The 70,894-nt window shown below is 35.0% G+C and overlaps 7 protein-coding genes, 2 non-coding genes and 1 pseudogene across 12 annotated transcripts in view; 4 read left to right on the plus strand and 6 right to left on the minus strand.

The window, feature by feature from the left end:
• LOC131020507 (ACT domain-containing protein ACR10-like) overlaps nt 1-2,353 on the minus strand; it is a 3,332-nt gene extending 979 nt beyond the window's left edge. Inside the window, exons 1-4 of the mRNA XM_057949356.1 lie at nt 1,761-2,353; nt 751-969; nt 467-572; nt 1-218 (exon numbers count right to left, since the gene is read on the minus strand). The exon at nt 1-218 is cut by the window's left edge and continues 119 nt beyond it. Coding sequence (XP_057805339.1) covers nt 1-218; nt 467-572; nt 751-969; nt 1,761-1,914 — 697 coding nt within the window. The 5' untranslated portion in view covers nt 1,915-2,353. The remainder of the gene's footprint in view (nt 219-466; nt 573-750; nt 970-1,760) is intronic.
• A 14,095-nt stretch (nt 2,354-16,448) lies between these two features.
• Nucleotides 16,449-18,958, plus strand: LOC131023609 (uncharacterized). Its single transcript, XM_057953151.1, has 3 exons — nt 16,449-16,683; nt 16,780-18,556; nt 18,619-18,958. The coding sequence occupies exons 1-3, from the start codon at nt 16,449-16,451 to the stop codon at nt 18,956-18,958; spliced, it is 2,352 nt and encodes a 783-aa protein (XP_057809134.1).
• A 10,777-nt stretch (nt 18,959-29,735) lies between these two features.
• LOC131020509 (uncharacterized) lies at nt 29,736-31,791 on the minus strand. The gene is made up of 4 exons (XM_057949359.1): nt 31,603-31,791; nt 31,442-31,519; nt 31,259-31,363; nt 29,736-30,137 (listed from the first exon to the last, which is right to left on the minus strand). The coding sequence occupies exons 1-4, from the start codon at nt 31,603-31,605 to the stop codon at nt 30,051-30,053; spliced, it is 273 nt and encodes a 90-aa protein (XP_057805342.1). The 5' UTR covers nt 31,606-31,791; the 3' UTR covers nt 29,736-30,050.
• Nucleotides 31,792-32,271: 480 nt separating this feature from the next.
• LOC131020508 (dual specificity phosphatase Cdc25) lies at nt 32,272-34,506 on the minus strand. Its single transcript, XM_057949358.1, has 3 exons — nt 34,126-34,506; nt 33,856-33,994; nt 32,272-32,702 (listed from the first exon to the last, which is right to left on the minus strand). Exons 1-3 carry the CDS (start codon nt 34,206-34,208, stop codon nt 32,532-32,534), a joined length of 393 nt encoding a protein of 130 aa, XP_057805341.1. The 5' UTR covers nt 34,209-34,506; the 3' UTR covers nt 32,272-32,531.
• TRNAY-GUA (transfer RNA tyrosine (anticodon GUA)) lies at nt 34,410-34,495 on the minus strand. The gene is given in 2 exon segments: nt 34,410-34,445; nt 34,459-34,495. It is a non-coding gene; the product is annotated as a tRNA-Tyr (tRNA).
• A 1,546-nt stretch (nt 34,507-36,052) lies between the features above and the next one.
• On the minus strand, nt 36,053-36,138 carry TRNAY-GUA (transfer RNA tyrosine (anticodon GUA)). Its single transcript is given in 2 exon segments — nt 36,053-36,088; nt 36,102-36,138. It is a non-coding gene; the product is annotated as a tRNA-Tyr (tRNA).
• Nucleotides 36,139-37,727: 1,589 nt separating this feature from the next.
• Nucleotides 37,728-39,896, plus strand: LOC131020511 (uncharacterized). 3 transcript variants are annotated; one of them, XM_057949362.1, is made up of 6 exons: nt 37,728-37,882; nt 37,971-38,067; nt 38,980-39,135; nt 39,263-39,353; nt 39,486-39,534; nt 39,618-39,896. In XM_057949362.1, exons 3-6 carry the CDS (start codon nt 39,012-39,014, stop codon nt 39,657-39,659), a joined length of 306 nt encoding a protein of 101 aa, XP_057805345.1. In that variant the 5' UTR covers nt 37,728-37,882; nt 37,971-38,067; nt 38,980-39,011; the 3' UTR covers nt 39,660-39,896. The 3 variants fall into 3 exon arrangements, with proteins under 3 accessions (XP_057805345.1, XP_057805346.1, XP_057805344.1); XM_057949363.1 differs by having other exon boundaries at nt 39,621-39,896; XM_057949361.1 differs by lacking the exon at nt 39,486-39,534 and having other exon boundaries at nt 39,571-39,896.
• A 675-nt stretch (nt 39,897-40,571) lies between these two features.
• Nucleotides 40,572-42,772, minus strand: LOC131020510 (S-adenosylmethionine synthase 3). The gene is made up of 2 exons (XM_057949360.1): nt 42,616-42,772; nt 40,572-41,910 (listed from the first exon to the last, which is right to left on the minus strand). The coding sequence occupies exon 2, from the start codon at nt 41,901-41,903 to the stop codon at nt 40,731-40,733; it is 1,173 nt and encodes a 390-aa protein (XP_057805343.1). The 5' UTR covers nt 41,904-41,910; nt 42,616-42,772; the 3' UTR covers nt 40,572-40,730.
• Nucleotides 42,773-43,936: 1,164 nt separating this feature from the next.
• On the plus strand, nt 43,937-47,537 carry LOC131023610 (gibberellin 2-beta-dioxygenase-like; annotated as a pseudogene).
• A 5,491-nt stretch (nt 47,538-53,028) lies between these two features.
• LOC131020512 (transcription factor RAX2-like) lies at nt 53,029-56,190 on the plus strand. 2 transcript variants are annotated; one of them, XM_057949364.1, is made up of 4 exons: nt 53,029-53,330; nt 53,975-54,104; nt 54,187-54,655; nt 54,829-55,086. In XM_057949364.1, exons 1-4 carry the CDS (start codon nt 53,195-53,197, stop codon nt 54,892-54,894), a joined length of 801 nt encoding a protein of 266 aa, XP_057805347.1. In that variant the 5' UTR covers nt 53,029-53,194; the 3' UTR covers nt 54,895-55,086. The 2 variants fall into 2 exon arrangements, with proteins under 2 accessions (XP_057805347.1, XP_057805348.1); XM_057949365.1 differs by lacking the exon at nt 54,829-55,086 and adding an exon at nt 56,164-56,190 and having other exon boundaries at nt 53,085-53,330.
• Nucleotides 56,191-70,894: the final 14,704 nt, after the last annotated feature.

Genomic DNA, 70,894 nt, shown 5'->3' on the forward strand with positions numbered 1-70,894 from the left:
GACATTTAAAGGCGATGGGGTCATCTTCGTTTTGATTCAGCATCTCTACGTTAAACATGTCCTCAGTAATTCCATCTGAAAAAAACGAGGGTCCTTGAGAAGACGACGTGATTTCGGGCCCCACCCTTTCTATTTCGCAGCTGATGGCTCCTTCCCCGAAAACAGCTTTTAAATGGTCACATGTGTCCTCCTTTCTCTTCTCTGTATGCAAAAGCTCCCTGGTACAAGTACAATATGTCAATAATCCGAGTCACTCCCAAAATAAAATTCAATGTAGCTGAGAAGTTGCTTACTTCTCTAGCAAATAACTAAATATATGTTTGGATAAACATTAGCATTAGCATCATAAAAGAGGATGCATCAGCATCAGCATCAGCAAACAGCATCAAGTAAAATTGGGAAATTATTGCAAGCTTCACAAATACGAGAGCAAGTAAATCCTACAAGACTGTGTAAATTTTGAAACCTCGAGTCAGTTATGAAGAAGAGGTCCATGACTTTTCCATCTGGAGTTGTCGACACCTTCACTCTCTTTATCGTAAGCTCGAGCTCACAAAGAACCCCCGTTACATCTGCAAAAGAAACTTGATGGATCAAGATACTTCAAATCCAACAATGCAGCAGAAACTACGTATAAAATCGCATATTAACCCCGTCAAGTAGACGAATCGCCTTCCAAAAATTACACCAGAACTGCAATGGAGTCAGATTTTCACATTAACCCCATTTCTTAATTGCAAATGGCCTTACCATGCAGAAGGCCCCTTCTGTCATAGCAACAGAACTTCAAGAGGTACACGTTGGGGGGCTTCGGGGGGCGCATCTCGGGCCCATCATATGAAATCCCATTAGCCAACAGAAAAGAAGGGCAAACCCCCATCAATCTGTTCTTCAGCAATCCCCATCGCGTGCTCGATTTCCCCTCCACCCAAAACACTATGTAGCACCATTTCCCATCGGTTGATACATCTACAAAGCCATAGCCACCAAAAAATTTGAACGGAAAGGACAGTAAAACACAGTATCAGAATCAAACTTAACCATCTCACATCCATAAAATAATCAAGAATTTGGGGAAAATCATCCCCACAGAGCAACTCCTAACACAATGTATCATCTCAAATTTCAACATAATTTATTTATTTATTTGAGACACAAGATATGTATCATATCATGAATTCCAAACTAATATACATTACAAAGAAATCCAAATAATTCGCCAAATAACTAAACTAGTATTCCCTCCGTCCCGCTCCAATTGTCTCCTTTCTTTTGGACACGGAGATTAGGAAATATGTATAAAGTAGATAAAGTGGGTATAAAGTAGATAAAGTGGGTTGGTGGAAATTATTTAAATATTAAGTATAGAGAGAGTGTATTGCCAAAAAAGGAAATAAGACATTTGGAGTGGGACAACCCAAAATAGAAAACGAGACATTTGGAGTTGGACGGAGGGAGTACGAACTAGACCGATATCCAAATAAAATGGAACTACAACCCACACTTAGGTGGGAATCGAACCAAAGATCTCTTCATTTGGGCTAGACCTCATTGACAATGTCAATATCATCATTGAAACAGTATGGTCAAAAAATACAGACGACAATAACAAACTCGAAGACACAAAGTACTCAACAAAGATTCAAAAATTCCCATCAGATGTCACCAAATAACACAAGAAACCTCAACTTAGTTAGTATCAATCAAAATCTGTTGCATGCAATTAACAATGAATCAAATCATGGGCTTCAAATACATACCGATTCTAACAACAGTGAGTCCAAAAAAGAGAATTATGCGGCAAAGATCACAGCCTAGACCAGTCTTGTCCGGACAATTCACGGTTATAACACTAGGCTCCTCTTCTCTCTCCGACTGCCTAATCATCACAGCGATCTCGTACACTATCCCCATCCCCTCAAATTGATTTCCCACTAAAAAAAATCAAAATCTTTAATCTCTATCTAAACAAGAAAAAACTTGCTATTTTCGAAAATGGGAACAAAGTGGTTTTCACTACCAATCCCCAACCACAAATATCGCACCTTTTCTCTCCAATATAAGCAAGAAATCTACACCCTTTTATCAGAGATATGAATGCGATTGATCTGTCTATGTCATGCTGTGGTCTTTGCGCCCTTTTTGCCATATATGTGAAGCAGAGAGGGCGAGTGGAAAAGTAGTAGTTTTCGGGCGGCCAAACATGTGGGTGAAAGTAACAATGGTTGAAAAGGAATGCGAGGGGAAAAAAAAGATTTGTGGGGATATCTGGATTTTGCTTTGAATCGAAGAAAATGGTGGAATTGGCATGTTCGTGTTGTGAATCAGCTAACACTTTTTTTTTAATGAATTTGGTGGTTTGGTGGAAGGGGTAGGAAACGGGGGTGTATGTATGTATTGGAGTTTCATTTGTCTTCTTTTCTTCCTCATTATTTCGTGCCATCTCGTGGTAACAACTTTTTGTTCTACCACATTTTAGTTAAAAATTAATAAATTCTTAGATTTCATTTTAGTTATAAATATAAATTATAATTTAAAAATGAAATAAATTATAATTAGTTTATAGTAATAGTTAAAATAATTAATTAATCATTATTGGACCGTACAGTTGGTGAGGACGGCCGTACCGTATTTTTGCCTATCTATTTTAAGAGAATTTCGGAGATTGAATCAAATGCAACCTATTTACATTTAATCTCTTTTCAATTAAGATTGTGGTTGCTTGTTATCCAATGGAGGATAATAATAATAATATAATAATAATAATAATAATAATAATATAATAATAATAATAATAATAATAATAAAGTATAAATTTATCATTTAAAATAAAGATCATATTTTCTATATTTATTTAATTTAAATGATAATATATTTATTCAAGTATAAAGTTATTAGTTATACCACTCTCCCTTTGGTATAAAATAGAGATCGATTGTTTTTTCATATTGACTCTTATTTATGTTCTCCACAAATCCAACAAAAGTACTGATTTTCTTAATGATGATTTCTGAAAAGTTTTTCAACATATAAAAGAACATGTGTTCATTGGTTTTTGTCATGCACACAGGGAGGCGAATTCAACCCGTTCATAAATTAACAAATTTTGCTATTGTTAATTAAGATGTAACAGTGTGTGTTGGCCAAGCGGTAAGGAATTAATGTCTAAAATTAAAAATTTTGAATGTCGAGTCCTCTGTGACGCGGTCTTTAAATTTTTTTATTTAATACAGTTTGAAGGTCGGATCGCTTGCTATTTAACATTTAATGTGTATCTGGGGATGTAAATCTATATATGTATTACTTTGAAGAACACTATTTGTATTCAATATGTGTTTGGGGGAATGTAAATCTATATACTTACTTTTAAGTGTTAATTCATACTATCAGTATAATAAGACAAAATTTGCATTCAACTTTCACTAATATATTCTACAATAGTGTCATAACCAGTACAAAATTACCATGGTAAGATAGTTTCAAGTGTCCAAAATTGTGTCGGCTCAAAACGAATGACAGAAAACATAATCTATATTTAAATACGGCCCAGCTTTAACTATGTGTTGAAGAGGCAGATAGAATTAGGTTCAGGTTAAGTGTATGAGGTGTGTATATAAAATAATGGGAAATTGCTACAATTTTTAATTAAGACTTTAGTTTTATATTTTATTTTAGGATTAAAATGCATGTAATATCATAAATAGGGATGTCAATGCAGCCCGAAAACCCGTGGGGCCCAACCCGAATAACCCGACAAAATTAGAGGGTTAGGGTTGAAAATCGCAACACCGAAAAAACCTCCAGCCCGATTAGCCCGCACCCGACTAACCCGGGACCCGATAGGGCTAGCCCGAAAACCCGATGGGCTGGCCCGGTGGGCTGACGGAATTGTGACTGATGCATCCAGTTTATAACTTCTGCTATGTTTATATATATGGTATTTGCTTAAATATATATATGTAGCCTCATTAAAAAAAGTGAAATTAATAAGTTAGAATATATATGTGTGTGTGTGTGTGCAATCTCATTAAAAAAAGGTGAAATTAATTACCGATTTTTTTGTAGAAATTGATTATTAGTATCTCATTAGTTAGTTATTAATTATTAGTATCTCATTTAAAGTGATACCAATTTTTTTCTTTTTTTTTTCTGTCAATGAGAAGTGCATGGCAAATCCACTAATTATTCAGTAATAATCCAGATTGATTCTAGTGCATTGATATATGTTAATTTTACTATCTCATTTTAATATAATTGTGTTTATGTAATCTTGAATATCTTATATTTTGCCATTTCATGCTTTGCTATATAATTTATATCTTTAATATCTATGTATATTTTATACATTATACATTAGATCATTAGGAATAATAAAATACAAATGATAATTTTATTTTTACGCCTTTAACCTGATTAGCCCGATGGGCTAGCCCGAAACCCGAAAGTTTAGGGTTAGGGTTGAAGATTACAACCCGAAAAAAATCTCCAACCCGATTAGCCCGCACCCGACTAACCCGGAACCCGATAGGGCTAGCCCGAAACCCGGTGGGGCTGGCCCGATTGACATCCCTAATCATAAACTTGATCGAAATCCAAATCCAACACAAACTTTAAAAAGTCCAATTTAAATGTGTGATTTTACTTTGTGTTTAATTTTAATACTGATTTTTGTTTTCCCCAAATCTGATGCTACATGTCATGGACGTGGCTTGTTCGACACAAGCTTTAGTATTTTCTGGCCGACGAGCAAAACATTGCATTTTATTACCAGTTTTCTCTCTCACATATCTGATTTTTTTATCCCGATTCCCAAAAGGCACACGATTGGAGCGGCGTCGAAGGCGAGGCCGTGGCCTCACCATAAATCGAAGGCCATGGTTGCGACAACTTTAATGGAGGAGCGAGGGCTCGGTTTTAGGAGAATGACCCACCTGAATTTCCAGCAATGGAAGGAAAGAAAGGAACGACACGAACTAAACGCCGGATCTAGGGGCAAGATTGAGAGTCGTGGCTGCGGCGGCGGATATGGGCATAAATGGGCGAACCTTTTTCGAAAGATACAGAGAGAGAGATGGGTTAATTTGGGGGGTTCGATTTTTCACCAAAGATGGTGGAGATTGGGCTTTCTCTTTTGGAGGATGAAGATTTTCTACTATCTTTGAGGGATTGCCCAGATTACCGGAGATTCACGGATTTTCACCGAAAATGGTGATCACTAGTAATGGCAGGCTGCCAGATTTTCTAAATCGAGAAGGTACATATTGAAGGGAGCTTGGAGATTTTAGATTGGTGGGTGGGATGCACGTTTTCCGGTGAGCAGCATCTTCGTCGGGCTCATAGCAGAGGCAAAGGCGGTCGAGATGAAGGGAAGTCGGCAACCGCCGGAGAACAAATCGGTGTAAAAAATGAACTTTTAAATTTAGGAAAGACAAAAATTGGTGTTAAAATTGAAAGTGGAGTAAAGTTGCACATTTAAATTGGATTTTTTTAATTTACAAATTGCCAACGCGTCATTTGGAAGACACGTCATTGCCACGTGGTTTTTTTTAGCATCACCGGAGAATAAATCGGTGCAAAAAATGAACACAGAGTAAAATTACAAATTTTAAATTGAACTTTTTAAAGTTCGTGCTAGATTTGAATTCGATCAAAGTTGGTGATATTACATGTATTTGACCATTTGTTTTAACAATGTAAATATTAAATAAATGGCTTAAATTACTTCTATCCCATCTTTTTATGCTATCTTCTACTTTAACTCTTAAATTTATTGACTTTTTGCCAATTTTTTAATATGCACCAATTTTATGTCTTATGATTAAAATAACATAGGACTTTTAAAATTCAAAATTGAATTAGGACACCTGAAATCATGCATGAGTTGTTTGCTCATATTTTTAATTTCATCATGAAACGCTCAATGGTAGGGTAATTGAATTGGGAAGTTGATGCAATGGAAAAGCGAAGAACATATGATGATAGAAGAATGAAAATATCGGCGAACAATCCAAATAATGAACCTCAAAATGTGTCAATCAGTTTTAAATTTATTTTTTGTTATTCCAATAGTATAATTAATACTCCTTCTGTCTAATTAAAAGTGGCTTATATTCTACTTTAGGTTGTCCCATTATAAATGACTTGTTTCATAAATGACAAAATTTAACACATAAAAAAGTGTAAATCTTTCCACTTTTAACCACTTTACACATTCTCCTTATTTTACGAGCAATAATTATAGCGTGATTCTGAAGAGAGGCAAGTGTGGAGATTTTTCTAGTCATAGTGACCCGAAAAGCGGGTTCAATAGTTCCAGGAACCCTATTAATAAGTAATAAGGTAAGCTTCCAAAGCTCCTTTCTTCAATTCTATCGCTCCTTGATCACAGGTCTGTGAGGCAGGAAAAAGGATTGACTTATTACCTTATTACATAGGCTCGCTGGACAGCTTTTCTAGGATAGATGAAAAGAACTTTCTCCAAACTGCCATTTTTAATGGATGGAGGAAGTACAATTAAAAGAATCGTGATAAAATTAATACTACTACATTTAAAGGTTGGAATAGATTGAAAAATAAATAAAATTTAAGATAAAAAGTGATATAAACTCTTTAAGTGAACACTGGGTTTTATTTGTTCTCATATGCAAAATTTTGATATCAATCCACACAAAAATATTTATAAAGACTTAGACACATATATTCTTTATTAATTATTGGTAATGTAAAGATTAAGCCAAATATAACAAACACAAAATCTTGGGTACACCTGGATGTAGTGTATAATCGGATTGATCCGTTTATTTATATAATTTGGGTCAAAATATGAATTCAAATTAAGGTACAGGTCAAAATCTAAATGAAAGTGCAACTCAAATTATATGATACACTCGGGTGTAGTAACCTCAATAACAAATGTGAACTGTAGAAGTAGTTTAATAGTTTATGGAAGATAGATATGCATGACTCACTGCTAGGTCATAACGCATAAGTGCACCAATTTATTATTATTATTATTATTATTATTATTATTATTATTATTATTATTATGTTGGTTAAACAGTAAACTGGTTTGGGTGCCCATCAAAATCTTGGCATATATGCATCATTTGTACTAACGAAAACAAACAATTCAGTAATCATGAGTTAATAATTAAGGGCAAAACACATTTTCATGTCTCTATTATTAAAGTTTAATTTTAATAGGTTCATGTTTTATAGTATTTGTTTTGCTTGAGTAAGTTCATGAACTTTTATATTTAATATCAACATGTCCTTATTTAACAAAAATTTACCTTAATGGTTGTCCTATTACCTAAATGGTTCTTGGAGTATTTAAATAGTTGGGGGTGCTGGAGCTCCCTCAATTGCTTGTTGAGCCTACACCAACGCTTGCCCCTCGTCTTGGCTATGCTGGTATCGTTATTATTTAGTCATAGTTGAATTCAAATTCAAAAGACTGACATGTTATATAATCACATTATGATTAACTACAAATTACTAAAAGTAAAATATATTGATTTATTTAATTTTTTTTCAAAAAAAAATATAGAAAAATAACTACATATATGAACAGTATTAAATAATTATTATTTAAAAAATTAATTAAAAAATAATTTTTTATTTGAATTAAAAAGATTGATATTATAACCACATTGTGAATGACCATAAATTAATTAAATATAAAAAAATTGATTTATTTAAATTTAAAAAAATAAAGAAAATAACTACCAATGTGGACATTATAATAAAATAATTAAATGTTTTTATTTTAAAAAATAATTAAATAGTAAACTTTTTTTATTTGACTAGTAAAATTACTGGCATCATAACGACTGCATAGATTTATTGATCTGAAAAACAAGTATGTAGTTTTTTTTTTTTGATCAGAGAAAAGTGAGTTTTTATAAAATCAGAGGGTGGTACCAGTAGTACCAAAGTCTACAACCCAACAAACCAAAAACACCAACAACAAGCTTCAGCAAAGAAAAACCATAACAACAAACCTCAGAACCCAAATCAAACACTCCCGTTCAGGAGCAAACAGGAGTTCACTCAATCACCTTAGGCTTAATCATCCAAGATTTTAAGTCCAAAGGCTGTGGCATCTGTTTATACACCTGCGTCCAGCTCCACGTTCTTGTCTTGATCTCGGTAACCACTTTGGATATGTTCCATGACGCTTGGCTAAAGATACAATCATTCCTTGCTTTCCAAATACACCACACCACACAGATCCAAACACAAAGCCATAAAATGAAAATCTACCTTGTCCCCAAGATTAGAAAAAGCAAGGAAGTTCTCCTTTGCCGTGCGTTGCATTGCCGTCTGAATACCTATCCAGGATAAAATTTCTTTCCAAAGATCACAAGTAATCTGACAGGAGAAGAAAAGATGATTCAGGTCCTCCAGCTGCGACTTACAGAGAATGCAGTCGGAGTTCGAATTAGCGGCCAAAATGTTTCTTCGGATGAGGTTATCACACGTCGCCATTCTTCCTTTAAGAATCCTCCAAGCTGTTGTTTTCATCTTGTGAGGAGCTGGAGCCTTCCACAGTTTCTTGAAATCCATTTGCTCACAATTAGTCCCATTCTCCGATCTTGCTTGTCGGAATGCTTTGTATGCTGAATTTACTGAAAACAAGCCATTGGGAGTATGTTTCCACCTCCAACAGTCTTTCATTCCTGCATGAAGATTGATTTCCTTGATAGAGGACAACAGCTCATCGGCCTGTGCTCTTTCTCTCTCCCTCAATTCTCGATTCCACTCCAGCTTCCATTCCCACACTTCCCCTAACCATTCTCCCATATTGGAGATAAACCCGTCCTGATTTTTACAAAGGCGATACAGCCTAGGAAATCTTTCGCTCAACCTTTTTCCCCCAACCCAACAGTGATCCCAAAATTTGAAGAAATCACCTTCTCCAATCTGCATATCCAAACTCTCTTTGAACCATTTTCCTCCCTCCCCCCTACAAACTTCAACGATTTTCTTCCACCACCCCGTTTTTTTCTTAATAGGACTTGACATTCTGAAGCCCCCATCGTCCCACTCAATCTCCCCATAACACGCTCTAATGACTCTTGCCCACAAAGAGTTTCTGTCGGTTAGAAATCTCCACACCCACTTAACCATGAGAGCCTGATTGAAACTCCCCAAATCTTTGAACCCAAGACCTCCCTTCCTAATATCATTGCACAAAACCTCCCATCTAATCCAGTGGGTCTTTCTAGCCTCTGAATCCCCTCCTCCCCAAAGAAAATTACACATGACACTTCGGAGCTCGGCCAAGACTTTCTTAGGAAGAATTGAAAACGAGAACTGGTAAATTGGGATTGCCAACATAACCGATCTGAGCATTGTAATTCTTCCGGCAAACGAGAACTTTCGATTTTTCCATCTGTAAATTTTCCTCTTCAGTTTGTCGATGAGATACCTCCAATCATTTACTCGGGTGAGGCGAGTACCGATCATAATCCCCAAGTATTTAGTTGGAAGAGCTCCAACTTTACACTTGAGAATGGATGCCAAATGATCTCCCACAGGGCTTTGGATTCCAACACCAAAAATGTTGCTCTTGTCGAAATTAACTTTAAGTCCAGAGAGGGACTCAAAGAGTTTAAGAATGCTCCTCAAAGCCCATGCGTTCTCTGCATTTCCCGGAGCCAAAAAAACGGTGTCGTCAGCATATTGAAGATGAGAAACCTTGGTGCCGTCATGCCCTATCTCAACCGGCTGCAAAAGCCTCTCATGAATTGCTCTCTCCGTTAAAATATTGAGACCTTCAGCTGCAATTAAAAAAAGGAAGGGTGACAGAGGGTCCCCCTGCCGAAATCCTCTTTCCAGTTGGAATTCACCCGATGGGCTGCCGTTCACCAGGACATTTGCTGTAGCAGAACAAAGACAGCCCTTGATCCAACTTCGCCATTTTGGAGAGAAGTTCATCAGAATAAGCATAGTATCCAAGTACTCCCAATCCACTGTATCGTATGCCTTTTCAAAATCCACCTTGAAGATAATGGTACCCTTCTTTCTTTTTTTAACTTCCTCGATGATCTCATTAAGGATAACAACCCCATCCAAGATAGACCTTCCTTCAATAAACGCACTCTGGCAGTTAGAGATAACACAATGAATTACCTGTTTCAACCTTGATGCCAACACTTTGGCGATAACTTTGTACATACAGTTGATAAGAGAGATGGGGCGATAGTCCTTCAGCTCCACAGCTGCCTCCTTCTTCGGAATCAAAGCAATAAACGAAGGATTGCATCCTCTTGGCAGCTTTCCGTTGGAGTGAAACTCATTCATAACTTCCAAAAGCTCATCTTTGATCAACTTCCAACAAGACTTCAAAAATTGGAAATTAAATCCATCGGGCCCTGGGCTTTTGCTTCCATCACAGCTCCAGACTGCCATCTTGACTTCCCCCTCGGTGAAAGGGAGGTCCAAATTATTCCTTGATTCCGTCGACAGCTTATTAGTAACAAAATTGATCGGTAATTCTGGTTTGAGTCCCCGGCTGCGTCGAAACTGCCTTTCGAAGTGATCTCTGATTTTATTCTTGACGATGATAGGATCTTCAGTCCAGCAACTGTCAATAAGAATGCCCGAGAGATAGTTCTTTGCCCTTCTTCCATTTATGACTTTATGAAAATAGCTACTATTAACATCACCGTCCGCCAGCCATCTTTCCTTTGCCTTTTGAGATAAGAGACTATCCCGATTCTTCATTTGAATGAAGAGATTGGCAGCAGCTTCATTCCTTTTGAGGACTTCAATCTCCACCAAGCCTCGAACTTCATCTACTTTGTCCCAATTCTCAACTTCTGTTCTAAGAAGGCCAATGTTCTCCTCAATCCTTCCGAAGCTCTTTTTGTTCCAGATTTTCAGATCTTGCTTGAGACGTTTCAGTTTCTCTTTGAATACAAAGCTCTTCAACCCCTGAATTCCACTGTTGTTCCAAGACTCGAGCGTCACCTTTTCGAATTCGGGATGACTAGTCCACGAATTGATGAACCGGAAGGGTTTTGGACCCCAATCAACAGATTTTGTTTCCAACAAGAGAGGACAATGATCTGACACTGTTCTTTGGAGCCCAACAACCTTGGTTTGTGGCCATGATTGCAACCATTTCTCATTAACAAGGAACCTATCTAATTTAGATTTACAGTTTCCTTGAGGTTGGTACCAAGTGAATTTCCTGCCTTGTAAACGTATTTCAATCAGCTCATTATCTTTAATAAAACCATCGAAAGCCATAATATCCCTTGAGAGGAAATTGAAACTTCTCCCAGCTCTCTCTGAGGGATCCCTGATAGAATTAAAATCCCCTCCAATACAAATGCAAGAATCCGCATTTTGATTAACCACCGTACTAACAATATCCCACAAGACAAGTCTCTCCGATAAACTTTGTTGGGCATAAACATTAATAAAGCAGCAGCTAAAATTACCTGAATCAGATTTCCAAAAACCGTTCACGAACAGAGCCCCCGGAACTTCCCACTGACTGGAAACAGCAAACTTCTCTGGATTCCACATAGTGAGAATACCTCCTGATCTTCCTTCAGCATTCCGCACTGCTATTTCTCCCTTCTCTGATCCCCAAACTGAAATCTTGTCCCTCTCTCCAAAAGTTTCCATTTTTGTTTCTTGTAGGAAACAAAAATCTAAATTCTTACTATGGATCATTTCTCTAATCTCCCTCTTCTTGAGTTTACTCCCCAGCCCCCTGATATTATAAGACATCACTATCATTAATCACAATTCTTTTTGCACCTCCTCTGTCTCAACTCTAACTTGTCGATCTTGCAATTCCTTTGCCATAACATCGTCCCCGAGTTTGCTTTCGAGCCCAAGTGCTTTTCCAAATTCCCAGATCTTTTGTCCTTCCTCGAATGTATGAGGAGAGGACTGAGGGTGAGAGAAGTTCTGTTCTTCTCCTGAACAGCTCCGACCTAGTAGAGGGCCTTCGTTCTCCTCCTCTACCTGCGCTCCTTCGGAATTCCCAACTCCTTCCTTGACTCTTGATTGCAACGATTTTTGGTGAGAGCATCTTGATTTCTTATGGATGAATCTATAAGGCCCAAATTTAAGAGAGATTTCTCCTCCTCCCTTCTTCTTCTTGTGGGACGATTTTTTCGTGGATTTTTTGCTCTGAGGGATTTTGTCGCCAGAAATGGTGATCTGAGTCTCCTCGACTTTTGACCCAGAGGAGTCAGAATAGGCCAAAGAAACCGCACCTGAACTTTCGGAAATTGGGCCAGACCCGGGCGGCCCACATTTCTGATTCTGAGCGACGAGAATACTGGGCCCAACCAAATTACTAAAAGGAGTTGGGCCCAATCCATTCCCACCTAAATCTGAATTCCACCACTCTGTCTCTGGGTGCTTTCCACTATCAGGAGGTATTTCTTGAGAATAGGACCCCACTAATTGTTTGTCTGCTTTTGGTGAGCCTACACAATTGGGGACTGGAAAAGCGGCTACAGTTAAAGGTGGATAGTGGGCCGTCTGTTGTACTGATTGAGAGTTACCTTCCAATTTGTCTGTGTTGGAATCTGTAACGTGGTCCCCATGCACCTGCGCATCTGCCGGAAAAATTAGAGACTCTTCTTCGTCCTCACCATCCTCCGGAGGCAACTCTTCGTCCGTCTCAGACGAAGAGGATTCATTCCCTGCATCTGTTTCTATATGCCATTGTTGTTCTGCCAGCTCCTCAATCCTGATTTTAAAGTGCGCTCCGTTTATTCTGCATTCTACGATTCTATCAATGGAAGCCAAGCCTGTAGACATCTGAACAAAAGCCGCGTCCAGACGCTCCTTATTCTTCGTATTTTCATGCAGCTTGAGGACCATCCCCATTCGAGCTCCTGCTATCTCGAAAAACCTAGGGTTCCAGGCTTGGGGCGGAACCCCGTACCATTTTGTCCAGACCATCCTTTGTGTGCTCACGTCGACGTAAGACCACGGTCTCACCCATTCAAACCAGAAAGATTTCCATTCATCCATCTCTGACAATAGCTCCTGCATCCCTTGCTCCTTTAAGCTTTGAATAATAACCAAGTTCCCTCCCAATGCGCTAACCTTGAAGATTCCAGAGCATTCACTTTGAATCTCATTGCCATACTCAGCCCACTCGAAGTCATTCTTAACGAAACCGGTGAACGACTTATGGAGCCATTCCATCTCTTCTTCGGAAGCTTGGAATGCGAGAACCTCGTTCATTGTCAGCGCGTTGTTTGTATTTTTCCCGGCCAATGCATCTGCGAAGGATTTGCCATTCTCACGTGATCTGATTGGAATGTTGTAGCTTTTCTTATTTGTCTCCACTGGACTTCGTGTTCCTGCTTCTGTATTGGTGTATCTACCTTCATTCTCCAAGATCTCCTTGTCCTTTTCTGCTCTCTCAAATCTGGGAACGTAGCACCTCATTTTGTAGCTGCCTATCCATATGTTGTTAGCCTCCTTCAGAATCTCTTCTTTTTCCAAAACGTTCTGAAAACGCACAAAACCATATGATTTTCCTCTTTTATCTTTCTTCTTGGGACAAAATATGTCAACAACTCTCCCAATCTTGTTGAAGCATCTTTCCAGGCTATCGATCCTTGTTCCTTCAGGGAAGTTATTAAAAAAGAAGGTTACAGCTTCTTCTTGTGATCTTCTCACTCTCCGATTGTGAGAAGGGCGGGGTTGGTATCTCGGCCGGCGTTCTCTCCTCCTAACTTCTCTCCATTCCTCCATCTAAGTTGTTTTTTCTTATTCTCGTTGACTTCTTCCTTTCTTCCTCACAAAGTTGAGATTCTGGCAGATCTGCAGAAACTGAACAGTGGCCGAGCGCGGAGAAAGCGCGGAGAAAGCGCGGAGAAAGATTCCCGGACAGCAGCGGGGACTGGCGTTGGAGAAAAGGACGACCAGTTGAGATTCTGGCAGATCTGCAGATACTGAACAGTGGCCGAGCGCGGTGCGGCAGTGCCGGAGCAGCTACACGGGAGCAGACGTCCAGCGGCGGTGGTGGGAGGGACCTTCTCCAGCGGCGGCGGCGGCGTTCGGCGTTTTGCAGCAGCGGCGGCAGTATATCTCTTCTCTGTCTTCTTACATTTTCTCTCTCTTTTTTCTGGTTTATGTAGTTGAAGAGGTGTTTATTTTGTTGATTGATAAAATATATAATTGAATATATTTTTTTTCTTCAAAAATAGGATTTTCATAATCTCACCATTCTAATGAGATAATAATCAAATAAAATTAATTTAAATAATTAAAATATTTAAGGATTTTTAGAATTGAGATATCCCAAAATTTCAATTCATTAAAATTTAGATGCATCTTGCTTATATTGATGCGTCAATTTTTCAATAATGAAATCCTTAAATGTGGGGGAATTATTTAAATGTGAATAGGCGAAAGTACCCACTTTTATAACTTGTCTTACAAAAGTACCCACCCAAGCCAAAGTCCAAAAAGTCAAAGCCGACATGCTTGGTTTTTTGGAAAAGCAGACCTGACATGCTTCGGTTTTTGTAAAATGTCTAACTCACGTCAATTTCACAAGTTAAAAATGTGATGAAGAGACAATAATTGCCCAACTCACGTCACTTTCACAATCTAATGTATACTGTATGTTTGAAAATTTATAAAAAAATTAGCTTACGTTTGCGTTATAAAAACATTAGTAAGAGGACTAAAAATTTAACTATTATGTATATTATGCAACAAAAAAATATTCAGAAACCAATGAAACAATTAGCCGCCGGAAATTCATAGCCGTGAACAGTAGCCGGCGGTCCAAAATATACACGGCTACTGGTCAGCGGCTATGAACTTCCGGCGGCTAATTACTCCATTTGTTTCATAATATTTTTTTGTTGCATAATATACATAATAGTGAATTTTTGAGCCCTCTTAGTAATATTATATTATAACACGAATACCTTAATTTAGAATTTTTATTTAAATTTTTAATTTTATTTTTTTATATTACAAGAAGTATGCATTGATGTCAAATATGAGAGATACTGAATCTGCAAAAAATTGGATTATAGTGGGGTAAAAATACTCACTTTATGCATGATTTGATTGAACACAAAATAATACAGTAAACACATAAAATAATAGGCTATTTTTGAAGAAAACACTTGAAACTCCTGAAATGTAAACAAAAAAATATTTGAGCTCTAAAAATCAATTAGCCGCCGAAAATTCATAGCCGCTGCCCAGTAGCCGCCGGTCCAAAATATACACGGCTACTTGGCAGCGGCTATGAACTTCCGGCGGCTAGTTACTCCATTTGTTTCGTAATATTTTTTTGTTGCATAATATACATAATAGTGAATTTTTGAGCCCTCTTAGTAATATTATATTATAACACGAATACCTTAATTTAGAGTTTTTATTTAAATTTTTATTTTTATTTTTTTTATATTAAAAGAAGTATACATTGATGTGAAATATGAGAGATACTGAATCCGCATAAAAATTGGATTATAGTGGGGTAATAATACTCACTTTATGTATGATTTGATTGAACACAAAATAATACAGTAAACACATAAAATAATAGGCTATTTTTGAAGAAAACACTTGAAACTCCTGAAATGTAAACAAAAAGATATTTGAGCCCTACAAAACAATTAGCCGCCAGACATTGAAAGCCGGTCGTACTAGCCGTGAGAAATTTTTCACACACGGCTAGTGACGCCGGCTACGATTTTGTGGCGGCTACTATTTTTTGTTGGGACAATAAAATCATTTTGAAGTAATACATATGGTTGTAAAATTTTTTACCTTGTTATGAATGTTTGAAAGTAACATATGTATCCCTTTTTTGTGTATTTCTATTTATTTGTTAATGTTTTAGTCAAAAAAGTACATGTCCACATGAAATACGAGATAAGGTGACTGCACAAATTTGGATTGTAATGAGGCTTTAATGCTCACTTTCTGCATGCATTTGATTGCACATTGAATAATAGATTGAAGTGTACTGAATGAATGAACAATACATTTCACGTGAATTTGTACAAAGGACTCTAATATTAGTCTATAATAGGGCTGCATTTGTGAATGAGAAAACATAAATCCAAATACTCGTAGAAAGAGCATTCAGTTAAAAAATTGAGAAATTGAAACCCTCAAGATTTGAGAAGTGGTTTCTCATTTAAGTTGGTGCAATTGGTGTTCAAAATCTACTTGAAGAGGTGATTTTCTCATATATTGTTTGTGTAATTAATAGTTTGAATGTTTTATGTTATATTTATGAGAATTTTTAAAGTGTTTATGCATATTTTAATACTATATTTTATGTGTTTTTATAGATGGAATTCGTTAGATACATATATGTGAGATACAACGGACTCGTCGATGGTATACACTATGTTGGTGGGGCTACAGAGGTCCTTCCCCTCGTCAACGAAACTATTGAGAGCCTGATGTGCAGCGTCAACAATATTATGAGGACGCATTCGTTGAGCTCGAGCTACCAATTGTATTATTTGGCGACCAATCTATTTGGTAGGGAGACGAAATGTGGCTTGGCCACAGACGATGACGTGGAAGCCTTGTTGGCAACTGCCGACTATCCCATGGTGTACGTTGAGCACTACAACGGTCCGATTGTAGAAGAAGCCTACATCCCTACTTTTAATTTTGTTGATCCTTCGGGACACGTAGATGAAGCACAATGCAGTCAGTATGAGACGCCGTATTATCATCATACGTCATTTCATGGTGTCCAGAGCTCGCCTCCACGATAATATTTTACATGGGATGGACAACCGCTAGACGAATCTGCATGGAATCAAACCGAAAGGCTTAATGAAGTATGTGGGAGATTGAACGATGTGCGGACAGATGATGAACCTGAGCACGAAGCTGAAGGCTCGGTTGCATCAGGAGACGATGATGATTCTGATGACGAAGAATTTGACCCTGCGCTCGAGGTGGGCACTGCTTCTGATGCCTCTGAGGATTTATTAGACGACGATCTAATCGATTTCACGGAGACCGAGCGAGCAGGTTGGATCCGACAAAGTACAACACGTGACGGAGATCCGACAGCCGAGACCGGTGATCTAACTAATTGGTTAGTTCCCTTGATTCCAGTGGACGCCTCGGCTTCGCTGGTTGCTCGCGAGAGTGACCCTTCTAGAGTTGATGATCTGCAAAAGAATTCTTTTTACAACAGCAAAGACGACCTGATCATTGCTGTTGGTTTGTTGAACATGAAGCGAGGCACTGAGACAAAAGTTGTCCGCTCAGATCCGGGACGAGTCTATTTCTCGTGCAAGCACTCTGACAACTGCAATTTCGATCTTCGTGCGTCTAGTCACGACCGAGGGATGTGGAGAGTGCATAAGTTGAAAGAGCATTCATGCGAAGGGGACTTGCGCACAGCTAAAAAAATCAAGGCCCACTCGAAGGTGGTGGCAGCGTTTGTGGCAAACAGAATACGCGATGATGGAGAGGTCATTAAGCCGAAATCCATCATGGCTGAGTTAGTACGCGATTTCGGCATCAAAATCAAATATGATGTCGCGCTGCGTGCAAGAAATCTCGGGATGGATATGATATACGGTCGAGTTGATAATTCGTTCCTCCTGCTCCCAAGATATCTGTATGCCCTGAAGGAAGCGAATCCTGGCACCTTATATGATTTGGAAGCAGATATAGACTGCCGGTTCAAACATTTGTTTGTTGCTCTGGCGGCTTCCATCTCACCTTTCTACTTTCACCTTCGACCAGTGATTGTGGTTGACGGCACACACCTGAAGGGCAAAAATAGTGGCATTTTGTTTGTCGCCGTGACAAAAGACGGAAACGAGGCAGTTTTTCCCTTGGCGATCGGTGTCGGTCCGATCGAGAATGATGAGTCGTGGAAGTGGTTTATGTCACATCTGAGAGGTGCTTGCGGCGAGCCCGATAACTTACTTATTGTATCTGATGCGCATGTCTCCATCGCTAATGCTGTGAAGAGCGAGTTTCCAAATGCTACTCACGGTATTTGCTACTACCACTTGTTGAACAAGATGAAGGGTTACGGGCCCGGTGTTGCTGAGCTTTTCCGCCAAGCTGCATACGCCTACGAGCAATCAGATTACACGCGTGCAATGTCAGCCATGGCTGCTCTGAAGCCAAAGGCGTACGAGAAGTTGTTGCGCGTAGGCCCGGAGAAGTGGGCACGATCACAATGTCCTGTGTCCCGTTACAGTTTCCTTACATCCAATGCCGCCGAGAGTTTTAATGCACGTTTGCTGTGGGCCAGGCGTCTTCCAATCTGCTCGATGTTGGAGGCAGTCAGATTAGTTGTCGAGCAGTGGTTCAACGACAGGCTTGCGGCCGCACAAGAGAGCGATGAAAATCTGACTCCGGAGGCAAAACAGAAGCTCAGTGCAGAACTTGTAAAAAGTCGTCGTTACACAGCCAAGAGGACCACCGAGAGAAAATACAGGGTTCGTGCTAGTGGTCGCCATTATATGGTTGACCTTCAAAAGCAGAGCTGTGAATGCAACGAATTCAACGAGGACCAGATGCCGTGTTCTCATGCGATTGCAGCCATTACGTATGTCATTTCTATTCATGACCATTATTAAATAACAAAAAGTATAATCGTTTGTTTTGCAGTGAGGCGAACGAGTCAGTGGAGGATTACGTGCACTCTTACTACTGGAACAGTTCACTAGTTGACACATACTCTGGTGACGTTAACCACTTGCCTCCCATAGAGAATTGGAATATTCCTTTTCGAATTGCATCTCAGCTTGTTTTACCAAATCTCTCTCGGCGACAAGCTGGTCGTCCAAAGGAAACTCGAGTTCGATCCGCAGGTGAAAGGCCGACTCAAAACACATCAACAGCGGAGGCATCAACTAGTAGCAAGAAACGAGCACCCAAAACGTGTGGTCTCTGTGGCGGGTCTGGTCACACACGTCGATCGTGCAAGGGTACGGCCACCGATGCGTAGTCGTATTTATGACATTAAGTTCATTTAGAGTTCCCTAATTATTATGATATGTTGTCCTATAGTTTATTATATTATTCTAATTATTATGATATTATTTCAATTCTAATAATAATTTATAATTTTTATATATAACTCATAGACTCGCTATATTCTATAATTATTATTATTACATTAGAAATAGAAATGAATTACTATATAATTTTGATAAAAATATCATAAGTTGACCGGATTGATGGATTAAATCATAACGTTGTAATTTGAAGAAATTCGATAAATTAAGTTTGAGTTAAACAATTTATAATGAACTAGGAACTAAAATGATTGAAAAGCCGCCACAAAATGTGCCTACAAAATGCGTAGCCGTGGGTAGTTACATTAGAACGGCTAATCCACACGGCTACACTTTTGTGGCGGCTAATTGTTCTATTTTGGTTTGTTTGACGTTGATAAATATATTCAATTGTAATATTTGACAAATTCAAACGATAAATCAGACTTACTTAACAATGATCACCATTTACATGTCACTACAATTATGAGTTGGAATTATGAATGAGAATTTGGGAAAACGAACAACTTGTACTAATAAATTTAGAATATACCATTACAGAGTTTGAAATTATGTGATTATGCATCAAACATGTCATTTAAGTTTGAAAAACTAATTAGCCGCCACTAATTAGTTTTTAAAGCTGTAGCCGTGGGTAATGAAGCTTGACACGGCTAAATCCTCACGGCTACACTTTTGTGGCGGCTAATTAGTTTTTTCATCTAATCTTACAGTGTTATATGCATCACAAGTCATCATGGCAGTAAATATAGATAAAATGATACTAGAATGTAATGTAAAAATGTTGGTAAACAAAATAGTCATAAGGATGAAAATACACTATCAAAGTGTATTGGGGGTCGTGCAGAACTCATAGATGGCACTGCCTATCTTGTGCCTATACTCCTGAACATGGTCATTGCCCCACGACAGACTCGGCGAGTCTGCGATCAAACGCTCTACAGTCATGCACGCGAAAACACCAGAGCTCCATCGGTCAGACTGTGCGAACTGCTCGGCAGGATCGGCATACTCGATCTGGAGCTGACGCCATTGGAGATTCTGATTCGGGTTCTCCACAATGCGTGTCCGCTCGAACCAAAGGGACACCTCAAGCACCCGGTAGAAAAGGCGGCCCAAAGGTAAAAGAGCGCGCAGCATGTCGTGGCGTTGCTGATTCAGGATCCGATACAAGTTCGGATCAAAGACGCGGCATTTACCCGTGAGCATATCAATGCTACAGATAACGAAACGCTGAAGGACAAACACAGGAACAATAACCTGTACATGAAGAAATAATTGATCAACAATCATTATTGATCAACAGTCAAAGTTATTTATGATGTAGGTGTAATTGTGTACCGCAATGGCATCCATCCAATCTCCCTGACACGATGAGGTACCCCTGCCGTACACTAAATACATACGGTTGGCGTGCGGCTGCCACCCCAACACCGTCGCCTCAGAGTTTATAAAACGCTGCTCTGAAGGAGAGCTAAACATACGGCGCGCATTCTCCATGATCTCATTGTATTCTCTATGCAAATAAGTCTGCAAAGAAGAAAAACATTATTTCAAATAATATTTTATTATAAACGCAAAATATGTTAATGCTTACGAAGAATTCCGCATCCAATATGATATGCGTCCTGTGATCGATGTCCTGAAGCAGGTCTGTACCGGTCACCATCCTATGCCTCAGCGTCATCATGTACGCATCTACATGCTGCACATACTTTAATGTTAATATTAAGTAAACAATAATACTACATGTAACAAGTGCATCAAAAATATTAGATACCTCGGGCTCGAGCTCTTTAGTCCTGTTCATGAGAGTCACCCAAAACTGCCTCTTGATCGGGTGCCCACTCTCTGTCACCACCAACTTCCTGTAGTTCCCACCACGGAGACGCTCCGCCATACGAGTAAATCCCTGAATATACTCCTTGTCGACGGGTTTCGGCTCGTTGCTGTGGACGTATGGGGATCTCAGCGCAGCCGAAGGCTGCCGGTCACGGTAGCTTCGGCGCAGTTGCGCATCCTCTGGCGGTGGTGGACATACACTGAGGGGAATGACAGGTGTTGCCCCAGAAGCATAAGCTCCCTATATTTACATTAAAACAACACAAGTTAAACATATAAACAGTCCATAAATGACACGTAATTTCAATTAGAAATTAAATTTAAAACAAATACTGAGCTTTTACCCCACTAAACTGCTGCCATAAACGCTCCATCTCTTCCTGAGAATATCCAGCCTCGGCCAGAATCGGCAGCGAAGAACGAGGCGGCTCGAATGGGTGTGCTGAGCTCGAGGGCTGCTCAGTGTACGAGTAGCGTGGCCCCAGATATGGGGTCAACTGTAGGCCAGCCCCAAAAGTCGTGGGCACACCAAAACCAGTATGCGGGCCCGGTGGGGTTTGATAATCATCACTGCCGGAGTGACCCGCGTCCCTAGCAGGCGACTCGTGTGCAGGGGACCTCTGCTGCGATGGCGCATCCTCGTGCTCGGGCTCCGTCTCGGGCTCCGTTTCGGGCTCGGGCTCTCGTCGCCTGTCCGATTGAGGTCTTGGAGCAGACATGGGCTGACGTACATCGGTGCTATGCGAGCATCGGCAACGCATACACCCAAAGGTCTCCTCTGCCCAATTCTTCAGCCTCGTGAATAGGCTCTCCTCCACACGCCTCGCCACCCGGCCCTCACTCTCGCGCACCATCTGCTCCATGCGCTGCCACTCCTGCTCGCTCAAACCAGAAGGCCCATGAGCAGCACTACTCTCTCCCCCGTATCTGGGCCTCCTGTGACTCTGTGACCTCCGGCCGGAAGTCACGGGGCGATCGCCGCCGCCAGTCTGATCCCGCTGGCCACTGCTCGACGAGGACGAAACCACCTGTGGTCTCTGCCGCTTTCCCCGATCTGCGCGCCTCGAACTGCGACGTCGGGGTTCCATCTGAATAGATGCCTCAGAGCGGTCCCCACCACTCACATCCGGTCGAGGATTCCTCTGGCCGAAGACGCTCGGACCTGGAAACTGGACATCTCCTTCATTCGCGACCGATAGCCACCAATGCGTCGACGCCTCCCACTGTTCGGGCTGCAACTCATAAAGCCCGTTCTCCTACAATAAAAAATATATGTACATGATGATTAATATTCATAACATCAAATATAATTAACTAATAAACACTTAAATTATTACCGGTGACTCAAATAGGGGCTGCAAATCTTCTTTGATTTTACTCAAGAAGGTCCACCTCTTGAATCTAGGTAATATCCCGACATTATGTATAGCGACGGCTCTGCCCAAGCCGGGAACAACCTCAAGACCCCAAGTATATAGAGCCCAAGAAGGCCCATAGAAGTGGTACTTCCATTCTTTCGACATCTTCTTCATCCTGAAGTTCAAGCGATTATATGCCGCTGCACCCCAAGGAAATGTGGAGAACTCCGACAAGTCCTCCACCAAAGCCCACGTCCAGATCTCCACGGGTCGTGGCAAATCCACGCCCAAAACAAATGCGTGTAGCACCAACAGGTGGGCCACACGCAGTGCTACCGAGCCGTCGGGGTCGACAATCTCCGTCCACTGATCAAAAAAAATGTTTGCCAACTCCTGAACTGACAAGCGCTGCCCGCCACAAACTCGTGTGTAGGCTACATTGTTTTTCAAATTGTGGGAGGCTGATGGATCGAAACGATGTGGCCCAAATGGCAATCCGGTCACAATAGCGAAAGCGGCGTGATCAAGGCAAACCTTCTTGCCGTTGATGTAGAACCACATCACATCGTCACTATCCAGCAGATGACGAGAGACAATATGGTGCAATGCCATGTTGCACCTGTTGCCCGGATCCCAATCCAACAAATGTCCAAAGCAACCCTGCCTGAACGTATTCTCCAGTGCGTCGCCCCCTATTTCCCTCAGTCGCTCGGGTACCAGGGACAAATAACTGGTCTTGTAGTAAGAACTGATCTGCGTCCCGGGGCGATTTATTGTTTTGGGCCTCCGATAACCGATCTATTCAATACCAAAAATATATCAATTAAAAAGCCAAAATATAATTAATTAAGAAAAATAACACAAAATTTAATAATAACATAAGTAATTCAACCAAATAGAATTATTATTATTATTAATAATTCACGAAAATAATTATGTACATGTAGATGATCTTCTCGTTAGTTTCAATTTATGCACTACCCAATTCAATTCTTTGGTTGTGTATTTTATTTAAATTATTGAAATGATTTTAAAATTAAACTAAATCAATTTATATACTAAGTAATTCACAAATAACATAACTAATTCAACCAAAATGACTACAACAAAATAACATAAGTAATTCACGAAAATAATTAATTATTTTCGTCCCAACAAAATAATTAAACATAATGACTACAACCAAAATGAATATACAACCAATAATTAATTATTTTCGTCCCAACATAAGTAAATTCCATCCCAATAATTAAACAAAATGACTACAACAAAATAACTACAACCAAAATGACTACAACAAAATAACTACCCAATTCACGAACCCAATTCACGAACACAAGTAATTCGAATTAAACAATTTCACCAAAATAATTCACGAACCCAATTCACGAATTTAAAATCAACGAAATAGGATACTTACTTGATTTGAAGAAGAAGCCATGGTGTATGCCTTCGGACGTTGAAAAAATCGTGAATGCTCTCCTTGAAGTTCAAAAAAAATGATTCTCATTCAAACATGGACAAACAAGAAAACAAAGCAAAAAAAAAAAAAATCATTCCAATTTACCTTCGGTTTGGAATGCTCTCCTCTTTCTCAAAAATTTACCCGATGCTCTTTCTCCTCTCTCTCTCTTTCTCGGCTACCTCTCTCTCTCACCCTCTCTCAAAAAATAAACTGATGCCGTGAATTCAAAATGGAATGCGGCTAGGTTAAAAGTTCTAATTCTTATACATGTAAATGGGTTTCTTGGTCAAACAAGCCTTAAATTGCCTTGTGAATTTGAGATACAGCCGTGTATATCCCCCCAATAAAGCTTCCGCGATTCTCGCCTATCTGTATAGCCGTATGAATTGTCCAATCACCCTTTAAGCTTATAATAAAAAAAAAAATAGGTTTTCGTGTATAAATAGAAGAAATAGTAGTAAATTAAGGGTAAAAAATACGAATATTATATAAAATGATATGAAAAATTATTTTAAAGACATTTAATAACTTACCCGCCACAAACGTGTAGCCTTCCGCTATAGCCGTGAGTAGTTTCTTACCCACGGCTACGACAGCCGGCTACATATTTCTGGCGGGTACTTGGTGTTATGGTGTATTATGTTTCATTGATTCATAATATATGATTTTGTAATTTTTTTATCCATCATTTGCTATTATTTTATGTGTTATAATATTAATTCATATTCCAATCAAATAAACTAAATAAATTTAGACTTATTGAGTTTATTTTGTCAATCTCCTTCTCGTGAATTTACTGCAAAGAAGAAATAGACCCTATAAAGCTGCATTGTAGCCGTATGAATTGTCCAATCACCCTTTAAGCTTATAATTAAAAAAAAATTTAAGTTTTCGTGTATAAATAGAAGAAATAGTAGTAAATTAAGGGTAAAAAATACGAACATTATATAAAATGATATGAAAAATTATTGTAAAGACATTTAATAACTTACCCGCCAGTACTTAGTAGCCGTCCGATGTAGCCGTGAGTAGTTTCTTACCCACGGCTACCGCATCCGGCTACATATTTCTGGCGGGTACTGGGTTGGAAGGTGTATTATGATTCATTGATTCATAATATATGATTTTGTAATTTTTTTATCGACTATTTGCTATTATTTTATGTGTTACAATATTAATTCATATTCAATCAAATAAACTATATAAATTTAGACTTATTGAGTTTATTTTGTCAATGTCCAGTAGCGTGAATTTACTGCAAAGAGATTGCCCCCTATAAAGCTGCATTATACCCGTGAATTGTCCAATCACCCTTTAAGTTTATAATAATAATAAAAATTAGGTCTGTTTAAAAATTTTAAATCAAGAGTATTATGAAACTAGAATTTTTTTTAAAGCTAATTAAGTATTTACCCGCCTGTTAATCCTAGCCGGTCACAGTAGCCGCTGGGATCCATTTCCAGACGGCTAAGTCTAACGGCTACGATTAACAGGCGGGTAATTGTTGTATTAGCTTCAAAAAAAAACTTGTTTTATAATACGCTTCATTTAATTTTTTTTCAACTTTCTTATACATGTTTAATAACATGAAAACTTGTCCTTATTTTTTCGAACTTAAGGCATTTTAGGGTTACAAATAATGACTTAAGTTAGCAAATAATGTCATTTCCTCAGATTTAGAGTCATATTTAACTACATCTCTTACACATTTTCTTACACAAGTGTACTTGTGTAAGAAAAGTGTAAGAACTTTTACGGAAAACGATGCAAGCCTATCACCATCAATTGCAAAATGGGTAGTTTTATAAGACATTTTATATGGATGGGTAGTTTTGTAAGATAACTAACCAAAGTGGGTACTTTAAATTCCATCCCATTATTTAACCCGTATGATTAAAACGTACTAAATTGATGTGAATAAAAGTCAAAGCACGTGTTTTGATTGGATGGAGTATAATTGTCAGTTTTGGCAAAATGATGACAAGTGGGCGGCTGGAAATGATCTATGTATGTATATATATACTCCCTCCGTCCCGCCCAAGATGCTACATATTCCTTTTCGGGCCGTCCCAACGAAGATGCTACATTTCTATATTTGGCAAAAATAAGGGATTTTAAACACTTAATTAACACTAATTAAATATTTCTTTATTACATTCTCTCTCCTACTTTATCACTTTATTACATTCTCTTTCTTACTTTATCACTTCATTACTTTCTCTCTCTTACTTTATCACTTTATTATTACACACTTAAAACATTAACCTACAACTCCTTAAATCCCGTGCCGAAAAGCAAATGTAGCGTCTTGGCCGGGACGGAGGGAGTATATTGCACGTCTTAATTTAAGGAGTAATAACTTTTAAGAATTTGATTTAAGACCCCACTTTTATTTTGTTTTTGTGATGTCCAAATTTCATTTGGATTCTTAGTTAACGACGCCTTCAAATTTGCACTTCGTATTATTTGTTGGACTCCCTCATCATAAATTGTATACTACCTCCATGATATTAACTTCGTCTCACTTGAGGTGCTTTTTTTTTTTAATTATTTCACTTCAAATATCTTATTTTATTTTATGAAAAACTTAAACTCAATAAGTGAAAATATTTTAGATCTATTTCTTCTTTTTAACTCTACGCAACATCACTTAATAATTTAATTAACATTTTTCTAAATAGCCGTATCAAAAGAAGCAAGTTATTTATAATGGGATGAAGGAAGTATACATTAGTAATCTCATGCAAAGAGACTCGTCATTATCCTGGTTTTGATTTTTTTTTTTAGAATAAAAAAAATGCTCCTTCCGTTCTATTGATTTTGTCTTGTTTTTCTTTTTGGATTGTTCCATTGATATTGTCATATTTCTATTTTTAGTAATAATTTTACATTACAAATAATATGACTCCATATATTTACACATTTTTATTATACTAATTTAATTCTTCTAATAACTGTGTCCAAAAGAAATAGGACAAGCCGACTGGCACAGAAGAAGTAATTGTTAAGAAATAGACCCAAGATTTCATTGAAGAATCTTGGATTCTAATGCAATTCTTGTTTGTTTTTCACTCCCAACATACCCCACTCTCTCTCTCTCTCTTCCTATTAAGAAACCACAATAATTTGTACCAGGCCGCAGTGTTATCAAACGAGTTGATCAAAACTCATATTTTAATGAAATATTAATTTATATAATCACAAGACGTGCAAGATCCGGATTAAATGTCATATTTGTAATGATATTGGAATTTATAATTACAAACATGTTACTATGTTAGATAGGATTCAGATTCATCTTTCGATCCATCTCATATCAAGATTATTATACAAGACTCATTCTTTATAATTTTGTTGGTTCGTAATTATAAATATATAATTTAATTTGAATCTTGAGTCATCTCATAATGAAATGATCTTAAATATAACTTCTTCTTCTAGACATAATTAGGTGTCGCGGCCTTATTTAGAATGATCAAAGTGCCGTCATTCTAAATCAAGAACAAATTGTCATCATTTCACTTAACCTATAATGGGCCATTGAGGTCTAACGGGCTCCATAAATACTGCCCCTAAAGTTAGCTTTCTAACTTCGTTATCCCAACTCCAAAGACTTTATTGTATACTTCCTCCATTCCACTCCAATAGGCTCATTTCTTTTGGGCAAAAAAAAATAAGAAAACTTACTTTTTTAGTAGGAAAGTAGTAAAAAAGTAGTGTGGTCCACACCAATTAAGTACACATTTTTTACTCAAAATGGAAAACGAGCCTATTAGAGTGGGACATCTCCAAAAAAGAAAACGAGCCTATTGGAGTGGGACGGAGGGAGTACCATATTTTGTTACTACAATATTTGACATTGCTGTCTGTAATATTTCGCTTTTTAATTTCTCATTTTCGACAGATTGGTACATAACGTCTTATTCAATAATGTCACATAGTCAAATATTCAATATAGCACACGAGATTTAATGTACCACATGAATTTTCAATACCAAAATTTCAATAAAAGGGTTAATAGCCGGAAAATACACGAACTATTTTCAAATTTGCATATTGCACATCACCTTTAAAATTAGCTCCAGAATACACCACCTTTTAATTTTATTGCAAATTGCACATGCGTTGACCACCACCTTGATCGGTGTTGACGTGGCACCGGAATTTTCAGACGTGGACTCACCGGCATTCAAAACGACGTCGTTTTGAGTGAGTATAATTAAAAATAAAAAATAACAAATAAAAAAGAAAAATTCGTGAAAACCCTAATTCCTCTTCACCCCCCTCACTCCAAAACCAACGCCTCCCTCACCAGCCACCTGCTTTAGTTCACCAGCACCACTTCAATTCGTCGCCGACCGTCGCTCGCCTCCGCCCTCCTCGTCACAAGACGCGCGGACCCGGACCACCATCGAGGCCAGACATCGCCGCTGCGCTGCAATTTCCGCGCCGCCGCCGTCCTTTTCCATCTGTAAAACGCCGCTCGCTTCCGCCCTCCTCGCCACAAGACGCGCGCGCGCCGCCACCGTCCTTTTCCATCTGTAAAATGTCAACCACCTCACCGGGTTCCAGCCACCGATTTAGATTTGGGGGCTCTTGATCGGATTTTTTGAGGAATATTTGATGGAAATTTGGGGAAATTTCACTGGGAACTGAGAAATAAGCTCTGAATTTGGGGAAATTTGGGCTCTTGTCGTCAGGAAATTTCGCTGGGAACTGGGAATAGGCTCTGAACTGGGAGGTGGGCGCCGGTCTGCTGCTGTGTCGGCGTCGGAGTTGTAGGCGGGGGTAGGGTTACCGTCGTGGATCTAGAGAAAGGGGAAGGCTGGGCGACGGGTTTAATTTCTGGCCAGAAGTTTCCGATGGAGAGGCAGATGCTCGTGATTTCTTCTCATATTTTGATTTCTTTGATTTTTGTGGTGGTGGTTATGGTGGAGGTGAGGAAAAACGGTGGTTGCGGTGGTTTGTGGTGGTGGAATGGCTCGCCGGATTCTGGAATGGCTCGCCGGAAAAGCAAGGATTTTTTTTTTATTTTTTTTATTCTTCAATTTATCAAAACGACGTCGTTTTGCTCGCATGGTTTGCCAACGTGTAAAAAAATCACGTGGCTGTCCATGTCATCGTCGGTCAAACTTAAGAGTTGCCGGAATTTTCGCCGTGTGCAATTTGCAACAAAATTAAAAGGTGGTGTATTCTGAAGCTAATTTTAAAGGTGATGTGCAATATGCAAATTTGAAAATAGTTCGTGTATTTTCCGGCTATTAACCCTCAATAAAACGTTGCATACCAAATTGCCAAGAATTAAAAGGCATGACATTATGGCACGCATGTTTTAAAAAGAAATTACAATTACAACATAATCAACATTGATATATTTTTCAGCAAAATGTGTCCAATATGTACCACCAAGAGTATCTAATATCTATATTAATAGAAAAAGAGTCTAAGGCATCTTAACGCACAACTTGTGTATTACATATTTTTTCCTATTATGTATTTTATTTTAAAATTATTTTACATATTATATATTCATAAGAATATATTAATTCATTAGATATTACACTAAATCTATGTGATATATTTCTATAGCTATTGATAAGGCTTATAAATAAAATATCCATACAATAAATTATCTAATAAAAGTAATGAATTAATATATTTTTTCAAATAATAAATTATCAAATAAAATGACATTAATTACACGTACAAGTACAACGTACGTTCTTTCTGCTAGTTACTATAAAAACATCTAGTTACTATAAAAACATCGGAGATGTCGTAATTAAAAAAAAGACAAAAGGTGGAGTGGTAACAAGAACATTTTAAAATAGTCTAGAAATTCCCCCCCATAAAAAAAAAAAAAAGAAGTCTAGAAATTGTAAATTCGAAAAAAATATTGTTATTTTCAGACAATAAGAGAAAAGCACGAGGTGGGACCGTGGGAGCAATAAGTATTCTAATTTCTAAGACAAGTAGAAGAAAACCAATAATACCACCACAAGAAACTCACATCAATTGTGATTCATGCAAACACACTAACAATAACTGAAGCCAACGATCCATGATTTCTTCATGAATTCAGAAACTCTACAATACTAACAAAAAAGTAAGTGGATGGTTGTAACTTAGGGTTTCAGAAGAAGTATCAAGGACGACGACAATGAAATTGCACAAAGCTATGTACAAGTTATAGTAAGAGAACACTACATGTATCTCGTATAATAATTAAGCCAAAAGGAATCATGATGCAGTGCAGTCGGACAATATCAATAAAACATACTTTTCAACATTTAAGTTAAGCGCTTCGCCAATCCAAACAGGAACTCACTTGTGGTCTACATAAGATATTGCTGATCTTTAATCTTGCTTGCCCTCATCAACTGCAACTGGTTTTGGTGGCGGATCAGTAGTAGTAGCAGTAGCAAGGTCCTCCTTACCTGAAACCTTTTACACAGATGCCGAACTTTATTGAGCAATTCAATACTAACTGAAACAGAATCTGAAAGCAATGATGCAGTTTGCCAGTTTGGCAATGGCACCATTTAAAGAATTTAACCTAAAGAGTGGACTTATGAAGTCTTCTTACCCGGTACAGACTCACAGCTCCTAGAGATGAACTAACAATGACAGTTCTACTAAGCTTGCATAAAGAAGTGAAACATGAAACGACCTCAAGCCTCTAAAATTCAGATTTTGACAGATATTATATTTTGCCCCACATACTCCAATTGGATGTTATAATCATATATGGCACAAGTGAAAAAGTCCCCTGTATTGGGATTTTGGCAGCATGATCTCCAAGCAACTCATTTGTACCATAGTCCAAGAGGACCAAGACATAATGTCAAGTAAAAAATGACACTTTTTGTGGCTACATGAATACAATGACTGGCACATGAGGTTTCCTCGTGTTGATATAATTTATCAACCACCTAAATGAATTACTCCCTCCGTCCACGAAATGAGTACTCATATTTCCTTTTTCGTCCGTCCACGAAATGAGTACCCATTTCCCTTTTTGGCAAGTGTACCCCACACATCTCTTTAATTAATACACTCAAAAAGTGGGACCCTTAAACTATTCACACTACACTCCATACATTTCTTAAAACCCGTGCCGTCCACAAATGGGTACTCATTTCGTGGACGGAGGGAGTAGTACAATTTATAATGCAGATTCAAATATCTACTTGTTAAGTAACTGCACAGCAAATGCCAGCGAGCTAAAGCTGCATTCATTTTATTCATCATGTATACATCAGTATTAACAAAAAAACTCTAATTTAGTTTTAGTCCTCAACTCAATCCAACTAATTTTGGAACAAAATTCCATGTTCTATTTTGTGCAGCAACATAACGCAATTTCAAAACTTCGCCTAATTTTAAGAAAAAGAAAGAGTAAGCATTTGAAGTTTGAACCATTGAAGCATGAACCCTAAAATTACCTACGAGCATTAAATCACACTAACATAAATCTAACATAAATCTCGAATAAAAACGTCAAATTGTTCCCAACCCTAACAAAAGCCATCAGAAATTAACAATCAACAAAACAGTTTACTTACTGAGCCATTGGCGGCAGTTTTGGCGGCGGAGGGTCTAATAGGGCAAGCCGGCGGCGCTCTCGCCGGCTTCCGATACTCCCACCCGAACAATCCGTACACCTTCGCCTGCAACACAATTTCCGATCAAATCAAATCAATTGAGTTAATCGAAATCCGAACCTAGATTATACAATTTGAACAGACCATGATCAAATCGAAGATGACCGGCAATAAGTTGACGATTGGGACGAGAAACAACGGCAACAAACACGCCAGGCAAACCTGCAGAATCGGAGGAATTGCAATCAGAATATGGCAGTGGTAAGATGAGATCGGGAGTGATTGAGAAAAAAATCGAGACTTGCCATGTTCCCGGTGATCGGATTGACTGTCGGAATTTGCGAGTGAACTATGAGATCGTTTTAAGTTGTGTACACAACTCTCCCCCTTCAAACTTCTAATTATACCCCAGAAAAAAATTGTTATTCTTATACTACTAATGCTTTCGGGAAAAGGAAAAAAAAGGTATTATTGTTATATAATGTAGGTACATGACAATAGTGAAAATACCATTGTATACATCAATATATCAATGTTTTCACTCTACACTCTTTTTCATTGTTGCATTCATTTCCAACCAATGTACGAAAGATTACAAATTAGTGCCTATATTGTTATGATTTTATCCAAATATATATTTTCCATGATTTTTTCCCCTATGATATAGCATACTTCTTTTCTTTTTTCTTTTCCCTTTTTCTTTTTCTTTTTGAAGCAGTATCTGTATAGTGGTTGGGTTCATTCGTCTCTCTGAAACATACTTTACTCTAAATTTTATTTTTCTAATTTGGAAATATTTGAAAACCCTCAAATGTTCTTAGTAAGTCCAATCTTTCCAATCAAACGAGCCCAAAAATCTTGATTAAAATTCAGTCTTCTGATATCTTGACAAAAACACAAAACTGAAAATTAGTGTTTTAACTGCAATGATTAAAAAAATCATGTGAAAAGTCCAAAATTATGTAAATGTTGTGTTAAATCAAGCAATTTATCAAGTTTATTCACGTTTCATTGTTTGGAGTCCGGTCAATATACATAGTAGCATACAACAAGAAATATACAATAAAACATCATAAATCAGCTCCAAAACAGCCAGATTTCGACATAACTTGTGACTCAACTTGAATATAATTCCTCACACCAATGCTTATATATATTTAGATCAATGCAATTGTCTCATCATCAGGGCAATAGCAGAATTTATTTTCTTGCAGCCATCCATCCTCACAGGGCATTAGGGTTTTGAGTCACCCTTGCAGGGAACGTTGTTGCAGCGGCATACAGGCCTACCCGAAGCTTCCCAACCATTAAATCCGCGTTCAAGAACTACTATATCTTTCACTCCCAAATCTTTCGCTTCAGCAACATACTCAGCAAACCTTCGAGCACATTTGGGTCCTCGAACCTGCAAAAAGTTGGCATTCAATCCTCAGAAAGTAGGCTCTATGTCAAAATAGAAAAGGGAAAATGAGAGAGAAGTTGGGAAGAAACTGATGCATCAACTCAAGCAAACATGATTGTCTCAAGTATTAATGTTCCGAAAAGTGAAAAGTGGTGATCATGGTGGCAGAGGTTGATAAATTATACTAACATAACTTGTGTATTAATAGGTTAAAGAATTGTGGGAAAAATGAACAAAATAGCAGAATATGTATCATGGCAGTACAATACTACTTTAAGTTCTCCTTCCCAACTTCATTTCTTCATTTTTGTGACCCCAAGTATTTCTGTTCCAAATTCAAAAATACATCTGAGTTTTGTGGCTTCCCTTCTCATTTATACTCCAAAGTTCGACAACAAACTTTTTTCTTGCCACAAAATTTGTTACTTATTCAAGTGTGGGATTTCCAACTCTCCCCAATTGGTACACCATTATTACTTGAACCACATTAGCTACACTAGAACTTATAAGTAAAAACAACCAGCATCACTAGATGCAAGCCTCACTATCCCAATACCAAAAGCCAAAACCAAAGTGTTATTTTTAAAAGAACACACTCAACACTACCAAAAGAAGCTAAGCTATTTCGAAACTGCAGTTGTTGAAACAAAACCTCCTACATCGATCAATAATACAGAGGATGGTTCAGATATTATTACTAATAAAAGCCACGCCGCCTGATATGCTCTTTACTCCTTAGGAGGAATCAGCATACCCAAAAATCACTCACAGGCTTATTCCAATTGAACCGAGATTGTTCAGACAATAGCAAAGATCAATTGAGCTAGCAATTCAATATGAGTAATCTAGTCACTCCATGATTATAGCTTGAGGGAGATAATACAAACCGCTCTCTGGAGATTATACAATTAGATGAAAGAAGTAGCAACCTCAGAATTAAGTGATCAACCCACACCCACACAAACACACACAAAAAGCATCATAATTCACCAACAATCACCCAAACTAAACTTAGGAACTGAATGTGACTGTAATGCTTCTAAGTTCAATTCTTCTCCCAGCGATCGATAGAGGACATAATCTCAGTAGAACAACACATAATATGTTGACATTTTTAAATAATCCGAACACACAAAAAGGAGGAATAAATAAATACCTGGCTGAGAGCGCAGTGGAAAACGAGAGTATCCTTGCCTTTGGTAGCTTCAACGAGATTTGGTAATTTATCCAAAAACGAATCGCTCGCGTAGTGCAAGGATCCAGCTATATGGCCGTCGTAGCTCCTCTCGTCGTCCCTAAAATTAGGTTTTCAGAAAAGTAGCAAGTTTCTTTTTCCATCAGATGAAGATCGTAATGAGAAATTGATTCAGCTAGTACAAAATCATGATACGGCTATTAATGAGTAAAAACAGCGTTGACTCTGAACCTAACGTCGATGATTGCGATGTTAGGGCGGCGGATGAGCGGGAGAAGCTGAGAGCCGGTGATGTACGTGATGCTACGCGCCATCTCTTTCGCTGCCGCCTCCTCTTCCAAACCCGTCGTCGATTTTTACTTCTCTCTCGCGTGAAATTGGGCCGAAATCTGGGCTTCTTATTCGTAATAAAGCAGTATGCGGGGATTCGGAAAGGATTGAATGAGGCCCAATGATATTTAAAAATTAACATTAAAAAAAAAAAAGGAATTGAAATAAAAAAAAAATTAAAAAAATCCGACCTGCCGGATTCGAACCAGCGACCTAAGGATTTCAGCTTTCATACTACAGTCCTCCGCTCTACCAACTGAGCTAAGGTCGGTTGTTGAAATGGTTTCTCTACAAACTTATATGACAGTTGGACATATTGATTAAAAGAACTCAAATAATCCATTTACCTCGAAAAATATTGTATAACACCTATACTTTCAGATGCTTATATCCTAATCTACGGACTTGTTAATTTTTGGTGCCCATGTAATTAACTATGAATTAATGAATTATGTTTGTGAAAAAACAAGACAGATGTTAGATTAGTATAAAACTTTAAAAATACGGACATTATTATGATATTATTAATAATGAAAGATACTTTTTGAATAGTTTAGCGTTATCTAGGGGATAAGTAGAAAGTTAGGATGGATTTTTTTGGATAATTTAGCCTCTTTCAGGAAATGAAAAAATATACAAGCCCAAATGTGCAATATCTAAAAATTACAATCAAAATTGGGATCTTCATATTATATGTTACGAGTTATTTATTTGATTATATATTAGATATCTCTTATAATTCTTTTAAAAAAATGGCTAGAAGAGAATCCGCACACAAATAGGAGTAATTGAGTAATTATCCAAGCCAAATCCGATTCCGAAAAGCATAACATGGAGCTTTCCTATTATGGATACACTAGAACTGAATATTTGCAACAATAATTGATTCTATTTGCAACTTAATGATGGATAAGCATAAATATGTGCATAGAGTCTTTCAACTACATTTGATATAATATATATTTTCTTTAATAAGAAATTACTTATGTATTGTTAAAAAAAATATATGTATTTATGTACGGTATAGTGATGTAGGTAGGAAGAGGGGAAAAAATGTCCATGGTTTTATTGTGCTAATATAAAATAAGATTCTTCTGCAAATCTTCGAATGATAATATAACAATCCTCTTTCTTCTTAGAATGTTGGAAATGGAAGAAACAAACGTAGAGAAAATGAAAAAGGAGTTAAAAAAATTTATGTCTCTACATTACAAAAAATATTATTTTAGTTCACTATTTATATCACTAATAATTATCCTACTAATCTAGCAACGTTGCTAACTTATAAAAAAAATTGCAAAAAAATATATACTCAACTAAAAAAGGCCATGCTATTCCTTTCTTATATTGAGCTGCAACGTACCAAACTTCACATAGAATGATAGAATGAGGAATAATAATATATAACCATTTGAGGTTTGACAAATTTAGTGGAGAGATGGTTTCTCATCCCCAGACAGTCAAATAAAGTAGAAATTATAAGAAGTGTCCATTATTGTTCGTCTGATTAAATAAATATATCAATTGTTTCGGCAATACAGAATTATTTTATTCTATTTGACTGTTTTTTAATTATGTGGAAATTGTGTGGTGATTAAATAAGTCTTATATAAATTTCAAAACTTTTTTCCAGTCCATCAACGACACTTAAATTTTATAGAGAAGAACAAGGAATTTGGAGAAGACTCTTGAAATTTGAAAACTACTAAAAAAAGAAAAGTTAGGAATAAAGTGACTTTTTTTCATATTAATTTTTACTTATAGATTATAATCCAAACAAAATAAAACCTCCTTAAAGATGCTAAAATGAAGGAACAGAGATTAAAAATCCGACCTGCCGGATTCGAACCAGCGACCTAAGGATTTCAGCAAACAGACTACAGTCCTCCGCTCTACCAACTGAGCTAAGGTCGGATGTGGTAACTAAATTCATTTATAAATTAATAACCACATAAGTGAAAGAACATGAGAAATACACAAACAGTTTATTAATCATTGACACAGTTCAGGAGTTTAATTGGAAAAAAGAAAATGAAAGCATAATAGAAAAATAAACAACATGTGTTATTAAGCATTTTTTTTCAAGGGAACAATGCATATTTAGATACGTGTATTTTTTGAAAATTGTCAAGTTGAATATAGTCCACGTATATTATATATTAAAATTAAATTATGGCAAAGTATTTAAATCTAGGCCCGTATTAGTAACTGATAAACATGCATTTTTCTCTCTCGATATATCATATTTGATGTTTGGTTATGAAAATTTTGTGTGTTTGATGGTTTATTTGAGCATATATTGGTTTATTGCCAAGAACTTGTCACTTCTTTGTTGTTTGAACAAATTTTGAGAAATAATGAAGAGGAATTTGGAAGAATAGTCTGAAATACAAGTTGTAGATCTTCTCGATACAAGTTCATCAGCGCAAATGGATCGCAAATCGAAATTTGAACGAGGAAGATATAGCCGAAACAAAAACGTCGCACGCAGCAGTCACAAAAACGACGAGTGCCGATTTTGCACTTGAATCATGAAGAATTTCGGCGATCCGGACGGGAATCGCTGTTCCGGTCGACGAACATGCTATATTGTTCGCGTTCTTGCGAAATTTTGGGCTTTTAATAGTATTTTCGAGCTCTGTACTATATTTTGACACTCTGGCCTATAAATACCCCTCAAAAGCTTCGAGAAAAAGATCCAACTTTTATTTTCAGTTTTACAACTGCAGAATTCCAATGCTTTGTCAGAAATGAAGATTCAACGATTTCTCTACGGTTTTTCAGTTTAATGTCAATTTATTTTATTTTTACATCTGTTTTTGTTCATATGTCTATGTGTGACTAGAACGCTTTTATCCTAGGGTTTATGGAGTAGACAAATTTGGATTGCTTACTTTATTTGATTCGATTTATCAAGACTGAAATATCATTTTTATGTTCTTGTGCATGTTGTGTTTGCACTACAAAAAAACGCGTAAATAGCGACCACAATTACCGGCGGCGATTTTACCGTCGGCACGGCGGCGGCATTTCAGGCGACCCGCACTTTCGCAATCATCGGCCAATTACCGACGGCAAAATCGCCGCCGGTAATTAGCGACGGCGACGCCGCCAGTGATTTTATAATTTGTAATAAATCTTTAATTTTACACATTTACCGACGGCGATTTTGCCGTCGCTAATTAGCAACGGCAATTGCCGTCGGTAATGTGTAAAATATAGGTCACGAGTATTCCCTTCTTTTTCAGTTTTGCGCCGCACAACACAGACACCCCCCTCCCCCGTTCCCCCCTGCTGCTGCTGCTTCCGGTCTCCACCCGCCGACCGCCGCCGCCGTGTCCAGGTAACTCTCTCTCTCTCTCTCTCTCTCTCTAGATCTATCTATATATATATATAGAAAAATGATATGCTACATACCTTATGTGAGCTCCTTATATAAGCACCACTCATGTTTAGCTCTCGTTAGTGTTATCTTTTTTGTTTTAGACATTTATTTTTATTCTAATAGTATTAAAATACTTTCTGTTTTTATTCTTCTCCGTTTTGGAAGAAATCATCAGCTGTGTAGTCAGTGTACGAGTGTATCTGCAATCCGATTACCGTTTCAATGGACCTCAATCTCGCAATCCAGCTCTAACTCTGATGGGCCTCTTTCTAGGTCAGAATTTGAATAATGAAGAACATATATACAGCGCAAAAAAACTTACCACTATAATTTTAGTTGAAACCATTCAAATTCTTTCCAGATAAGCCTCTACACCGTGGAAGAATAATCCGCTTACATTATCAATGGCAATTGTTTCAGTTTGAAGTTAACCGAAACCCCACCTCTGTTTTCTGAAGGTTAGCCCCTTTTTCTTTTCTTCTATGCTAGTATTTTTGAATTCAAATGGAATTGAGTGCTGCAGATGTAGAAACTGAGCAATAGGATCACAATGCTGCACCTAAATAATGTGATGAAGGCTTTGTTCTAGTTCATAGTGGAAAACAATGTAGCTGAAGTTTGATTTATGTGTTTCTGTTTTAGGATAAAATTGTGCTCGTTTATTTCTGAAACTGGACAGTTGCTCACCATATTCTACAATGACTCAGTTGTTTTGTGAAGACCAGGAACCTTTTGCTTGCATTATATGACTGGAAATGATTATGTGAAACTTGTGTGGTATATTAACATGTTTGGGTGCATGAATGGTGTAGCTACTAAAGAAACTTTTGGATCTAGGACATCAAATTGATGGTATTGCCTTATTTTGGAAAGGATATACTTGTAAATGCAAGAAAAAGTTTATTCATGTAGGTAGTGCTGGTGCATCTTGATTCAAGATGATGGGGGTGAGGAAGTAGAGTGTTATACTGTAATTTATCGGCACAATTTTGCTGCTCAACACATTCAAACAGGATAGTGGCAACCGAAGATTAGTAACCTTTTCACATTTCTAGAATAGTTGAGAGCTCATTGCTTGTGGTTGAAATACAACCCGCCCTTGTTGTTTAAATTTGTTCTAATCATTCTTGATGATAAGTAGCTCCAACTGACTTTTAGTATCATTTACTTTCTGGCATCAAAGAATGAAATGCACCCCTTTTGGAGATGTTTACTCTCTCTCTCTCTCTCTTGTTTTATATATGTTTCTTTCTACGTCAGTAACCTCATTGATCATTGTTGCGTGTGTTTAAGAGTTAAGTGTAATGTCTTGAATCATCATAGTTGTTAATCCTTTTTTTTTTTCCTGATTAAATTGGCGGTTGTTTCAGAGTCTGGAAAGCACCATTCATCTTTCTTGAAGATGGACGTCAATGCCATCACTTCTGGCCTATACACAGACCACTCGTTGAGAGGTTCGGACGTTGTGAATGTAGAAAAGAAGAATGCGAATGAAGATGATCGCAACACTCTCTTTGTCAACTACGGTTATTCCCTTGCAACCTTTATGTTTTTTGAGAATAATTAGTTTCCTATTCCTTACAACTCGTCTCTTTCATTCTCGTCTTTGTGGTTTGAGTGCACTATCTTAGAATCAATGTACTTACTCTGCAGCTGCAATAGCCTGGCATGAAATGAGAAGAGCTTGGAGAGGTGATCGATCTAGTGCTTCCCCAAAAAAGCCTAGGGAGCCAACGAGGCACTGGTATGTAATGTTCTTAGTCGTATCTCTTCTCTTATCCTACCGCTTAATGAAGGCCTATTACACAAACTGGGAACGATCCAAAACAAACTTGAGATTTTTGTAACCTCATATTGGAAGTTGGTGGTCTTGTAGCTCGAACACGTCCATGGAGGGGCGTTTTGATGAACCAGTTCCTTTATCTGTAAGTTCTTCAACCATTTCTTTTCTTTCATATTAGGCTTTTGAGTTTGGTACCGTTGTCACAACTGCTTTATACACGAACAGAAGATGGTCGCGTTCTTGGTTGCAGTGTGGGAAGAAGACTAATATGCGACTCTTTATGACCAAAACCACGTCTGCCTTTCTTGTTGCTTTCGTCTTAACTAGTGCGAGTTTTGCTAGTCGATGATCTTGGAACTGAATCTTGCAGTTCTTGGTGTAGTAGGAGTTTCAAAAATGGAGATATTGGTTTTCTTGTTTGCAATTCTTTTCCAAGATTGATTGCGGTGTTGAATGCTTCATTGACTTTTCAAAAATTATAGATATTCTATATGTCTACTGAAATATCCACGTAAATTTAAGTTAGACGATGATGATGATGATGATGATTTTGTGTTCTATTTGTAAAAAAAATATCGATTGGTAGGTCAGAGTCAACTGCAACTTCTATTTTTTGTGGGCTGTTATAAAACTCATAGCATTGAAAAAATTAATCTCAATTTAATTAATTAAACATCACCTAATTTTGTCATCATTAGAAAAATACGATAAAAAAGAAGAAGATTGATATGAAATTCAAGTTTATTTTCTAGGTTTCATCTCTGCATAATTAATTTTAATTCCAAAGATTTTAGCAAAATTAAACTTCAGTTAAATATATATGAAGGATATAATAGGAAATTTTTTTGTAAAACAAGGCCCTTTTATAATAGGTATAAATAAATTGTGTTATGTGTTGTTCAAAGGGCATATTTCTCTCTTGATCTCACTCACACATCCCTTCGCATTCAATTACAAAATTTCCAGTGATATTTTGTAAATATGTATAATGATATTCCAGTCCATAAAAGAAAAAAACATTATGATAAATATGTGTATTCATACCCAGATCTCCCCTCCTATATATTACAAACTTAAATTCTGTTCCAAATATAATAAAGTGCAAACCATTTTCACGTGTAATAGACATATGATTGGTTGATCTGCTTGCACTCCTCAGAAGTTGTAGATAGACAAAAATGAAAGTGGAAAAGTAATGTTTTAAACTCAGATATAATGTTATACTGAATTTGACGACAACAGACAACAGGTGAAGAAAAAAGTAAACCATCTCTTGAAACAAATACTTCACCCTCCAATTTTCCTCAAATTTATGGTATAGTATATGTTTTATCCAACTCAAGCTTTAGGCTTGAGTATCTTGACAGTTTCCCAGGTGAAATCAGCATCATCACGCCCAAAATGACCATAAGCAGCCGTCTTCTGATACCTGTGGTTGCCTCCTCTCTTCAAGTCGAGGTTGATCGCGATCATCCCCGGCCTGAAGTCGAAGCTCTCCTTGATCAGCCCAAGGATATCCTTGTCTGGAATCTTACCAGTCTTGTACGTATCAACGAACACCGACAGTGGCTCCGCAACACCTATAGCATAAGACACCTGCACAATGCAACGCCGAGCCAGCCCCGAAGCCACCACGCTCTTTGCTGCCTGCCTAACAATGTACGCCCCGCTCCTATCCACCTTAGTGGGGTCCTTCCCAGAGAAAGCGCCTCCACCGTGAGCGCCCCAACCACCGTAGGTGTCAATGATGATCTTCCTACCGGTCAGGCCAGCATCCCCGTGTGGGCCGCCAATCACAAACCGGCCAGACGGGTTGAGGTGGAAGATGGTTTTGTCGTCAAGGTATTGTGCAGGGATCACCGGCTTGATCACATGCTCCTTCAAGTCCTTAGCAATCTCCTCGTTGGTAACAGTCTCGTCGTGCTGAGTTGAGATGAGGACGGTGTGGACCCTAATCGGAACCATGGCACCACCGTCGTTCTTGTACTCAACGGTGACTTGTGTCTTGCCATCGGGTCTCAGCCAGGGGCAGGTCTTGTTCTTCCTCACCTCGGTGAGCTTGGCTCCGAGCTTGGTTGCGAGGACATGAGTGAGGGGCATGAGCTCGGGCGTCTCATCAGTGGCGTAGCCGAACATGTGGCCCTGATCTCCAGCTCCGATCTCCTCGGGCTTCTTGGTGAGGTGGCCGTGGACGCCCTGAGCAATGTCGGGGCTCTGCTGCTCGATGTTCACCAGGACCTTGCAGTTGTCAGCGTCGAGGCCAACATCCGGTGAGGTGAAACCGATGCCCCTGCAAGTGTCGCGGACGATCTTTTCGTAGTCCACTTGGGCTTTGGTTGTGATCTCGCCAAAGACCATCACCATGTTCGTCTTTGTGCAGGTCTCGCATGCTACTTTGCTCTCTGGATCCTGCTCCAGACAAGCATCGAGAATGGCGTCGGAGACTTGGTCGCAGAGCTTGTCGGGGTGCCCTTCGTTCACAGATTCTGAGGTGAAGAGAAAGGTGTCCATGTTCTACCTGAAAGAAGCATTTGGTAAGATATCTTACTTCATATGTATTTAATAAAATCGGATAACAAATTGAAAAGAAAATTCCCGATTTTGAGTATTATGCTTATTCCTATTGAAGCATACCAACTGCATATGGAAGCTCCTAATTCTAGTAAGCAAGGAAACGAGTTTTGTAGGTAACAAACAATAATTTCATTCAATTTCCATAAAAACGAAAACGCACAGGTACAATCTGGTAAAATTATACTAGAACGAAGAAACATCTTATCCAAGTGATCCACAAACAAAAACATATACCAAAAGTAAAAAATAAAAATTTGCGACTACTTCTAGAGCAAGATGCAATATAGATCTACAGTCCGTTGCGATCTCCTATACGCAAATAATCCATCAAACCGCAAAATTCCAGTAGATCATCAACTGAAAACCCGAGATTTATTCCTAGTACTGAATGTTCAACAAGATCTGGATATCATGAGCAAGATGAACGCAGATGAGACTCTTCAAACTAACGAATTAAACCTAGCACCACCACATTTGTTCCTGATCAACAGAATCCTCCGATTCAATTCAAAACAGTAGATTCACGATTCGTACACAATAAACCTATCATCTTAGCTAGGAAATGTTACAGATCTAAGAAAGAGAATCAATGCAACATTCAGCAGATCCGATCAATGAAATACGGGCGCATAAATTCGGCGGTGCTTACCTGATTTGAAGAGCGCAGAGATACGAAAGATCAGAGCGTGGAGGGAGGAGGAAGTTACGAGCAGAATCGTTGAAAGTGGAATGAAATATTATGGAGGGAAGCGAAGCGTATATATAGTTATATAGGCGGATCCGGATGACTCTCTCTCTCTAACTCTTATGCGGGGCCCATCTACCGACTCGTTTTGTGGGACCCAGTTGTGTGGCATCGGGGCGCCAGCTGGCAGATCAACGTTGTGAGTGAGATTACGGTTTACTAACTTTTCAGCGCAGTAGGTGAAACTCTTGTTGCAGTGGAGGACTTGTACGTGCTGCTGCGGGATATGTACCTGAGTTGGTAAGATTCATTCTCGTCAACGGTAGGAAAATTCATTAAACATTCCATTCACGCCTCATACTTTCGTTTTCTTTGAAGTCTGCTAAATTAACACGTAAAAAAGGAGACAATATTGGTAGGAAAATTACAAGTTGAAGTAAACATTCAACCCGCAACTCATTTCATTTTTTTTTTGTAGTAATAATACTAATAAATAAAAATTATACACATAAAGAGACGGGTTAAAATTCGTCTGGCAAATTATAATTTGAATCCAAATTCTTTAAAACACCAATAAAATTATAATTATGTTATTTTTTTTCTAATTCACCAGTAGAAGTCATGTTGTACCAAGTAAAAGAAGCATGTGAATAAAAACTGAGTTTACTCAAATTATATTTATGAATATATTATGGTGAATTTTTTGTCGGTCACACAAAAGAAAAGAAAAAGTATATCTAAAATTGCGGTGATGGGCCTGCAGTTCAATTATTGACTTTAATTATAGATCTTAAACTGTAAAGTTGCACATGCTATATCTATTCTTTCACATTTCCTTTAGAATCAGGAAAGTTCATAGTATTAATTACTATACGATGACAAGTTGACATGTGATCTCACGAATACCACATAATTATAATTTGTAAGTTTTTTTTATTATTTAAAAAGAAAGATTAAAAGAATATTGGTGGACATTCTAACATACGAGATCACGCACTAGACCCACCAAGAAACAAATCCCAATTTAATTAGTTTTAGCACGAATCGTGTTTTCCTTGATTTAGTGGCGAGTGGGTTGGTAGAAGTCATTATACAACTTATACTAAATAAAACTACTTCATGTGTCATCTTACGTATGAATGAATACATTTTACCAACTCTTAAGACTAATTATTGCAATTATAATTCGTGGCTGTGTGATGAGTAGGTTGACTCGTGCTTAATTTGACAAGCATGGAACACGTGATCACAAAGTGATATGATGTATGCGCAAAATATAGTGCAAATGGGTAAAAATATATTACTTATCATATTACCTATTAAAGTTATGTTTCTGGATCCAAATATGTGTTATGTTTCAACTAGATACAATGATTTGACGGAATTAATGTAAGAGTATGATAAAATTATAAATGCCCATAGTCAATAATATATATGTATATGCATGTTCTTATAGATATTGGTAGACCTATGATATTCCTACTTATTTTAAATTCTAAGTATACTTCGATGATTTATCTATATATACAACTATTAGATTTCATTTATTTTGACATAAGACGAGAATACTTAAGTATCTAATGTTTCTTAAAATTCTGAAAAAATATATGTGTTATTAAATTCATAATTTATATGCGTGTCACCCATACCATTCATCTATATAGCAGTATTTATATAAGCTAAAAGTATGGATTAAAAATGAAAATTAAATGAAAATACTACTATAAAACATTAAAACATAAAGTATGTTTCAATGGCAAACATATTGGGTCTTCTTTCTTTCACTTTATATTGTAAATAAATTTTTCCTTAATCCTATACTCATGACTAATCGCATAATTTTGTTTGTTTTTTTTAGGGGGGGGGGGGGGGGGGGGTGTTTGACTATATAAATTCAATATTAAAATTTTATCAGCCAATTTATTTTAGATTGTATATACACGTAATAATTTGCTCTCAATTAGAATGGGCCAACCCAGCCCATGGACTGTTTCAAAGATCCTATTTCTGCTTGTCCTGTTTTTTAAGCCCAATAAGTTTGTACAGGCCCAATCAAGATAGCATAGAGAAGCCCAAATGACTATAGCCCGCCAAATGAGAGGCCCAAATAATTATAGCCCGCCAAATGTACAAAGGAGAAAAAAGCTTCTTGTCTTTTTTGGCCAAGTATAAACCACGTACATTATTGACGAAACTTGTGTGCGGACATCCATAAATTTTAATTAATAGTTAATTAGAAATTAGATAGTGATTAATTAGGATTTATCGATTCATAATCTTCGTCAATTCATAATTAGCTAGAATTTAGTAAATACTAGAAATTTACAATTATAACATTTGTTAAATTCTAATTAGGATTAGTAGTCCATAAAAAAATATGGATCCAAGCAATGCAAACTTTAGTACCGAATTATGATGTTCAAACTCCATTGCCATATATGTTTCAACTCAAAATAAAAATAGGAATAGTTATATAATTAAAGTTAAAATACTAAGCATTGTTATATCAAAAATGTCAACTTGCAACCGACCCCCCAAAATTTTCAAACGCTTGCATTATTATAAATTTATAACCTTCATAATTTCCTCATGGTGCAAGTCAATTCAAACAAAGACTATTGTCGTTAATTATTTCAAGCTTTTAGGTGAATTCTCATTTGAAATAGTTAAGGCCTCAAAATTATGCTGATTCACCACCTTCTATAAAATATAGTGTGGATAAGAGATACTCGCATATCTAAAGGAAAAGTATTTGTTAAATCCGCATAGATTAATTTCAAAGTCAAAAGGAATTGAATTATTATGGCCATATGGATATTATTAATTTATTATCACATTGGTTATTTTAAATCGCCAATTGCATCGATCTATTGGATCGTATTTTTAATTCCTACATTTTATTTTTTCTATATTAAAATTGAAGAATCTATTCTGTTATGCCCGACTCGACATAATATTTTAGTTACGAAGTTGTTGTCTAACCTATATATTAAATAATATTGGGCCAATATAATAATTACCATGCATTAAAATGCATACATCTTGCAGCCACATACAGTTAAGTCCGTAAAAAATTAAAATCGGAGAATTTATTACTGTTTGATGGAATTCTCGTTATTTTTCTTGCATAATAATTAGGCTGATTTTAATATTATACAAAAAATATCTTTTAACTTGTTATTAAATAAATATTACACTCTAAGAACTCTTTAACACTTTCCATTTCAATTTCGTGTTTATTTTGTTAGATAAATTTAGCTCACAGAAAGTAATTTTCTTAGGGGGGTGTATTCGTTGTGGAATTTGATGGATTTCTATGGATTTTAAAAGTCTGGGTGTATTCGTTCAAGACTTTTAAAAGTCTGTAGAAATCTGGGTGTATTCGTTCAAGACTTTTAAAAGTCCATATAAATCTGGGTGTATTCGTTCAAGACTGTTTAAAATCCATACAAATCTAGGTGTATTCGTTATTCCATTGACTTAAAATCTGGAATGACTTTCATGGATTTCATCCAAAAAATACACACGACGAAATCCGGCCAAGAACCACGAGAATTGAAATCCATGAAGTTTTAAGCGAGCGCTGAGTTCCAGCGCCCGCGGCCAAGAAGCCAGCGAGCGCTGGAACTCAGCAATCGTTGAGTGTCCAGCGAGCGCTGGGTGTGCGTGGGACATGATCAAAAGCTCCAATGATATAGAAATAATAAAGCCTTCATAAGAACAAATCAAGATAAGCATTGCTCTGACATCAAGACATGCAAGGCGGCCGCCAACGCCGTCGCCATCCCCGTCGTCGACCTCTCGGAATCCGGCGCCAAAACCGTCATCGCGGACGCCTGCAGAGACCTCGGCTCTTCAAGGTGATCAACCACAGAATCTCCATGGATTTTCTGGCCGAAATGGAGGCGGAGGCCATGAAATTCTTCAAACTGGCGCCGCAGGAGAAGGCGCAATTCGGGCCCCCGAACCCTTCGGCTACGGCAGCAAGGTCATCGGCCCCAACGGCGACGTCGGGTGGGTCGAGTACCTCCTCTTCTCCACCAACCCCGACCTCATCTCCCGCAACCCAAACTTCGCCGCGCCGGGGATCTCCCAAACATTATGGTAATTAATTAACTAATCAATCAATGAATGCGCATGATAATGAATCGATTAACTGCATGGGCGATTTAATTGGGGGGAAATTGGATGGGATCGGATTGCAGGGAGATGGTGAGCGAGTACGTATCGGCGGTGCGAGAGATGGCGTACTCGGTGCTGGAGATGGAGGCGCGGGAGGCGCTGAGCCGGCTGATCAGCGACGAGAGGAGCGACTCGTGCTTCCGCGTGAACCACTACCCAGCCTGCCCGGAGCTGCAAATCTGCGACGCCGACGCCACGTGGCTCTCTGTCCCACCCGATCACACCACGTTTTTCTTCATCGTTGGGGATTCGTTGCAGGTATGTAAACTTCCATTTTAATCTCACCTCGATTAATTAATTAATTATGGATTGAATTTTTGAATTGTTTGAACGAATGAATGGATTGAAGGTGATGACTAACGGGAGGTTCCGGAGCGTGAAGCACAGGGTGTTGGCGGCCCCATTCAAGTTCCATCCGACAAGTGCGCGAGCTCCTTCCTATTCATCTGTTTTTTCTTTTGTTTTGATTGCTAAAGTTATTTTTGCCTCTTTTTTATTGCTTTGCAGCTGGCTATCGTTTAGAGAAGAGAGAGACACCTTTTGTTTCATCTGTTTTTATTACTATTGTGAAGTACCACACTTCCAGCGCTCGCTGGAACTCAGCGTTCGCTGGGTTTCCAGCGGGTGCTGGGACTCCGCGGGCGCTGGGCCTTTTCTAGCGGGCGCTGGTTTCATTGAATTCAATTCCAAAATTATCCCGTAAAGTCTTCGAAAATCAGTGAAAATCGGGGTGAAATCCAACCACGAATTCTTTGAAAGTCGTCTGGAATCTATGTGAATTCCATGGAATTTAAATTCCATGGACTTTTTAAAGTCTGTGGAAATCCACAACGAATACACCCACCTTAGTCTTTTATTAAATGAAACCTAATCTGGTGCCAACTTTGTTGACATTCATTTTAATGCATGTGGTTTTCTTGTCGAAATTTCTTTCTAGCGTCTACAAAGTAAGAGTCATATTTATTACACAAATTAAATCTCCACCAGAAAACTTCGGTTGACTTGTTATAAAATACTAATTTATATACATCACATAAGAAGCTAGACTTAATTGATCTAGATCTTATTGTTTAACTAGTTTCATCACATTTGTTACACTTGGGCCATTTCCCATGAAGAAAATTTCGAGTAAAGCTCAATTTAATTATCTCCCCTTTTATTATAAGTCCCAAATAATTTTCCAAAGATGAGTAGTGTCATAGCTAGTGTCTCATTATCATATCGAAGATACCAAAATTAATATGGTACTAATCTGTCATTATTGAAAAAGTACGTAAAATATTTTTGAAATATCAGATTGAGCTAGAAAATGAATCTCGATTGAAATAATATAATATTAATTAGTTTCTATAAACATTGCAATCATGGTAATATAGTAATTTAGAATTGCAATATCTTGTCCATTCATTTATTAAGTTAATTACAATATGCTAGCTAAACTAATTATATACTGTGTTCAAATTCATATATTATCTTCTTTGAAATTCTCTGTATCTTGCTTACTTTTGTAATTATTTTGTACTTTATTTATTCTCTCAAACATCATTTAATTTGTTGGCCCATGAAGGAATTCTGCATTTTCTTGTAGGAATGAAACTCTTTTGAGTAGTACTCTTCTCTTTATTTCTCTTGACTTGACTAAACTTAAATATTCTGTAGCGTGATTTAGTGCAACAATCAATCTTTTACTTTTACTTTTTACTTTTTCTTAACACATACAATTTCAACATACAAATTGTATAAAAATGGGATTTAATTATGTCAATTAATCTTTATGATGGCATGTTCAAAAAAAGAAAAGAATCAATAATAAAGAAACGAAAGTAGATAATCAAGACTTATTAAAACAAGATTGAGGAGAATAAATATGAACTATTCCCTATAATATGTCTAATTCTTCGTATCATGATCGAGGTATTAATAATCTGGATGACTTAGTAATTAGTATAGGTATACATTATGGGCTCATTTAATTTGGTATGGGGGTATTAGGGTGTATAATATACATAAAATTTTAACACACGATTATTTATAAATCAAAAGTCTAAAAATATTAATATAAATTTGAGTAATTATGTACACCACCTAGAGATCGGTGGATGTAATACAAATCATAATTATAACCATGATTGATTTTATATAATCTTAATACATCATACCAAACAATATAGTATATTTTACAGATATTTTAATATATTCTACCAAACATAATATTAATATGATATATAGTATCCCTCCGTCTCATTATTATTGTCCCAAAAAATTTGGGCACAAAAATTAAGAAAAATATATAAATTACTGGTTAAAAGTGATAAGACCACACCTTTTGAATGATTAATTAATATTACATTTTATAGAAATGACACAATAATAATGAGACAATTCAAAATAGTAAGTGAAACGGAAGAAGTAAAATACATCGATCTCAGTCAAACAAATCACATATATCATACCACGTTCCAAACAAACAATATATTTATCCATATGATAAAAAAATTCTTAACTATCTATATACTCCATTACATAGTATTTAGGGGCTTGATATTGTTGAGCCTTTAGCATATATATTAGTTTTCACTCTACCAACATACAAATATCGCGAGATACTTATTGGCCTTTGAAATCTTATGGTGAATAGTCGAAGGCCAATTAAGTAATTTAACCCTATGTGTATGTCTATATCATCGTCAACAAGTGTGTGTGTGTGTGTAAGTTTTTTAATTTACTTAAATTATATTTATAGATAATACACCACTGTCACATAACAGACACCCCCACAGATGCATGTAACAAGTGTGTTGAGGCAAAAATAGATGATTTGCATGCATCATCAATGATATTCTTTACTTTTTCTTTTTGGACATAGTCCACCGTGCTACACTACTTCACTCAAATTACCTAAGACTTGCTTTTCTCATTTCCACTTTGCTATTTTTTTTCATTATAATATATAGTATTAATTTAATGATATATTCAAAATTATACGTGTCAGAAGTACTAATGGGCCTGGTCAAATACATAGTTTTCTTCTTCAGTACTACATATTGCTGGGTACATATGTACATTACTTTGACCCTTTCACATTATTTATATATTTATTTATTTCACAAGTAAATAAAATTAATTCTCATCCAACTTGACTTAAATTTGAACAAATTAAACAAACTTATATATGGTTAAATAAATATTTTTATATTTTTATAAATTAAGCCAAAAATGATCTCATTACACGATCCATCTACCTCATCAAATTACCAAATTACACATTTTATTACCTTAAAAGTCATTAAAGTTCACATCCAATTTTTGTATTCATGTTGCTAACTTTATGTTATATAATATAGATATTCCTCCAAATGTAGCACCGACCTTTATTTAGAATAAATGTGTGTGTGTGTGTGTGTGTAAGTTCATCATTGTTGGATAAATTATACCCATTTTCCATGAGCCAAGTGAGATGCATGTGCATTAGGTTGTTAAATGGAATAACCATCTCATTAATTTTTAATCATTTGTAACAGCTACGCCTTTTGGTGGTTCAGAAACATTTTAAAAATAAATTCAGGGCATTATATGTGTTAACCTAAAAGGTGAAAATAATTAATTCACTTTTTTTTTTATTGCATAAATGAGACTTAGTTTGTTTGATTGTTTTTGGTTTGACACTGTTGGGAATAGAGGAAAGCACGATACATATACATGAAATTGTTTACCTAATTTGTCAAAATATGATTGTGTTTGGAAGTGCATGTTGTCAATCTTTATAAAAATTTTCACGAGCTAGACACTACTACAGTTTTGATCATAGACTAGCTACAAGCTGTTTTCAGCTTTGAAATTCTATAGATAATTTCTATTGATCGACGTTTATTTATTAAAATGAGTGACTAATTATAATAAAATTAGAAACAAATTAAATCCTAGCTAATTTAAATTAAATTCTAATTGGATTCGACTTTCACTCATGACTCCAAATGAAGCTAGCTCCATAAAACTTTCATAAGTATTGTGTGACCGGTTTTTCAATTCTTAATTGACTAACATTTAATATCGAATATCTCAACCATTTTCGTAAATGACGAAGTTCTATTTTTCAACACTTAGGTAACTTTCCCTGCTTTATTTTTTTTGCCTTTTGTTTTTATTCGTTGTAATAGACGAGTAGTCTTTATAATTTTATTAGTGTTTTTCCAATTGGAATTTTGTCAGAAAATTTTTAGTGAGGCTCGGTCCTTAACTAGCATCTATGTTTTGGGGAATAAAAGAAATTTGAAAATATAATAATAATAATAATAATAATAATAATAATAATAATAATAATAATAATAATAATAATAATAATAATAATATTAATAATAATAATAATAATAATAATAATAATAATAATAAAACACATGCAACAAAATGAACTGAATCAGAGTAATATATATATATATATATAGGGTGTGGTTCTAGAGAGAACTACATTATTTGTGAGAACGGGAGAACCATCAAATCTAATGCATCCACTGTAAAAATTAATGCATTCGTTGTTAAAATTAATGCACTAAAAAAATAAAAATAAAATGCTCCCTTCAGGATTCGAACCCAGGATCTGCATTCATCCAACAAGATGATGCATCCAACGTAGATCTTGATGATCGAATGGCTGAAAATGGTTCTCCGGTCTTCTTTTATTTATGGTTCTTTCTTGAACCTCTCCCTATATATATATATATATATATATATATATATATATATGTCATGGGTTGGATCAAAATATATTTCGATAAACATACATTATCAATGGACTTTATAATTAAGGTGTGTTTGCTTTGAGGTATAAAGAAGGGATAAGTTCCAAATATCATATTATACCTTGTTTGCTTTGATGTAATAAAAAATTCGGGCAGATGATAATTTTATACTTAAGGGAGTGTTGTATAATTTTATACCACCTTATGAGAAGTGAATAAATATATTATCATTCAAATCAAACAAAATATAAAAAATGTAGTCCCCACTTTAAATGATAAGTTTATACCTCATTATATTATCCCTCCATTTAGAGGGATAAAAAACAAATACATCCTTAATCTATCATTGATATAGTTTTTTTTCCCTCTTTTGGGTATATATAATAATAAATTGTTATTTTTACTATTTATTGCTTTATTCATTAATCTCACGATCTTACGAGAAATAGCAATCTAACTGAAACCTACCCCTAAATGCATATATACAATAGATGAAATAGGAAGAATGTCATAATTATACTCTCAAATTTTGAAATGGAACACTTATTAGGGAACATGGAAAATATTAAAATAGGACACTTAATAAAAAATAGAGGGAGTATTTTATATATTTTCACTAATATTTAAGTTCACATAGAACAATATATATATTTATATAACAATTATAAATTAATAGAAAATAAATATGGAAGTGATACAGATTTATAGAATTAATTTAAAATTCTTTATATAAATTGAGTGTAGAGAGAGAAACAAGGAATCTACGGAGGAATGGATTAAATTCCAACTATTTCAAGCTCGTTCAAAAACTCCCAAAATAAGTACCACTATCTGTTAATTAGACGTTGCATGGTATATTGCAATTTTGGAAATAATCATGACTAAAATTCAAATTTAATTTTCTCTATTTATTTATTTTTTATTAAAATTACAACACAAATTAATTTCCCTAATTCACTGTGCAATATATCAGCACATTTTGATGCCGTACACTATTATTGAGTAACGTTTATAATATAGCAATATCATATACGTACATTTGTGTATATATATTCATTATATATGTATATAATTGATATCCATAACAGTTACGCCTAGTTAGATCTTTAACTTAATATTATGTTTTCGTCAATACTTTAATTTATTGGTATCAACTATTCATTCAATATCAAAAATACAACAAGAAATATATAGGAGATTCCCCTTATAAAGATTTAGATGTGATTTTGAAGTTTGATTTGGTAGCAGAGAGATACGTGTGTAATTAATTAGATGGGCAAATATATATATGTGAAATAAATGTTCCACCTTTGGATTCTTGAGGCCCAAAACAGCCAACACTACACTAGACAAAGAGTTCCTGTTTGCTCATGATGATGCCAAAATATTAATTTAATTAAAAGCTTAGCTAAGATTAATACTTCAAATTTTGAGTGCTTCCAACATTGACTTGTGTGTTTTCCACAATAACAACAAGAGCTAAGTTTATACAAATACATGTGTGTGTATATATATGTCACACTTTGGAAGACAAATACAAGCACAAGTCTTATCCCAACTCTTTCTTTCTCCAAGCTCCAGAGAGAGAGAGAGAGAGAGAGGGAGAGAGAGAGAGAGAGAGAGAGATGGGAAGAGCTCCATGCTGTGACAAGGCAAATGTGAAGAAAGGGCCATGGTCACCTGAAGAAGATGCAAAGCTTAAGGAATACATAGAGAAGAATGGCACTGGTGGCAACTGGATTGCTCTCCCTCACAAAGTTGGTATGCATCTCTTTCTCTCTCTCTCGTATAAATCGGTTAGAGGACCAGGTTAATCAAGAGATGTTATTGCCCTCGGAGCCGAAGCGCGGACGTGGCCGTCCAAAAGGCTCGGGAAAAGGAAGGGAGCTTGTACATGCAGTTCCGACTAATAGCGTTAAAAACCGCCTAAGAAATGCGGAGGGTATTGGATTTCAGCAGAACAACTTCGTGGTTGATCATAGTAGCAGCAACGCGATGCGTACTATGAACAATATTCCGAACATCCGTTGGTCGGATGTAATAGACATGGAAAATGATCGCAACAAGGATGATTATCATTCCAATATTCCGAACATCCGTTGGTCGGATGTAATAGACATGGAAAATGATCGCAACAAGGATGATTATCATTCCAATATGGATTTTACTTTTTGATTGTTGGTTTTTGCGGTAACGTTTAGACTTTTCTGCGCGTTGTTGTTTTTGTTTTTCGGACTCTTTTAGAGTCTTCGTTCCTTGCTTGCGTCTTGTGCATTCAAGGGTTTTTATTTCTTCTTTTTATATTAAACTTCCAATTCAGCAGCTCTTTCTCTCTCTCTCTCTCTCTCTCTCTCTCTCACATAATATCATATATATTAATTATATATATATATATATACATATAGGGCTTCGAAGATGCGGGAAAAGCTGCAGACTGAGATGGCTGAACTACCTGAGACCAAATATCAAACACGGCGAATTCTCCGACGATGAAGACAGAATCATCTGCACCCTCTTCGCCACCATCGGAAGCAGGTACCTTCACCTACCTACTACATTCTCATCACTTCTCAATTAATTCACACAATTAATCATTGATTAATTACTATGTATTCAGGTGGTCGATAATCGCAGCTCAATTGCCGGGAAGAACTGACAACGACATCAAAAACTACTGGAACACAAAGCTGAAGAAGAAGCTCTTCAACAATATGGCTAATAATCAGCCAAATCTCCCATCATCAACCCCTCCGTTTCTGCAGCCAGCACCCCCACTGTGTGACAATGTGTTGGTGTTTGGGGGAGGAGATCAAGGCACCAATCAGATCGGCCATCAGAGCTTCTGCTATTTTGGCGATGATCAGAACCAGCAATTCTTCTTCAACGACGCCTGCTCCGCTTCGTCGTCTTCGTCGCCGTCGGCGAATTACGGCTGCTTTAATGATAATCCGCAGGATTACTACGCTAGCATCGAGGAGATTAAGGAGCTAATCACCAGCGTTAATGCTAACGACGGCCTCAGCTTTCTCATGGATGAAATCAAGACGGAAGAGAAAGTTTGGTGTAATGATCACAAGATTTTCAAGGTTTGAGACATATAGGATAATTAATTAGGCCTACATTTTATTTTTATTTCGTTTTGCCATTTTCATCGGAGTTTTATTATTAATAATATTTAATTTAATAGTACCTGTTTCTTAATTCCACAATTATTTTTCGGAAATTGACGTGCTTTAATTAATTTACCTGCATTTTTCAGATGCATATTTTCATGGAAATTGGAGCACACCACTTCTCCCTGAAATCAAGAAAACTATTATACTAGTAGTATTTTTTTCGAAGATTATAGTGTCGTTTTTGGAAGTTTGCTTACATATTAAGACATGAGTTAAAGTGTGTAATACAATTTTAATTAAGTGGTGCAAATTGACAACCACATCTATGTATACTAAGATTACGGAAACGGTGGATTAATTATAAATTAGAAAGAAATGCCAAAAAATTACATAACTAGAAACTATGTAAAAAAACTAATTTTGGGCGCAACGGAATCCTAAAACGTTACTCATTTTCGTATGTTTGTGTTGTGTATAAAACCATATCATCAATATTGATTTACGTCTGAATAGGGATTATGATTTTTCAATTTTTATTTTGGAACATTTATGAATATGGGCATCTTAATCCTAATCTCAGTCAGTCTTTTCTGACAAATGTTTTCCTATAATTTAACACCACTATATTTATGTGATTGGGATGGCATGATTCTATAATTGATATATTGTCCTTGTCCAAAGATCAATGCAGATTTTTTCTTACTAAAAAAAAAAGAAATAAGAAAAGAAATGGGGTTTTTCACACGCAAGATAAATTTTCAGGTACAGCAAAGCTGGCTGCATTTGATTACGACATTTAATTAATTTAACCAATTTTTTAGACCGACCAAATTCAATGCTGCAGATGAAACAAGATTTAATGACGATGAATCATTAATGTAATAATTTTGAGGTTTATGGACATAGCTAAGCAGCCTCTCATCTATTTGTAATTAACAAAATTAATTTCTATTTTTATTTCAAATGGGTTTAGATGAATCGAATTCGAGTAAATGTATCAGTATTAATTGTTTTAGTTAATTTGTGTGAGGATATTTATATTGAATGTTAGAAATTTGTATTTGAGACTTAATATATTGTCAGTTAGTTTTATTTTATTACGGACTCCGAATGGAATGAAATTGAGCTTGTGAAATTGGGATTTGAATTATGTTTAGTTTTATTTTCTATGGCCAAATTGAGCTTGTGAAATTGGGATTTGAATTTTATTCTATATCTGTTTTGTTTTGTTTTTTTATGACCAACGAGATGAGTTCAAAATAACTTTCAAATAATTATAGATGAGTTTAAAATATTATAGATTTAATTATTCATAATTATTGGTTCCAAAAAATTATTCACATATAGTTACCTATCCACATAGACACTTCATGCTGCTATCAACTTTGATTTAAACGGATCGTCAAATAATGAAATTAAAAATTAGAGAAAAACTAATTCATGTACAAAACTAACATCAAGCAGCTTTGGAAATATAGGTACGACAGTAGGTGGGGGAACAAGAATTGGGAAGTGCTTTCTCCGAATTGTTAAAGATATCAAAGGTAGGATGTGGGGCTGGAATAAGATGTTCCAAATTGTGGAGTCAAATGTACCTTTCTCCGAGTGGTGCTCTAATGAGTATTCACCTCTGACTTGATGTTGTTTGGTACTTCTGATACCATGTTCCTCTTCTTGAATAAAATTTTATTGATAAAAAAAAAAAAACTAACATCAAGCAAAATTGGTATATTTAAGTCAGTTAACCCTCCTTTTTTTCAAAAAAAATTACAGAGATATTTGAATATGACTAATTATGCAATTTGAAAAATATCATCGCACCTCAACACCAAACAAACACTGCACGCAGTTGTCGAAAAACATCACTGCACGCAGACGAGAATACAAAACCTCTTATAAAGGAGAGTCATTAAATGTCTCAACTTTGCCAACAAAGCAAAGCTTCATCGGCAAGTCAGTTAACCCTTAAATCTATAAACGAACTTTTTGCCAAATTAAATTTGTGTTTGCTATATGTTTTATTGTGACTAAATTTATTTTTTTTACTAAAAAGAAATTATATATATTATGGTCCAATAAGTGTAAACGTATCGTGACTAGGCCGTCAGAAATGACCCATTGCTAAAGTTTACTATATTTATACAAAGTGGGAACAAGCTTGACCGAAAATTGCAGCAGTCAAAAAAATAAACCCCCCACTTGTAGAAAAAGAAAAAAGAAATAAAAAGTAGAAATCATGAAGTCATCTCAAATAATTAATGAAGAAAAATATGCAGATTATTGCAGCAACAAGAACAAGTCCAAAGCCTCCAGAAAAACAAGAAAATTATTAATCTGCTTTCTGCAATGTTAGGACAAAAAACCAATTATTTAATTACTTCCTCAATTAAATTGATGGTTTACAAAATTAAGCAATCTGTAATTTAAAAACAAATTAACCCGTTCTCCTCCTCACCATTTGTCTGCTCATGATTTTTTTTATATAGTTTTTCTGTAATTAATTAACGTGAGTGCCAGCTGTTATATACAAAATGTGTGTGTGTGTATATATATATATATATAGTTTTTTTAATAGTTTTTATATTTTGTGGAGAACTGTGGTCCGGGAATGTCTGTTTTGGTGTGATGCATATGATCTAGGAAAGGACTGTAACAATTGCTGAAACAAGAAATGATGGAATCCTGTATTTATTTATTTTTCTATAATTATTTTTGGTTGGGTTTTTTAAGAAGAGTAATAATTATTTCCCATTTCATCCCGCAATGATTCGAACTTCAATTAATGGTTGGACGGGAAACGTCTCATTTTTGGTGAAGGTTATTTGTGTATGTATGCTTTCAATTTAGTCATATATATTTATGAAGATAAATAGGCCTTTGAATTATTATTATTATTATTATTATTATTATTATTATTATTATTATTATTATTATTATTATTATTATTATTATTATTATTATTATTATTATGTTATTGTTGTTGTTATCGTCGTCGTCATCGGGGATTTGGTGTGCACACTAGGCAAACTATTGCACATGTACAATAACTTGCAAACTTGCTTTAATTAAGAATACAGATTCTACCACTAGATCATTCACCATAAAACTTTGTGTTCTTGTTATATTTGAATACTATCCATTTATACATCAATCCTATATTAATTTTACCAATAGAACATGTTAAACTTTTTCCAATTTTCCATCTTTGAATCTCAAAAGTTATGATTAGAATAATCAAACCAACAAATTACTAATTTTATATTTAATTTATTGTACCCTTTGAAGTTAAGGGTAAAAGAAGAAATTAAGCTTTAATTATAGTAATTTGTAGATGTGATTATCCTAATCATAAAAGGTATGAAAGAAAAAATAAAAAATTAAATACTTCCTCCATCCCATGAAGCAAGACCTAGTTCTTTTCGGCACAAGAATTAAGAAATTGGTATTTTGTGTGTTAAGTGTGGTAAGTGAAAAAGTGAAAAGGTAAATAAAAGGTAATTTTTTTGCTATTTTTAGAAACTGGTCTTGCTTAGTGGGACATACCAAAAAGGAAATTCGGTCGTGCTTCATGGGACAGAGGGAGTATTATAATATGGATTACAAACCAGTAATTAATGCTTATAAATAGTGTGACATATGGAACATTCTACGGAATGAAATAAAATGAGAGAGCCATGTAATTAAACTGAGTAAACCAAGAATTCAACTTTGGTATATAGAAGTGATGTAAAGCAGTCGTTGAATTACTCCCATAAAGGCATAAAGAAGCTCATTAGATAATAAATTTCTTGGCTCTTTTTCCCCCTTTAAAGTACTGCAAACTTTTAGAAAAAAAAATTCCACTTTCCTTTAAACTTTTGAGTAAAAGTATCTCAAGGTAAGAAGGGATTTACGTGCGGTTTCAACTACTAGCCTTCTTCAAGGTTTCGTCCAATTAAATTTTTTCGAAAAATAAATGATTGCTCTATAATGAAAGATGGCACATAGATAATTAAAGTCACGAGTATATGGGACATTTTCAACTTAGGTGAAAAAGTCATGCACATTGTATACAATGAAAGAAGCATTAGAAATAATCAGAAATTTGTCAATGTAGGTTAGGTATTTGTTTGAATCCCAATAGACTTCTGAATCAATCATGATCTCGGCGATCATAATAAAAGGCCTATGAATAATCATTCTACCATTGTATTTTGTATCTAAAAAAATCATACTGAAAACGTCTGGCTTTGCATCAGTCCTAGCTAGACATATATAGTCTAGTAGAGATGAATTGGGTAATTAATTTTCGTGTGTGTATTATTTCGTAACATATAAGTTACATGCTCATAATCTTATTATAGTAGCAAATTTATAAATATGTCATGAATACGAGATTGATTCGAATATAAATATTGTTTAATATATCTTAACCGTGTCTATTTCTCTGCTTGTATCATGATCAAAGATTCTAAATTACAATTAATAAAATGGTGATTCTAAGCATAATTTCATTTTTTTCCTTACTATATCCCCTTATTTTAAAGATAATAAAAACTATTCGATGCATATAACCCCAAATCAATTTTTTAGTAAATAATGATCGAAATAGAAATATGGAGATACATTTAGTTAGTGGACGATGGAAGTAGTTTCATCACTAATTCACTATTAGGTACATGTAGTGAGAAAATTAGGAGTTATGTATAGATTCATCCTTAATTAATCAAATTTTCCCCTTTTATATTTTTATTAAATAATAATTTCCGCCGAGCTCCATAATCTCGACCCATTTACAAATTACAAGTAATGGCCCAATGGGGACAACAATGCGTCAAGATAAGTGTACCTTTTTAATGAGAGAGAGAGAGAGAGAGCCCATTTATATTAGGCGGGTGCTACAAGAATTGGGCTTAAATGAGAGAGCCCATTTATAGATTCGGCTGGTGTTATAAGAATTGGGCTTAAATTATTTGAAACTCATCTATTCTAAAAAAATCAATGATTGTGTGGGAAGAATATGAATATATATATAAATCATGAACGAAAGGGAAAAGACGTAAAATATTTGAATACATTGATAAGATATGGAGTAATATAATTGATAAAATAATTTAGTTTATATAATTATGGCCGCAATGAATAATTCAACTAGCACTCTAATAATTAAATTGAATATAATAATTTATCACCTTAGAGTTGAGTTGATTATTTAATCATCCTTCAATTTTATCTGTGCGATCCACAAAATAAAATCTGCCCCTTTGTCTAAACATAGGGTTAAATGGAGATAATTTTTGGACATTTTAATGGATCGGTCTGAAATTTTGTTCAAGTTGAAAAAGAATCGAGCACAATAATAAATACTCCATCCGTCCCACCATTTTAGTCCTCTCCCACTTTTCACACATATTAAGAAAATACATTTAATTTTTATATTTTTATCTTTTATACCCTTATTTATTATTTTCACACATCCTTTTTACATTTAAGTGAAGCATTAAATAAGGTTAATTTAGTAAAAACCTTTTTTTTTATATAGTATTAATTAGAAAAGTGGACTATCTTTTTGGGACATCTCAAAATGGAATAAGGGACTAAAATGGTGGGACGGAGGGAGTACCAATGTTCCAAGTAATTATGAGGCTCGGCCCGTGTAAATTCATGTTGTTTGCAAGGATTTTTAGGTTTTTTTTGTATTTCTTTTTCACAATAATAATAATAATAATAATAATAATAATAATAATAATAATAATAATAATAATAATAATAATAATAATAATAATTTTGATTAATGACCGATATTACCATAATTAGTTTTAGATCCAAGAAAATTACCAAAATTTGCACACACAAAAATTGCAATTTTTTATAGCCATAAAATAATCTTAAATTTTTATATATTGTCTCGTTTAGAAAAAGTCTGGCCCGTAGGGCCCATCTTTTCCCGTACAATGAAAATCGGCCTGCCTAAGATACTTTGACAAAAAGAAAAAGTAGCCCATTCTTTTTTTTCTTAAAAGAAAAAAAAAACATAAAATATTAGTATTAAATTAAATATGTATAATAAAGGGGACCAATATGCGGCACAATATATGTGAGTACCGATGACATATAGTCCACATCAATAAATTTCTGTTTTATTTTGTTTCTCACTTATACATCAAAGAATATGTCTAAAATTATCAAATTTACAGCTTACCTTAAAATAAAAAACTAATTTTACTATACAGTGTTTGTAAATTTAATTATCCTCGTCGTAATATTAATTTCTGAGATATAATGAAAAAGGAAAAACGCTAACATAAATTGCACGTCATTAGTGCTCACAAATAGTAATCTTATTTTTTCTTTCTTTTAAATCAAAGATTTTTATGAAAATGACAAAAGGGCATGGGCCAAAAAGTGGTCACAAAAAATAAAAACGGATAAATAAAACATATGTATATATGATTAACCTAACTACATGTTCAAGCATGGATACCAACTTCCCCACTGTCCCCAAATAAAATCGATTTTAAAATAAAATAACAAAGAAAACTTTTATTCGTCCATTCATCAATAATGGTCAAATACTAATAAGACACTGTTTTTGTTCTATTGCAAAAATAATTTATAAATTTAATAACGCACCTTGGCTAAAATTGATTGACATTACTTTTTGATAGATTATTCCAGTCAGCCTAGTATAATTTGGTCTGCCGAAACGATATTATTATCCCTTAAATTAATCACCTAAACCCTTTAAATAATCCTGATGATTGAGGGATAACATCATTTTTCTACACTAAAATTTCACCATTTTTATCTAGACCACACTTGATATTATCCCTTAATTTAATGATTTTAATTGGATTTGTAAGCAGTATTGAGTCCATATGTTCAGTGTAATTAATTCAATTTCAAGATATTTAAAAAATTAACTGGGTTATATATAAATTAATTTTTTTGGACGTTTGCATTCATATGTTTAAAAAAATTGCCCCTTATTATCCTAGAAAGGTTGCTATTTATTTGACAAATTTGGTTAGGATTATACCTAGTTGGCAGACAACAAATAAAAAGTTCATAATACCATAGTGCTCAATTTCAAAATTTATAATATACATAATCATTGAAAAGACCATCACAAGAAAGATTTGTACCTACAATACTAAACAAGTAGGGTTAAATTTCTCTGAGCTAGGAAAACTATACCCATTGAAAATTTCATAATTAATACCCCACAAATCATATCTACACCAATAAGACACACGTGGTAAAACTCGTTGATTTATGGGTTGATTTTCTCAAATAATATAAATTTTCGAAATTTATAATTTGTACATGACTTTTTAAAATGTAGCAATTGCAACAGTACTTATAAAATTTTCTTTTTTTGCAATTGCAACATTCCCAATTTTTTTTAAAATGTCAGCTTGTTGTAAACTTCAAAAAATGTATGGAGTGATTTCCATATAAAATACTTAAAAGAATCTACACATATACAATCAAATTCTCTACTTCTTCCCATATTTCAGTCTTGTATTATAAATTATTTAAAAATAATGATATCATATTTATACTCACACTCTATGATATCACTGTGTGTGGATTGATAATTCTCAGTCAAAGTGATGAATAAAAGTCATTAATAAAGCAGACTTGAGCATAGGCAAGACAATGAATTAGCATAATGAACATCACATGCTCCTCTTTCTTTAACAATAATTTTAATCAGTTAATTACAATATTTGGGCTTAGTTTTAAATTCATTTCCCTCCACATTCAGAGTCAGAATGGAGCTGCTTTTAATAACCCCCCTAATTATTACCCCTCAATATGAGAGAGAGAGAGAGAGAGAGAGAGCACTTTTTACACACAAAGTTTCATCCATCCCCAAAACCTAAGCTGATTATCAACTAATTTAATTGTCAAATGATGATTAAGTGCTAATCAATTCACATTGGTATAAGTTGGATTGGACCACTAGCTCTCTTCCTTAATTTGGCACCTAATCAACTTCATATACAATTTAATTATTTCTTGGGCATTATTATATTATGATTTCTTAAAATTTATGTTTCATCCATCATGCACTGCCCAAAAAAGTAATTAATTAAAGACTCTCGAATCCCTCGTCTTCTATTGCATCGTATTCTCTCTCTTTTTCTCCACATATTATATTGTTATTAAATTAAGTTATTATACTTAGTATATAACAATGCTTTCGAGTGATTGGGTGTTGATGCACAAGATTATCCAATAGGTGGAATATATATAAACCATTAGCATCATACGATATAAAGATAATGGCAAGAAATATCCCCTCAGAATCAAATTTGTGAATTGGCAATCATAAAGCATAAATGCTTGCTTAGTTAATGCATTAATTAGTCTTTTCAACATCTTATATAAATTATTCTACTGGAATTTAAGATGCAGCTTTTATACCATTAACATATAGGTATAGTTATCTTTTTTCTTTCGAGGTAAGTCATCTATTATTCATTAATTATTATAGGGTTAATTGCGTGTAATATCACGAACTTTGCTCAAAATCCATTTTCCCCACGAACTTTAAAAAATCCACAAATTATCAAATACTTTCAAAATTGTTCAAATTCCCCATGTCAACTTTTATAATAATTATAAACATATCCTACATTCATATAAAATTATAGAAAAACCTCCACATCTATTCAATATTTGTACAAAATAATAAAGAACCTTGAGTTTTATATAATTATAAAAACTATAATAAAATCATAAAATAAGGTCCAACATGCTTTCGTATTACTTCAATATTAACATCAGTCGTGTGATGGATGGATGTTGGCTTGAATTCGTTTTACTGCCGACTGGAATTCGGCAATCTTTAGGATATTCTCCTGGTTTTCTCCTCGGCAAACATATCCTTCAAGGCATCGTTTGCACCATATGAGGTTATTTCGTAGACTGTCTCTCTTTTTCTCCAAATTTTGGAGTATAACCTTGTATGCAGGAGTGGAGCCAGACGTTCACCATAGGGGGGTCCAATTTTTTTTATTTTTTTTTCCCGATAAAACTAATAGTTAAATAAAAATAAAAAAATAAAATAATAATCATTAACACAATTAGAATGTCATTTAAATTACATAACAAGTCAAAAAAAATTACATTTTGAAATTCAAGTTTTTATTGATTAACTGATAAATTATTTTATTTTATTATATTTTTTAAACATGTTTCGTATTTATTTAAATTTAAATTTTATTTAATATTTATATTTATTTATATAAATATATTAGTGTTCGTCGTGCATTACACGAATGAGAATATACTAGTTCCTCAATAAAAATCCACTCTGATACAATTTTAGGTGAGAGAGTGTGATGCGTATGTTTTATAATTATAAAAGAACAAATTCATTAGGGTATTTTGATATATAAGTTCAAAAAGTGGGTTTGTTGTGTAATTTATTTTGTGAAGGGGTCAATTCTGAATATTTCAAATTTAATGGGAACAATTTTGAATAATCAAGAATTAAATCATGGGCAATTTGAACAAATATCAAAGTATTTGATATAATTTGGATTTTTTGAAGTTCATGGGAAAAATGGATTTTGAGCAAAGTTCGTGATATTACACGCAATTAACCCATTATTATATGTGTACTTCTAAATATAATCTAACTTTTGTATATTATAGTTTCAAGTCTCTACCTTTGTATAATTGTATAAAAACTCGTGTATTTAAGTATAGGTTATATTAACATATAAAAAAAGTATGGGTTATATCAACTGAGAAGACGATACCCCTCTAATCAATAGATCGATGGTTCAAGTCACCACGAGGAAAATGAAAATATATTATTGATCATTTTTTTCAAAAGAGAAAAAGAAAAAGGCGAATGTAAAGCACCTTTTTTGTTTTTATGTAGTGATTTTTCTACCTTTAAAACTTAGATATTTAGACACTAATTGGAAGAAAATGGAGTAATAAAATTTAACTTTTTCTAATTATATACCCTTGATAACAAGCACGACTAACTCAAATCTGATGGGCACTTTTGGACAACGCCATGTATTGAGATACTGATTGATGTTTTATCTATAGAATGGAGGTCTGCCTAACCTCTCACCCATTCGAGTGTTTTTTTTTTTTTTTTTAAGAAACTCAAAAAAATTAGTATATCAAGCACGTATACATACTATACAACTAATACGAGACGAGCCACATTCAATCTTACTTTAATACAATCCATATATATACATACTTGATGACCAAAATCCCAACTCAAGAAACTTACTCATATTTTTCACCCAAAATGGATTATTATTATTATTATTATTATTATTATTATTATTATTATTAAAACGCAACCCATACATCTTTTTTTTTTTTTTAATTCACTCTCATGAAAAAAACAATAAATAATTTGTAGGATTGTCGAATCATTCTTGTATGCAATAGAAGAAAACTGCGGTTGATTCTTATAAATATTAAAGTGAATATCTCAAAATAATTATAGTTTATATTATTGGTTGGAAGAATGGAGTGTGAGTTCCATAAATTAGGTGGGGATTTTGGAAGGATGCGATGAAGTTGAGTTATTAAATGTTGAGAATGTAGGTGTCAAAGTCTCCAGTTTTCACAGACACAGGCGATGCCAATGGCTACCACAATTGAGCAGTCAGAAATTGCTTTCCTTTTCATTATTTATTTCTTTCCCAATTTAGAAGTAAACTACATATCTTGCTTAGAATGTCACATCCCCATCCATCTCTCTCCCTTCTTAACTCTTCTCACTAAATAAAATATTAATAAATTACAACAACTCACAAAATCTTCATGACAATAAGGTAAGAAATTTTGTCTAGTGTGGTTTCATTGCAATAGTAAAAACTGTCATATACTCCAAAATCAAAATGCATGAGAGAGAGAGAGGGAGAGTTCAATTACAATGGCCAAATTAAAATAAGAGTCATTGATCAGTAAATACACACATTATAGGTCATTTTTTAAATTACATATGACTAATTTTAAATTTGGTTATATAATATACTACTTCCGTCCCATAAGAGTGTATCACATATGAGACGGCGCAGGTTTTAATAAAAAGTTGGTAATTAATGTGTTGAGTGAAAATGAATGGTCGCGATTGAATTGATTATGAGATTATGTAAAAATGAGTGATTGTGGTTAAAAAGATAAAGTTGGGTCATGTTCCAAAATGAAAGTGACGCACTCTTATGGGACGGACGAAAATGGAAAATGTGATACACTTATGAACTTTCAATTTATTTTAATTTTATCACATGATTGAAATTCCTTTAAATTAAAGCTAACATTGATGCCGGAGTTTGACTACTTGAATTTCAGTTGTAAAATGTTGAGTTGTTGTTGGTGTTTGATGTAATTTGGGAGAAATTACGGCATCCATATCATCTTTAATTTTGGAGAACTTAAGTCTCATGATGAAATCCAAATAAAATATTAAAAATTCATGTATTATATCATCAATTTTAAAAGTCATGTGTAATTCTAGAAATGACATATATTCATGTATATACATGTCAATAATCTTTACAACAACTTTAAAACATCTTGAAAATATGAAGAGGAAGAAAACGGATTTACAAATAAAATTACGAGAGTTCAATTAAAAAAATGAATATTGGTTTTAAAGGAAAATACTATTCCATTTCCATGTGGAAGTACTTTTTGTTGACAGTAGTACTCTCTCTCTCTACAAGTTTAATTTTAAAAAATGAATAATAGAGTATTGCTTTTATAGGAAAATACAATTAATTTCATTTCCATATAGGAAAAAAAAATAGTGAAAAATGTTTTAAGTTCGATGTGGTGAATCATATACTATAAATGAATGCAGACAACAAATTCTATATAAAATATACATTTATTATTAAAGAATTTTTTGGGGGTTCTTTCAAAAGAAAAGGAGAAAGGTGATCAAACACATACGAATAATAACTTTGCTTGTTACAGACTGATTAATTAGAATTTAATAATGCAATTTGCGCTGACAACACAGGTCAATTATTTAACTTTACTAATATTTAGCTTAAAAACAGCTGACTCCTTCAGGTTTTTTTCCTTTACAATTAATAATCTAAAGCACCTGACTAAAGCAGCGTGACACCTCAAATCTAATATACAAAAGCTGATAAATTTTAAGTATAATTGTTATGTATACTTCACAATGTTAGTTTACATTAATACCCTTGATATTTTTCACAATATATATGACTTTAATTATTATACGCCTAATAGTTCAGTAAAATGCCTCGCATTAAAAAAAATATTCTCCTAATATTTTCACAAAAACTTAATGTGATTCTGTTATGTTACATGGATCAATTACATTCATTATATTTTATATTGGGTTGAGCTTAGTTAATTTCTAATTAAGGCATGAATTTTAATACTATATTTTATATAATTTTAACATAACCTTTGAAGCTTTGTATGATTGTAATATTTATCATCAGCTTTCAATTTGTTGTAAATTTGCTGAGATTTAGATCACAATATTAATTTTAATAGTATGTGACTATTAAAATCATTACATGAATTATATTATAATTACAATTATAAGATGTTCTTGGATCCCACTAACATGAGATGCGATTATACGAATCTTAGCATTACGAAATATTTGTGCATTTCATACCGATTTTAGCACAAGATTCATCAATCTTTCAATCTCAAAACTTGCATCATAGTTATGAACTGTTAGAATTAAGGAACAAATTTTAAAGAATCTACAGATTTTGCGATGATTTTCTGACAGAAATATACGTTGAATTATTTGGTGGTGTGGCGCTTGATTTAAACTTTATTTATGGTGGAAGTCTGTGGTGTAATATCTGACATATATATTAATTAATTAACTAACTAAGTTTTAAAGAAGAGGAGTATACGCTATGGACAAAACATAATTAGTGGGATATTGATTGTATCTTGGTTGTTTTTATTCTTTTGCACAATAATTAGTGGAATTCATCAGCTTCTGGATACATTCATTCTCCACACTTCTTGTGGAAGGAACTAATTCTGAATAATTATAAAAAAGAAATAGGTTTAGGGATTTTCCTTTCGAAAGAAAATAAATAAATATAAGTCAGTCTTTAGTTTGAATTCAATTTATAAATTCATATAACGATCATGATAATAAATTTTGAGGTATTATTTATTTTAAAAAAACATAGTATTAAAAAAATATTAAATAGAAGTAAATGTAAGCTATGATCACAAAAGGTGATCACAAATAGTGAGCAGGATATCTAATGATGTCCATGGGCTGAGAATCATCGATTCGGGCTTGAACCGACGGTTCACGGTTCACTGCAAAGTGAACTGTAACCGGCCAGTGAAGAGGTAGAGAAAGATCGGTTTCGGGCCTTGCACTAGTGGTTTTGGGTCGGGTCGAACCGTCGATTTTTTACTTTTTATTTATTTATTTTGTGATGCATTGTGTGTATTTTATTTTATTAAATTACATTACTTAATATATTACATGTGATGAATTTGTTGGATAAAGTCAATACGAAATACAATAAACTATAAACGAAATAAAATTATAGCATATTTACCACCAAAATATAATAAAATTTGCATTTTTATTGAATTTAAAGTAAAAATAAATTGAGGGGGGGGAGGGGGGGAATTTTGAAATATATGATGTTTGAATTTGAATTAAAAAAAATTAATTGCAAAATTGAAAAATTGCTGATTTTGGGCGAGTTAAGCAGCGGTTTTCGGCCAAAATCATCGGTTAACCACCTAAAATCGGCGATTTTCCCTTGACTACCCCTTGCAACCTTGGCCCTACCCTTTACCCTTGTCAAACTTGCACAACTATTGATCTGACAGTTTAGCCCTGCGGTTAACTACTGGTTTTCGGTTCTATAAAATCAGGCCCGTAATTGGATTGGGTGTTTGGCGGTTCCAATTTTCATTTCAGGCTTAGACCATTGATCACGGGCGGATTTCGGACCTGTTCTGGATCGATTCGTCTGATTCTGATTAGCCCTAAGCGTCATTAGGCATATCAATCATATATATTGTATAATGATTTTTCTAAATTTTTCACTTTTTAGCATAATTATGAATTAATTAATGATTATGGGTGTTTTTCTTATCAATAGTCTCCTACATATGGAAATTTCACACGGTTTTTGCATATCATAAATCTATGCAGCCATATTGTGACCACTCACAAACTAGTTTAATAGAATTTTTTTTAAATTTTTTTAATTTATTTTTAAAATAAGTTAAATAAATTTTTTAAAAAAATCTATTTTACTAATTTGTGAATGACCATAAATGTGATTGTTTAGTATCACTCTTTTGCATATAATGAGTCAATCATCCACTTTGGTATCTTATTGAACAAAAAGGGCGTTTCTCCATTGATCAAGAATTTTCATTTTTGAAAAGTATCATGATCATAAGGGTTTAAATCATTTTTTCAAATGAACAATTTGAAATTGTAATGTGTAATTGACTAATTGTGTGTGGTTCGAGTATGTAATTATTACTGGTTTTGTATCTTATAGTGAACGTATATCTTATAAAGATCAAATTATTAGTGATTTTGTATCTTATAAAGATCAATTTATTCTTGAAGTAATGAAATTGTGGAAAATAATTCTGGACCCATGCATATATTATTGATGGATCGCATTAAATCTTTAAACTTCATATGACCAAAATAATTTTAAATTTCTACAATTGTTTCCCCTTCTATTTCATAATTTATGACGGATTTAAATACTTCAAATTGCATCATTAAAATTATATATATGTTCGTATATTTGCGAATATATACTTCTTTCTATGATTTTTTTAAAATAGACGCTTCATAATTTCCGGGCCCAAAATATATATTGATTGGCGGCGAGTCGGCTATCATCCCCTAATTTTGTAGAATCATCCAATCATAAACACAATATTATGCATGTGAGATTCCTCATGCCGTATAATACTTCTATATGTCTAGATAAACAAAATAAATGAATTAATAATATGGCATAGAATCTTTTGACATACGTTTTGATGTTTTAATTTATTAGTATTATGTATAGGAAATCATAAGCATATAATTTACAAACCAAAATTAAAGTATTGTGTTGATCATTTATTTTGATGCATTGGCTTGTAAGAGCACTCCCAGTAGATCACCTAAATGCATTACTAATTCTAAATTTAGGCTAAAACAATTGAAAATGAGATAAAAAATGCATCCAGCAGATCCCCTAAATTGGATGGGGCCCACAAAAAATTTTATACCTACCTAAATTCAATCTTAAATTTACACCCACCCTAAATTTATTTTAAACTTATAATTATAATTAGTAGGACCCACACATAATTATTGCTTTTATGTAGAAAATAGGAGATATGGTGTATGCATTTATAAAATTGAAATCCTAAAATTAAATAGGGAAGCTTTAAGGAGGAATATAGGAGCATAATTTTGGAGTTTCAACTGAGAGTGCTCTAAGATCCGCATGTGTTCTTTTCAAAATTCTGGTTTATCTTTGTTGAATTATAAATAAGACTTCTAGGAGGATTATTAAATTCTCCTAAGCCTCCTAATTTTATTAAGAAAGTAAATGCATTCCTATCGTCTATATTATATACTACTCCATAATAGTAGTGTTATTTGAACAACATATGTTTAGACAAATAATAGTTAATTACATAAATTAAATTTTATTTTAAAAAAATTATTCAAAATAAAAGAAAACTTTGTGAGTTTTATTGTTTGTTCAGAATGTAGCTATTTTTGTAATTTTTTGTACTCTTTTTAAATTTTTCGTATTTTTTAAATAATTTTTGTACATAAAGAAATCAGAAATTTAAAAAATTACTCTATAAAACTAACTACAATGTGGATAAAATAATAAAACCAACTAAATCTTTTTTTTTTCAGTTTAAAATTTATAAAAATTACTCCCTCCGTCCCACGAAGCATGACACAGTTTCCTTTTTGGTCTGTCCCACGAAGCATGACACGTTTCTAAAAATAGCAAAAATTTTATCATTTATTCACATTTTTACTTTTTCACCTACCACACTTAACACACAAAATACCAATTTCTTAATTCTCGTGCCGAAAAGAACTGTGTCATGCTTCATGGGACGGAAGGAGTAATTTTTTTTTATATATTTAGATACTATATATTTTATCAAAGTCATATACGTGCGAGTTTAATTTTGATCGGTGAAACAAAAAAAGAA

This window comes from Salvia miltiorrhiza, chromosome 4 (assembly GCF_028751815.1).
Source record: "Salvia miltiorrhiza cultivar Shanhuang (shh) chromosome 4, IMPLAD_Smil_shh, whole genome shotgun sequence".
NCBI classification, from domain to species: Eukaryota; Viridiplantae; Streptophyta; class Magnoliopsida; order Lamiales; family Lamiaceae; genus Salvia; species Salvia miltiorrhiza.

What these genes read in the sequence shown, in the direction of transcription:
- LOC131023609 (XM_057953151.1), top strand. Translation starts at nt 16,449, where the DNA reads ATGAGGACGCATTCGTTGAGCTCGAGCTACCAATTGTATTATTTGGCG. An exon ending in CGTAGATGAAGCACAATGCA is followed by an intron (nt 16,684 to 16,779) that starts GTCAGTATGAGA and finishes GACAACCGCTAG; the next exon opens with ACGAATCTGCATGGAATCAA. An exon ending in CATGCGATTGCAGCCATTAC is followed by an intron (nt 18,557 to 18,618) that starts GTATGTCATTTC and finishes TTTGTTTTGCAG; the next exon opens with TGAGGCGAACGAGTCAGTGG.
- LOC131020509 (XM_057949359.1), bottom strand. An exon ending in TCATCTTCGATTTGATCATG is followed by an intron (nt 31,364 to 31,441) that starts GTCTGTTCAAAT and finishes ATTGTGTTGCAG; the next exon opens with GCGAAGGTGTACGGATTGTT. An exon ending in AAACTGCCGCCAATGGCTCA is followed by an intron (nt 30,138 to 31,258) that starts GTAAGTAAACTG and finishes TCTGTGTAAAAG; the next exon opens with GTTTCAGGTAAGGAGGACCT.
- LOC131020508 (XM_057949358.1), bottom strand. Translation starts at nt 34,208, where the DNA reads ATGGCGCGTAGCATCACGTACATCACCGGCTCTCAGCTTCTCCCGCTC. An exon ending in ATCGCAATCATCGACGTTAG is followed by an intron (nt 33,995 to 34,125) that starts GTTCAGAGTCAA and finishes ACCTAATTTTAG; the next exon opens with GGACGACGAGAGGAGCTACG. An exon ending in TCCACTGCGCTCTCAGCCAG is followed by an intron (nt 32,703 to 33,855) that starts GTATTTATTTAT and finishes AACTTTTTGCAG; the next exon opens with GTTCGAGGACCCAAATGTGC.
- LOC131020511 (XM_057949361.1), top strand. Translation starts at nt 39,012, where the DNA reads ATGGACGTCAATGCCATCACTTCTGGCCTATACACAGACCACTCGTTG. An exon ending in CACTCTCTTTGTCAACTACG is followed by an intron (nt 39,136 to 39,262) that starts GTTATTCCCTTG and finishes CTTACTCTGCAG; the next exon opens with CTGCAATAGCCTGGCATGAA. An exon ending in AGGGAGCCAACGAGGCACTG is followed by an intron (nt 39,354 to 39,570) that starts GTATGTAATGTT and finishes CTTTCATATTAG; the next exon opens with GCTTTTGAGTTTGGTACCGT.
- LOC131020510 (XM_057949360.1), bottom strand. Translation starts at nt 41,903, where the DNA reads ATGGACACCTTTCTCTTCACCTCAGAATCTGTGAACGAAGGGCACCCC.
- LOC131020512 (XM_057949364.1), top strand. Translation starts at nt 53,195, where the DNA reads ATGGGAAGAGCTCCATGCTGTGACAAGGCAAATGTGAAGAAAGGGCCA. An exon ending in TGCTCTCCCTCACAAAGTTG is followed by an intron (nt 53,331 to 53,974) that starts GTATGCATCTCT and finishes ATATACATATAG; the next exon opens with GGCTTCGAAGATGCGGGAAA. An exon ending in ATGATCACAAGATTTTCAAG is followed by an intron (nt 54,656 to 54,828) that starts GTTTGAGACATA and finishes TGCATTTTTCAG; the next exon opens with ATGCATATTTTCATGGAAAT.